Source organism: Pinus tabuliformis, chromosome 1_1, assembly GCF_031772625.1.
Source record: "Pinus tabuliformis cultivar Carrire ecotype Pingquan chromosome 1_1, CPIR1, whole genome shotgun sequence".
In the NCBI taxonomy this organism is placed as follows: Eukaryota; Viridiplantae; Streptophyta; class Pinopsida; order Pinales; family Pinaceae; genus Pinus; species Pinus tabuliformis.
Window position 1 is genome coordinate 384864395 of NC_142297.1, and position 72089 is coordinate 384936483.

Sequence of the window (72089 nt, forward strand, 5' to 3'; positions counted from 1 at the left end):
TTAAGCTTGGTTTGAAAATTTATTTTGAAGGAATTCAAAGGGCATAGTAGAGCATTATTATCGGTAACTGATGCCCCAAGGAAAGAAAATGCAAACACCTAGTAAGGAACCTGAAAGCTCTAGCATGAATCATGAAGAAGAGGAAGAAATGCTACATGATATATCAAAATTACAAGAACAAGTGCAACAAATGTCACGCTCACAAAAGTTAACAGATGCTAAGATAAATGGCGTGGAAGCTAAGATAAATGGCGTTGAAGCTAAGATGAATGGCATGGAAGCTAAGATGGACAATTTGAAGATAGATTTGAACACAAATTGGAAGACAGGCATGGCAGATTTGAAGACAGATTTGACTAATTTTCTACAAGAAATACTTACTAATGGTGAAAAGGTAGTAAAGGAAAATCATGATGAGAACAAAAGAAATGTTAATCATGGTTCCATAGACGCTAATGTTGGATCGAAGAATCACCACATTCCAAAAATCGATATGAAGAAGTTTGATGGCAAGGATCCCGTTGTTGTTGGGAAAAGTATCCAATACGGAATGACCCTATCCCACTCTAAGGGTGATAGTTCCTGAGCAACAATAAAAGCAAAGCTATCTGAGATTACTTCTTTATGAGATGTAAAAGAGGGGAGAAAGAGATCCACTAACCGATGTCTTTCACTAATGATTGATCCAATCTTCTCTCTTTGCTGCTTGCCCTCAGTTCCTTGCTCTTTCACTGGCCCAGCTACACCAAGATCCTGCAAAATGGCAAGAGAGGGAAACTACAAGAAGCATACATTCATAATTGATTCAAGGATTAGAATAAATCAAATACACAAGTATAACAATACAGTTGAGACACATGCATATAGAAGAACCTCAAATGCTTTATTAATGGAAGAAGTAAGGTTCAGGAAGTGATACAACCATAAGAGGCCCAATCCAGCATCACCTTCCCAGCAGAAAGAAATCTCCTCTTCACCTCCTTCAAAGCAAATCACCCAATAGTTCTAAACTCAAACCAACAGCAATTCTTTACATTCACAAGATTCCAGCCTCCCTAGACCTCATGAGAGAGATCTATATATAGGAGTTTTGGAGAAAGGATGAGTCAACTTGAGGCTGGCATGAAGCTGACTAGTGTCCTCTCTCACTTCAGTTATTCTTCAGTTCTTGAGTCCACTTGGAGGTTCTTGCTTCACTTGGAGATCTAGAACCTCTTACTCATCACCAGTCGAATTCCCTGATCCAAGTGTCATTTTGGAAGCTTCCTAGGCATTGACACCTTGAGGAATGACTGTGCCACATGTCCAAACTCGCCCAGCGCAGGTAGCCTTCTCTGCAGTTGACATTCAACGCAGGTAGACAGTGGAGCAGTTGACATTCAGCGCAGATGCTCAGTGGAGCAGTTGACATGATCCAGAATTGCCTTGTTTTTGAGTGTTTTCAGGTGGAGAACTTTTATTCAGTGCTGTGGTTTGCTGACCTTGTTCCTCTAGGGATAGGAACAACATGTTTAGGGACTTTGGATCCCTTAGATTATGGACATTTCATGCTTCATGCTGTAAGGCACAAAAATGTCTATAACAGTTGCCCCCTAAAGTATGAGGTCGTTTATCGGGTGAAATGCTTTATAAGGAGGATCCGAAGTTCATTCAATCGCTGAGAGGTGACCTGTAATAAGATACAATACAATACATTATTTTTCATATTGCCTTCATGATCTAGCTGAGGTGGGCATTCCCATGCTCAGTTTTATAAATTCATTTTGGTACATAGAACAGACGATCGTCTGATGGTAGACTGATAATTTTGGTGAAAATTATCATCCTTTGAGTAGGATGATCATCTGCTGCAATGATGTACATGTCAAATGTCTTTATATTTGATGAATATATATCGCAGCCTGGATGGATGAAACTAGATCCGGGGTCTTCAAACTCGTTCGATCTTCACTCTAAGTACAAGTCGATCCATGTGAGAATTGCGCTGAAGTCGAACATGGAAAGACATTGCTTGATTACCGGTCAATGATGTAAACCGTTAACAAGCGCGAGAGGAATCACCGATAATGATAATGACCCTCAAGGTACTGCAGTACAATTCACGTGGTGTGAATAAAGGACTTGGCGTCGAACACCACGCAAAATCTTCTGGTCGAAGGTCATTGATGTATACCTGTCGCCAGAAGTGAGAAACTTGCCATTGAGGCATGCAAGCTTCAAAGTACTGAAGGGGTTGTTCCTAGATCAATTCCTTGGATAATGAGCTGACGTCGACAAGGAGCGATCCGTCAAAGGAGGGCCTTAATGAATCCCACATCAGTGACACGGAACGGAGCTAATGATTTTAATGGAGGTGAAAACAATCTGTGAAATATGATTCAGGGTGGCGGTCATGAATGGATGAAGGATAATGTATGGCAGTGGATGGGACACGGTTGACTCTTTCTGAACAACATCTCTTGAACATATAACGACACTGATGCGATGGATCGGTAGCATTACCCCAAATGTGGATGGTTTGGCGAGACCATGGTGATGAGACCGGTGAATGAAACAACCCAACCCGATGTGGTACGGAGGAAAAGTGTCATGTTCAAGAGCGACTTGCTACCATTAAAGCTTTTAGGTTCTCCCAATTTTTCCCCAGTCATTTCTGACCAGTACCTCTTTATTTTTTTCAAGCTTGAGGAGGATAACATATGCTTGTTCTATAACCTGCCCTTCGGGCAAGTCCATCGCTATGTTTTAACGAGCCTAGTGATAGGGAAACTCATTCTCGTCTAAAGACAAGTTTGTCGCTATTTAATCATTTTAATGAGTCTAACGACAAGGGAAACTCGGTCCTTTTCATTTTTAGAGAGTCTGAAAAGGTACAGAAAGTTAACTCCAAAATTCCTTTTTCGTCATCTAATCCCCTAAGTCCGAAAAAGTATAAAACAATACAGAAGGGATGAGTTTTCGATAACTTTAACGAGTCGAATAAAACAAGCGCTCGACCTTTTTGTGCAATAATCCCTCAGGTCCAAAAAGATTAAAATCTAGAGGAGGGATAGCTCTTCCGGTCCCTTTAACGAGCTGGAAGGCCAAAATTCGGCAATCTTTTCATATTTTACGAGTCAGTTGAAAAGAGCTCAAAGAAGACTTGTCTTTTGAGGAACGAGTGAGAAACAAGGATAGCAACTGATTCCAGGTACAGGTTGGAATTTTCCAATCACGGCAGTGTCACAAGGATGGCTAGGTGAAATCACTCTTCACAGCTATTCCTCAAAATGGGTAAACAATCATATGGAGGTGAACGATCGGCCAAATGAAAGTGGAGGTGGCAGGTGCAAACACGACCAAGGTTTTTATGGCTGATAAATTTACGATCACAGTGGTTATTTACCGGAATAGGTCCATTTTTTATTTAAAAATGAGCTTAAACTCTGGAGGAAACATTGCTCACTGCTTATATTTATTTTAACGAGCATGAAGACCGCGTTAAAACTGCTCGGATCTTGCGTTTATTTTTTAACGAGCATGAACTTTATGCTAAAACTGCTCGATTTACCAGTCATGAGATAAGAAATGTCCCCTGTGAGATCTCTATTTTTTATGGAGCTTCATCTCACTAAGCTTTGCTCCGCTCCTTTCTTTATGCAAGTTTGGAAACGGCTAATCCTACGAGTTTAAAGGGTTAGACCTACAGGTTTAAAGGGAGGACCTAAAAATTTAAAAAAATAAATAGTCGCCCCTTGCTTGCACTCCAAAAGGTTGCATGCCCCCAGGTATAAAATACAATTTCAAGGTTGCCCCTCCTCTTTCTCACCTCTGCTTTTCTTTGGGTGTTCACAGCTACTTGTCGTCTTGCTAGTCCAATTTTAACGATACTTGTCTTCTCGTCAATTTTAACGGGTCTATACGATACTTGTCTTCTTGTCAGCCCAACTTTCAACAGATTTTTCGCAAGATCGCAAGAGAACAACTACTTGCGACAAGAGATCAGCTACTTGTGACAAGAGAAGAACACTACTCAAAGACAAAACATTTGTGTTATTGAGGGAGGCTTACCTCTTTCTGGTTACCCAAAGATTGTCTCGTTAATCTTTCAAACAAAACATTTCCTCGGCACTGTCTACCGAAATAGACAAGGGTGAATGACTGGTGCCAAACACGTAACTTTGACAAAAGAATCCTATTCTAGAACAACCCCTCTTCCATCCACGGACGGGGTACAGACTAGTCATATTCTCTCGCGGAAATTCTATCTTATACCCAAAGTTTTCTCTGCCCAAAGCAGACCAGGATGCATGCCCCCTGGGTTCCAGTCCCATCTTTCCGAATCACTCGCATTCATTGGGAAGAAGGACTGGGGGTGGAGACATTTCTTGATTGAATAGACCATTCAGGGTTGGTATGTGACTATTTGCGATGCGTGATCCCGGAAATGAAAGTTGGTCTACGAGCTTGACCATTCTTCCTTCGTGTGGAAAACACATTACTCTAAAGAGTGAGGAGACTATTGCTCCCATGCAATATATATAGTCTCGTCCAAGGAGTAGGTTATAATCCAAGGGTCCTTGAACGACCATCACGTTCATTTGAATGGCCTTCCCTTTCAATGTAGTGGGCACATTGGGGAGGATCCCTAATGGTCGACTGGTTCCTTTATCGAAACCCGAGAGATTTCTTATCTCAGGCAAAAGTGCCGGGTAACCCAGTGCTTTCCAAGCAATAGAGGAAATGATACTCACAGATGCCCCTTCATCAATGATAGTGCCAGCCATTACCATTCTGTATATTTGGACTATGATTCTGAATGGTATACTGGCTGGCAACCGGGGTCTGCCTAGTTGGTTCCAATCAAAGGACACAACCAGGTTGCTTGGTGGTGGGACCGAATACACGGCCGAATATGACCCTGACGATGTTCCTTCCTGCGATAAAGGAATGGGCGCATTGCGTTGATGCTCGTCAGAGTCTCTGTTGATGAAAAGAATCTGGATGGTGTCATCCTTATTCTCTTCAGTGAGGGTGTCATTTGAAGATGAATCTTCAGTGATGGTGTCATTTGAAGATGAAACTTCTGAAGGGAGAACCGGGTCAACTTCCGTTTCGACCTTTGGACTTTCCTCCGGTCTGGATTCAGTAGGTTCATTTTCAATGAATGACTCTTCAGCTGACCACTTGAGCGGGCCAGCTGTATTCTCAACCAATGAAGGACTTGGCATGAGTTTTTTGTATCCAGGAGGAAGTCTCAACGGTGAGACCGGGCGATCTTCCAAAACTCTCTTCGCTTCGTCTAAGAAGGGACAATGGTGGATGGCGTGATCGCCTTCACACAGTCTGCAGGGGGATCTTACTCCCCCTCTTTGTCTTGAACCTTCACTTTCGCTGGTTGACGGTAAGCATTCAACATGGCTATCAGAGGTTGATGCTCCCGAATTGTGCAAACGAGGGGACCAGTCCCTTAGTATCCGGGGAATACAGGGAAAATCTCTATGGAAGTGGTCTCCTCTACATATGACACATGGCGATTTAGGCCCGGTCTGGGTTGTGTGTGATTTTTGTCAGATGTCTTTTGCTTGCCCCCAGTTGCCTTAGGCTCCTTCTTCTTCTTCTCCTTCTTCTCCATGGGAGCTTGGCTTTTGCTGGCTCTACCTCACGAAGATGAAGGATTGGAGGAAGAGTTATAGGAAGTAGAAGGCTGGTGGGCAGCTCTAGACTGATCTAACTGTTGACTCGACTGTTCAGGAACCATGGTGTTCTGAACTACATTGGTTGAGAATAGCCATATTGGCAGGCCAATTGTCAGTCCTGGAAGCGACAATGTGACCATGTGGGGCGCACCAACTTTTCCCCAAGAGGAGAAAGGACTAGGATTTCCTTCATGGGGAATTCCTTGGTTGGTGTGTTCCATGTTCTCAACCTACAGATCAACGCAGGAATAGGAGGTGATTATGTTCCGTTTAAAATAAATTTTATAACGACGCTTTGGACACAACTTGCTTTTTCACTTTTTAAGAGTCGAGAAAAAGCTAAAGATGACTCTAGTCTCCTTCGATGTTTTAACGAGCCCGAAGTGACAAATGCTCGGATGGACTTTTTCAGTTATAGAGTTTGAAAAAGGCCAAAAGAAACTACTCTGGAGTTCTAGGCAGAGGGTGTGCCAAACTTTTCGCAAAACCATAGAATACGTTTTACGGTACGGGTGGTCGATCTTCGTGAATGCTGTGTTCACTGCATTGCGATCAGTAGGGCGGCCGACACGGATTCCTATGGATAAAGGCTTTGTTCCTATAGGGGTCTCCAAATATATACGCGATGGTACGTGGGAGCACAAGTCCGTATTAGTGCCACCGACTCTCAGGAGGAATCACCCACCTTCTTCGAGATCGACAGTCACTACGTTTAACGACGCCGGAACACGTCTCTACCTAGACCTCTACGATGAGCGTTATGTTGCAAAGCGTTGTTAGGTTCATTCAATATATTTTAAGTTGATCTTTTTAAAGTTTGCCTTTCAAGGTTCACCACGAGATGTATGATACAAATTCCTAAATGCAGTCTAAAGATGAGAAGCAAGCTTTTTCAATCTTTTCAACTTATGAAAATCTTAACTACTGAGGGAAAAGAAAGACATCATCTTTTCACACAGATCATAGAGCACACACTAATGCACTTTTTCCTAAATCAACATGCAAAATTTTCAAATGCAAAATGCACAATGCAGGTATTTCTTTTCTCTTTCTTAATGTTGGTGTAATACAAAAAGAAAGCTGTTGTATAACTTTGAATTCAATTCAAGTGAAAGCAAACAAGCTTTTGTCCAAAATCAAAAGACACCTTAAGATTTACTTGTTTCAACACTAGAAATACATAAATTCAAACCATATGACGAAAGCAAAAGCTTAATCAGCTATGAACAGCAAACAAACTAACTCTTAAGATCAGAATGACACTTATCACAGGTCTAGATCTAAGAGGCCACAACAAGACTAGTTCACTTTCGTTATGGGAAACTGCAAATGATGTAAGAAATACACAAAGAAAAAATACAGTTTCTTTATACAACCGAGGTGGAATAGTGGCAAAGAAAGGCGGTTTCAGATAGGTACATTGACTGATAACAGGCTGCAAAAACAAGGATGAAAACAGGGCAACAGAAAGCAGAGAACCCCAGTTGCACAAGGAAAAACTAGTTCAGCGTAGGTAGAACACTGTCAGTTTGACAGTCAGCATAGGTAGCCCCTTCGGGACCTGCGATGAAATGCAGACTGCCTTCACAGTGCCTGCAATGAAGAGAGAAACTCTCGTTTCTCTTGGTTTCCGGGTTACAGGTTGCTCAAAAATCAACAGTTTTTGGCCAAATCAAAGCTATCAATAAAGTACACACTAAAGGATGAAAAGGAGGATGAAAAGCTATCACTAAGAGCTGTTCAGAGTCCTTGTGGATCAGCTCTTCAAATCATAAACATGCCCAGAAACTGAGCTAGAGTAGCTGCCCTCTACTTTGCATTTGAAAGATCCAAATGCAGTTCGATTCGGTACTCCCTGTGTTTAGGAAATGAACAGCAAAAACACAAACAACCAACAAGATACGATCCCCAGTGGAGTCGCCAATTTGTTGTTGGGAAAAGTATCCAATACGGAATGACCCTATCCCACTCTAAGGGTGATAGTTCCTTAGCAACAATCAAAGCAAAGCTATCTGAGATTACTTCTTTATGAGATGTAAAAGAGGGGAGAAAGAGATCCACTAACCGATGTCTTTCGCTAATGATTGATCCAATCTTCTCTCTTTGCTGCTTGCCCTCAGTTCCTTGCTCTTTCACTGGCCCAGCTACACCAAGATCCTGCAAAATGGCAAGAGAGGGAAACTACAAGAAGCATACATTCATAATTGATTCAAGGATTAGGATAAATCAAATACACAAGTATAACAATACAATTGAGACACATGCATATAGAAGAACCTCAAATGCTTTATTAATGGAAGAAGTAAGGTTCAGGAAGTGATACAACCATAAGAGGCCCAATCCAGCATCACCTTCCCAGCAGAAAGAAATCTCCTCTTCACGTCCTTCAAAGCAAATCACCCAATAGTTCTAAACTCAAACCAACAGCAATTGTTTACATTCACAAGATTCCAGCCTCCCTAGACCTCATGAGAGAGATCTATATATAGGAGTTTTGGAGAAAGGATGAGTCAGCTTGAGGCTGGCATGAAGCTGACTAGTGTCCTCTCTCACTTCAGTTATTCTTCAGTTCTTGAGTCCACTTGGAGGTTCTTGCTTCACTTGGAGATCTAGAACCTCTTACTCATCACCAGTCGAATTCCCTGATCCAAGTGTCATTTTGGAAGCTTCCTGGGCATTGACACCTTGAGGAATGACTGTGCTACATGTACAAACTCGCCCAGCGCAGGTAGCCTTCTTTGCAGTTGACATTCAACGTAGGTAGACAGTGGAGCAGTTGACATTCAACGCAGATGCTCAGTGGAGCAGTTGACATGATCCAGAATTGCCTTGTTTTTGAGTGTTTTTAGGTGGAGAACTTTTATTCAGTGCTGTGGTTTGCTGACCTTGTTCCTCTAGGGGTAGGAACAACATGTTTAGGGACTTTGGATCCCTTAGATTATGGACATTTCATGCTTCATGCTGTAAGGCACAAAAATGTCTATAACACCCGCCACATGGTTATTATAGATGGAGCAATTCTTCGATCTCAATAATGTGCAAAACAAACAAAAGGTACGTATGACAACTTTATATTTCGAACCAAATCAGTTTGTATGGTATCAATGGCTTTGTTCTCGAAAACAATTTATCACTTGGGCAATTTTTACGGAAGAATTGATAGCACATTATGAGGATACAAAAAGCAACACTTTTTTTAGCCAATTGATAAGTCTCAAACAAAAGGGTTCAATAATGGAGCACATTGAGGAGTTCCAAAAATTGAACATAAGGGTAAAAGATATTCCAGAGGAGCATAGGATTGATGTGTTCATAGGGTCTTTAAAGGATAATATCCAACATGATGTGCGCCTTTGGGAACCTGATTCATTAGAGAAGGCATTCAGGTTAGCAAGAAAAATGGAAAGCAAAATTATGGCAACTAGGAAGCATACCATTCACAACTATAAAGACGGAAGTGTTGTTGCCCCTAGTCTTCCACAACCTACAAGGTTGACACCACAACAATTGGAAGAAAAAATAGCAAAAGGGCTTTGTTACAATTGTGATAGCAAATACACAAAAGGTCATAAGTGTGCTGAGAAGAAATTATTCTACATAGATTGTGAAGAGGAAGAAGAAAAGGAGCAAGAAAGGTCAAAAGAAGAGGATATATTCCAAGAACAAAGCCTAGATGAAGAACAAATAAATCCGACCATATCTTGTAATGCATTGGCGGGAATTACCACTCCTCAAACCATCAAGATAGAAGGACAAATCAAGAAGAAAAAGGTAATAGTGTTGATTGATTCAGGAAGCACCCACAATTTTATTCATTGTAGGGTAGCAAAAGAATTGAATTGCTTCCTATATCCAGCACCAGAGTGTCAAGTGATGATTGCAAATGGAGGAACAATAAATTGTTCTGGAAAGTGCCATAATATCAAGCTATCCATGGGAGAATATGTATTGACTAGCCCAATGCTTTCCATTCCAATGGGAGGTGCTGATGTTGTACTAGGAGTCCAATGGCTACAATCCTTGGGTACAATAGCTTTTAATTTTCAAGAACTTTTCATGAAATTTTCTGTGGAAGGAAAGGAAGTTGAATTAAGGGGTATTGCAGGGAAACCAGGAAAGATAATCAGCTCTAATGGCATGACAAAGCTTCTAAAAAAGGAGCAAAGAGGTGTAATTGCACAATTATGTTCGCTAGATGTTTCCACATTGGAATCATCTATTTCTCCAGATCTCCAAAAAGTCCTGGACAATCATTCCAAGGTATTTGAGACTCCCAAAGGTCTCCCACCTATGCGTGATCATGATCATGCTATTCATCTGATTCCAGGAAGTGTTCCTCCAAACATCAGGCCGTACAGATATCCATATGTCCAAAAAAGTGAAATTGAACGTATGGTTGCAGAAATGCTAGAGGCTGGTATAATTCAACTGAGTCAAAGTTCTTTCTCAGCTCCAGTAGTATTGGTGCACAAGAAGGATGGATCATGGCGCATGTGTCCAGATTATAGGGAGCTCAACAAGCTCACTATTAAAGATAAGTTCCCCATTCCTGTCATTGATGAATTACTGGATGAATTGCATGGATCAATTTACTTCACCAAGTTGGATCTTCGTTCGGGATATCATCAAATCAGAATGAAGATTGAAGACATTCTGAAAACGGCATTTAGAACTCATGAGGGTCATTATGAATTTTTGGTCATGCCTTTTGGCCTTACCAATGCACCTTCAACATTTCAAGGTTTGATGAATTCAATTTTCAAACCATTCCTTAGAAAATTTGTGTTAGTATTTTTTGATGATATACTAATCTACAACAAGTCTTGGAAGGATCATGTTGAACATGTTGAAAAGGTGCTACAACTATTGGAGGAGAAACAATTATATGCAAAAAGATCCAAATGTTTCTTTGGAGTCCAGGAGGTGGAATATTTGGGTCATATTGTATCTCATGAAGGAGTTAAGGTAGACCCTAGCAAAATTAAAGCCATTAAGGAATGGAAAATCCCCACATCCATAAAGCATCTGCGAGGATTTCTTGGGTTGACAGGGTATTATCGCAAGTTTGTTAAGAATTATGGGAGAATAGTAGCACCTCTAACAACATTATTGAAGAAAGATTCATTTTCATGGACTCCGGAAGCAACAAAGGCCTTTAAAAATCTTAAAGAGGCAATGTGCCAAGCACTGGTCTTAGCTACATCGGACTTCACAAAAACCTTTATTGTGGAATGTGATGCTTCAGGAAATGGAATTGGTGCTGTTCTAATGCAAGATGAAAGACCCATTGCTTTTGAAAGTCGTCCAATCAAGGGAAAGTTTTTAAGCAAAGCTATTTATGAGAAGGAAATGTTGGCAATACTCCATGCACTTAAGAAATGGCGACCCTACCTAATGGGAAGACACTTCAAGGTAAAAACGGATCATGATAGCCTTAAATACTTTTTAGAACAAAGATTATCCTCTGAAGAGCAACAAAAGTGGGTCACAAAGATGTTGGGTTATGACTTTGAAATCATCTACAAAAAAGGGAAGCAAAATGTGGTGGCAGATGCACTCTCAAGAAAGGATGAGGATATGGAAGCATTGTTGTGTGCCATTTCTATTATCCAACCAGATTGGATAAACGAAGCAAAGGAGGAATGGAAGAATGACGAAGAAGTGTGGGCACTTATTCGAAAGCTACAACAAGATTCCAGTACTTCTGATACATTTAGCTGGCAAAATGATTCGTTATGGTACAAAGATCGCTTATACCTCTGTAAGAATTCCCAGCTAAAACAAAATATTCTTATGGAATTGCACACTTCTCCCTTAGGAGGGCACTCAGGATTTTTAAAAACTTACCACAGGGTTAAGAAGGATTTTTTTGGGATGGCCTTAAATCAGATATTCAAAAGTTTGTTGTGGAATGTTTGGTTTGCCAACAAAATAAAGTTGAAACAATTAAGACACGGGTCTATTACAACCTTTATCCATTCCAAGCCAACGTTGGGAGGAGGTTTCAATGGATTTTATCACAGGTTTACCCAAGTCTGAGGGAAAGAGTGTCATCATGGTGGTAGTTGACAAACTTACCAAGTATGCACACTTTTGTGCATTATCACATCCATTTAAAGCCAGTACAGTTTCTACTACATTTATGGAAACAATTCAAAAGCTACATGGAAACCCAAAGATTATTATAAGTGACAGAGATCCCATTTTCACTGGAAATTTTTGGACAAAATTATTTTCTTGTCTTGGTACTCAGTTAGCTCATAGCTCATCTTATCATCCTCAATCTGATGGGAAAACTGAGATAGTAAACAAATGTTTGGAAGGATATCTTCGTTGCTTTGTATCTGATAAACAGACATAATGGGTCAAATGGTTGCCTCTGGCTGAATGGTGGTATAACACTTCCTTCCATACAGCAACAAAAATGACCCCATTCATGGCACTTTATGGGTACCAACCACCATCAATCACATCATATTTAAGAGAAAATTCTAAGGTTCAGGCAGTGGAACATCACATCGAACATCAACAACAAGTCCTCCAACTCTTAAAGGATAACCTCGTGTTGGCACAAAATATAATGAAACAACAGGCAGATCAACATCGTAGTGAAAGAAGTTTTCATGTAGGTGATTGGGTATTCCTATGGCTACAACCATATAAGCAAATGTCCCTAAAGCAAGCTAAGAAGGATAATAAATTATCACCAAAGTATTATGGTCCGTACAAGGTGTTGGAAAAGATTGGTACTATGGCATACAAATTGGAGCTTCCTGCAGCTTCTTGATTGCACCCAGTTTTCCATGTTTCATGTTTAAAGAAGGTTATAGGTGACAAGCTCCCAGTTCAAACAATATTGCCAGAACTTGACGCGAAAAGAAAAATTATATTGGAACCGGAAGCAGTCACAGAAACAAGAACTCGATAGCTACGGAGATGTTCTGAAGGATTGCTCGAACTAGAGTCAAATTACCTCCTAGGGAAAGCCTCTTGTGTGCCCATGATAAAAGTATACATTGGATTTTCTCTATAATTAAGCTCCAATCCTAAATTCCATAACAATTAGGTTGAATCATAAATCTAAGATATTTAAAATCTGCATCTAATGCAGTGGAGATAACACCATAAATATGATAAATCTCCAGTACCAATGTATCATCTGGGTAAGAATAAATAATATGAAATTTAATATTATTCATAAGGAGTCCAAATACCGATCAAAAGAGGTCAATCTACCAAATAGTAACACATCATCGACAAAAATCAAAGCAGTAATTGTAACTTGTCTACCTACACACATGCATCCAAAATTACATTTAATCCATCTACCTCCACACCTGCAACCAAAATTACCACCCTTGTGAATTTTGTGACTAATTCTTCGAAAATCCAATCTTTTATCCTCAACGTCTTCTTCTCACAAAAGTTGTCATAGATATTTTGAAGTAGTCATATTGTCTACTAAGGAAAATTTTGTAATTTTCCTCCACCATCCTTGTAGAAATTATGGTGTAGAGTTGCAACTACTCATGAAGTTTTAATCTAAATCATAAGATACAAGCCTACTCTACTGCTCTCCAGAAGTTGATTCACAATTTAGAACCAGAATTTCATACACATGCACACAAAATGTTTCCTAAGGAAAACAATATGCTAAAAACCCCAATGTATGTTTGCACTAATATGATCAATAGAAATGTATTGCAATTTATTTTATCAATTGAGCACAACCTACAAGTGAATAACCTGTCTCTCTGCTCACTGAGAAGCTCTAAGCCAGAATTAGTAAATTTATACCTCTGCTTGAGCCCATATTTCCTTGTGCAATTCCTTGAGAAATTAGGCCCCTATTATTTAGGAATTTTTACAAAATGCATTGCAAAATTCCCAAGGTTGATCATCTGACTGTATGCAACACCTCTACACTCAAGGCTAGTCTACAGTTGATGTTACACTGCCTTGGAATCTCCACCACAACTGGGGAACTCGAATTCTCCATGCATTAGATTGATTAGTTAACTGGATGATCACTGAGTTTGACTGAAGTCCCACTGCACAATTGGCCTTCCACTAGTTCCTTAAGCAGTTGGAACTAGTTTAACTAAAAATAACTTGAGATAACTGACTTTGATTGCTACAAATTAACAATCATACATGCTTAACTGAACTATAACTCCTCCAACTCGAATTTACTGTGTAAACCAGGTGACACAAGCCATGTCACACAAGTTAACTGCATCCAAGCTGTCTGTTGATGTGGAAATTCAAGTTTTCTCAATTTAATCAAGGGAAAATCAAATTGAGAATTTCTTGCCACATTTTTTAAGACGCCCTCTCTGTAAGAAAGGGATTATCAACCACCCCTATCCTGCACCTAAGGAATTTGAACTTCCCTCTTGACAAAGATTTTGTCAAAATGTGAACATCTTACTCCTCTATCAGAATGGAGTGTAGCAACATCATCTGCCTCTAGACATAGTCTCGTAAATGTTGGTATTGGATATCTATATGCTTGGATTGATCATGAAATATAATATTCTCGGAGACATTGATGCAACTCTGATTATCACAATTGGATCCATCATCTGACCAAATAGTCCAACAAGTATCTTTCTCATCCATATTGCATCACATGTTTCTTGACTTGCAGCCATGTATTATGCTTCTGTCTAGCTGAGCACCACAGATATTTGCTTCCTGTCATACCAAGAAACAACTACACACCCAACACTAAAAATTACACTTGATGTACTCTTTCATTCTAATGGACTTCATGCCCAACTTGCATTTGTGAAGCCACACAACTTCACTCCCTCTGCTCGTCTATACCATAGCCCAAATTGGGTAGTGCCTATGAGGTACCGTAAAACATGCTTAGGTGCCTTCCAAAATAGTTTGGTTGACCTAACCATAGCATGTCTTAGCTCGTTGACTGCACATCACATATCTGGTGATGTGTTCACAAGATACATGAGTGGACCCACTAGCTATCGATAAATGGTAGCATCCACTTCACTTGAAGTGGCATCCTCTTTCCTCTAGTTGTTTGTTAGAGGTGTTTCCATGGGTTTTGTTATCACCAAAATAGGGCCCTGATAGGCTGCTGATCAGACTATCTCAGTGTAACTATTTCAAACCAATCTTTTAGGTAAGGCTTAGCCTCCTCAGCCTGAGAAGGCTCTCTCAAAGGGTTAATGATATTGATTAAAGATATAGATAGATGGATAACTCTATGGTTTTTTATTTTATATGTTTATAGGTTGAAAAATGGAGACTTGCTGCCATTGGGCTATGGAATTAGTGATGGAGATAAAGATAACAAATAACTCTTCTTATAAAACTGAGGCTTGTATTTACTTCAATGAAAGAGTAACACATTCAGGAAAGTTTCAATAGCTTGAAGTTCATAGGAGTCAAAGCATGTGGGCATGAATTCTGAGTAATGACACATCAGGGTATTCAAAAGGAAAGCATTTAAAGTGGTTCATCAAAGTTTAATACTCAAAGGAAGTCAAAGAATGAGTAACCATGAATTCTGAGTGATAAGTATTAAAACATTGAAGAAAAACATCCAAAGATAGGACCCAAGAACTCAATTCACCATAGTTTAACACTTAAATGAATTCAGAGCATGTTCCTCCATGAATTCTGAGTAATAAGCATTAAGACTATTGAAGTAAAACATATCAAAGATAAAATATAAAGCTCACTGAAGTACACTAAGAATCTCAGCTTCAGAAAAGTCAAACTGCTTCTATATATATCAGTCCCTGCACAACATTTACAAAAGTAGTATTTTTCTATCTCATTTTCCAACCCTTTCTCATTTCCTCTCTTGCTTCATATATAGCTTTTACAATAAGGATTCCATCATCCCTCATCAAGAGAATTTGAATTTTCTATGAGTGACACCTATTCTAACCATAAAACAAACCTTTAAATGCATTTGACAGCTAACTAACAGTCCTAGAGTCCTAATACAATTAGGAGTACAACTCCTTGTTATGACTAAACCATCTTAACTAAACATTGAATGCATTCTTTGACAGCTGCAACCTCATGAGGTCGAATTTGATGAAGCCTCCCACGTTGTCACTTTGCTGTTGATGATAAACCATAGAAATTAGGGAACATGTTTCCCTATTTTTAGGTTTAGGATCTTCGAACATTAGCACATGTGACAGAGCCCTTATCTTCTAATCCATGACATATTTTATGAAATTGAAGGAGGTTTTTGTAGTCCATGCTGTCTAGAACAGAAACCTCTCTTGGTTTTTAAAAGACTTTTACAGCAGTTTCGTAGCACAAGTTGGGCCATCCGTTTCTCCCAGACCGTAAAGAATTTGAAGACACTGAAAGAGGTTTCTGTAGTTAAGTATGTTAGGAATAAAAACCTCTTTCAGTTTTCCAAAATATGCTTTCAGCTACTCAAAAAACCTCCTGGAAATTGAATACCTAAAACAATTCTTTTGTTTGTTTGTTTGTTTGTTTATTTGTTTGTTTGTTTGTTTGTTTTTTTTTTTTTGAAAAAAGACTGCTTCAGTGATTTCGTAGCACAAAACTGGTTTTTTACACTATCTGCGCTACGAAAACGTGGATTCGTAGCTAGTTTCATATTTTTTTTAAATGGATAAACATATGACTTTCAAAAGTGACTTAACCACCATCTAACATTATGACTTAGGAACAAATGTAAACTATCCAAGTTTTAGAAAATTTTAGGGTGATAACAGTGGCTCCACTAGGGATAGTGTGCCCTTGTGGTACACTAAGAACCTGTAGCTCCAGTGCTGCTATCCATCCTCTAGAATAAAACTCTGAACTTCTGCCCAATCTGCTCCTCAAGCCTTTAATGATTTCTATAAGAGGGATTCAAATTGCACCTACTGAAACAGGTGCTCAGTCAACCTACCCTGAGCTTATTTGCACATTCCTACCTACCCTATCAACTGCAATATCCACTTGTAGCTCAAGGAACATGAAACTTCCAATGAAGCCAGTCATCGATTTGATCTAACACTTGAATCTCTTGATTGTGCTTGAAGCAAAAATAAACTAGATATTGAAATAACCAAGGCAGCATGAGGTGTAACTGTTCTTCAAGATGAAAATATAACTGGAAGCTTGAACAGTAAATCTTTTCCATGTAGTCAGCTATAGGGTCAAAAAACACATGGTGAGTTTGATGTTTCTTGTGATATTCTGCAGCTTTGGACAACTCACCAATACTTTGATCATCTGCATAAGGCTTCAGCTGTGTGCTCTCAAATTGATCCTCAAATTGATTTTCAAAAATAATGTATTCTTCCTCAATCTCAAAAGAGAAAGGAAGCAACACCCTCTCTTTGTATTCTGCCATAGAAAGCTTTTGAAAAGTATGATCATGATCATGAAGACTATATGATTGAATTTGACCTTGTAAACCTTCAATGTATTTCTCAATGTTCTTAGCAACTTCATCCAAAAATTTCATCTTATCTTCTGTCTTGCACTCAAATGATTTTAGATAAGAAGACAAGGACAAAGAAAAAATTTCATCTATTTCTTCATTAATATGATCATCATTCCATTGTTTGAAACCTTGAATTGAAGGAGAGTTTGCCACCAACTTTGTTCTATCTATCCATTCCTCCAAAAACATAAGCCAAAAGTCTGCAAATGACTTAATAGATTTGGCAGGAAAGCTTTCAATCCACTGTTTACATTTCCCTTGAAATGAATCATAGAACAACATAATGCAAACATCCTCATGTTTGACTCTAAGAAGCTCGGTAAAATCACATAAATCTGATATATGCTTCAAAGTTAAACTCAAATCTTCTCCATTGAATTTTGGACCATTCCTTAGAAAATATGTATCCTTGGGAAAATGATTTGGGAAAACATGAATTCCTGAAAAATTTATGCATGCATACCTTGAAATAAGAATGGTAGCATCTGAGTTCTTCATAACTCCAGTGGAATCACCATGAATCTATGAATTTCAAATTCTTCAACAATGGAGTCGCCAAGGTAGTTTTTCAGCCTCGAAAAGATTCCCTAGCTCCTGCTACCTTCAGAAGTTCAGCTTCTTGATTTCAGGAATGAGTAATCTTTAGACTCCTCGCAGATGCACCAAAATTTTATCACCAAAATAGGACCCTGATAGGCTACTGATCAAACTATCTCAGTGTAACTATTTTAAACAAATCTTTTAGCTAAGGCTTAGCCTCCTCAGCTTGAGAGGGCTCTCTCAAAGGGTTAATGATATTGATTAAAGATATAGATAGATGGCTAACTCTATGGTTTGTGATTTTATATGTTTATAGGTTGAAAGATGGAGACTTGCTACCATTGGGCTATGGATTCAGTGATAGAGATAAAGATAACAAATAGCTCTTCTTATAAAACTAAGGCTTGTATATACTTCAATGAAAGAGTAACACATTCAGGAAAGTTTCAATAGCTTGAAGTTCATAGGAGTCAAAGCATGTGGGCATGAATTCTGAGTAATGACACATTAAGGTATTCAAAAGGAAAGTATTTAAAGTGATTCATCAAAGTTTTAATACTCAAAGGAAGTTAGAGCATGATTAACCATGAATTCTGAGTGATAAGTATTAAAACATTGAAGAAAAACATCCAAAGATAGGACCCAAGAACTCAATTCACCATAGTTTAACACTTAAAGGAAGTTAGAGCATGTTCCTCCATGAATTTTGAGTAATAAGCATTAAGACTATGGAAGTAAAACATATCAAAGATAAAATATGAAGCTCACTGAAGTACACTAAGAATCTCAACTTCAAAAAAGTCAAACTGCTTCTGTATATATCAGTCCCTCCACAGCATTTACAAAAGTACTCTTTTTCTATCTCATTTTCCAACCCTTTCTCATTTCCTGTCTTGCTTTATATATAGCTTTTACAGTAAGGATTCCATCATCTCTCATCAAGAGAATTCGAATTCGCTATAAGTGACACCTATTTTAAAACAGACCTTTAAATGCATTTGGCAGCTAACTAACAGTCCTAGAGTCCTAATACAATTAGGAGTACAACTCCTTGTTATGACTAACCCACCTTAACTAAACATTGAATGCATTCTTTGACAGTTTCAACCTCATGAGGTCGAATTTTATGAAGCCTCCCACGTTGTCACCTTACTGCTGATGATAAACCCTAGAAATTAGGGAACATTTTCCCCTGTTTTTAGGTTTAGGATCTTTGAACATTAGCACGTGGTGAAAAGCCTTTATCTTCTCATCCATGACATATTTTATGAAACTGAAGGAGGTTTTTGTATTCCATGTTGCCTAGAACAAAAACCTCTCTCGGTTTTTTAAAATACTTCTACAGTTGTCCAGAATCTGTCCTTGAAAAACACGTGTAAAATAGGAAAAATATGTTCTCTAAAATTAAGGTTTCAAAGAAATCTTAGTATCTCCCAACTGATAATACTTATGAAGAATGTTAGATAGGTTATTGTAGCTGGAGAGTTGATGAAGAAAAAGCTCCTTTAGGATTCCAAAATACCTTTTCCTGTGACCAGAAAATGTCTTTGAATATCAGGTGTAAACTGGAAATTCTGATTTGTGAAAAACTGCACCTACAACAGTTTCGTAGCGCAAGTTAGGTCATCCATTTCTCCCATATCATAATGAATTTGAAGAAACTGAAAGATTGGTTAGTAGTTCATTATGTTAGGAGTAAAAACCTCTTTCAGGTTTCCAAAATATGCTTTCAGCTGCTCAAACAACCTCCTGGAAGTTGACTACCTAAAACAAATTTTTTTTTTTTTTTTTTTTTTTTTCTGCTGAAAAAAACGTTGCTTCAGTGATTTCGTAGTGCAAAACTGGTTTTTTACATTGTCTGCATTATGAAAATGTGGATTTGTAGCTAGTTTCATTTTTTTTTTTTTAAATGGCTAAACATATGACTTTCAAAACATGATATGGGACCCATAAAGTGTCAAACAAGGTTGTTGAACTTTATTTTATGATGGAAATGAGAATCTAACCCTATGACTTGGACTCTAAAAACCATAAAAGTGACTTAAACACCATTTAACATTATGACTTAGGAACAAATGTAAACTGTCCAAGTTTTAGAAAATTTTAGGGTGGTAACATGTTTACAAATCTCCATGTAGAATCTTTGCAGTATCTCATTTTCATACTTGCCTTGAGAGACAAATAACTACCCATCACCTTGTCATAATTCCTGTTAACTCCCAGGTTGTTCCCTTTGACTCCCAAGGGAATACGGCCGGGGTAACCACTAACCAATCTTTGGGTTACAGTTTCTAGCCAAACTGTAATCAGAGAGGGCTCTCTCTTTATGATTTGTCTCTGTTTTGATAGTATTTTAGGCTAGCTATAATGTTCAGGGTTTTGTTTTATGTTTTGGTTGAGGGATGTCTTCTGCATCTAAGGTGTAAGTTTTCAGGCAGTATTAGTCCATTGGGCAATGGGGTCTGTGGCTACAGGTTGACTGAATATTGAGTTGAGTTACTGAAATTACAGGGCCATTTAAATATCTCATGGAACAAATCTGAAATTGTGATTATGAGGTGTGTTCAACCAGTGAAAGGCAATTAAGAATTTTCCACTAAGCTGGGTGTGAGAAAGAGATATGTTGCACAGGAGCAAACTTGAATTCCTGAAACAACAATCACAGTGAAAGTATATAGTCTGAAAGTGCAGCAATTAAGAATTACACCTTTATAACTGTAACTGAAGAAAACATTTATAATAGCATCGATTGAGTCTAGGGTAATCTGTGATTAAATCCTATAACTATTCTTTTTCTTTGCCATTAACTGTAAAACACAGAACATGAATGAGCTATGAGAAGATGACAAAACACATAACTAAGAGTTTGAAGAAAACTTATTGATTCATGAAACACGCAGGAATCCTGTAACATTCAACAAAACACCACAATGACTCAGATAACGCAGAGCTTTGGAAATTCCATCAGCTTTTGTATTAATAGTCTGGAAAATTTACAGCATAAGAAACTCTTGAAGAGAGATCAACAACAACCCCTGCAAGATTATGCGAGGGGGGAATATATACAATTGGTCATACAAAATATCTGGAGCCTTGAGTCATTCTAGAAATGAATACGTTCACCCACTTTTCAAGATAGTAGATAAGAAAGTTATTACATCATTGAATACAAAATAAGTGCTCTTTATGTATGTCAGAAGATATTTTGACCTTTGGAGGCCACTGAGTCGGTCTGAACGTTCTGCTTTAACTCTGGAAAAATGTGCCTGTATGGCTGTCGTGCTGTAGTTTTTTGGCCCTGTCACATGTAGCTGTCAATCTTGCTTTATTGGCCGATTAGTTCAGCTGAGTTGGCCCAGCCTTTTCCTTTTCATGCCTGCTAGTGTTATCAAATTTTCCTGTGCATGATCACCTATGAATTTAAATGGAAATTTGATTTATAGGCTCTGGTTTATAATATCAACTGTATCATTTTGGTCCAGTATTCCTGTGTGGGCAATTGATGTCTCAGAATTGCCTCTAATGTCTCATCTGCCTCTGTGTATTTGTAGAAGTTGGGAGGCACTTCAAACAGATGTTTGATCTCATCCATGATAAAAAATAAGTTTTCTATCCTGTTGTAGAGACTTTGTCCTGTAGCTGGCCCTGTTTCCTCTGAGGTGCTGGGCCTTTCAGTGATCTGATTTGTGGCGAATGTGTTGACCCTCTCGGCATAATGCTCATGTGTAAGTAGCCTTCCTGCACTGTTCAGTAAGCCAGGGAGATCTCTGTTTTGCAATGCCACAAATTTGTCCATGAATCTATTGACCTCTGTCTGCATGTCCCGGGTCCTTCTTTCTAGTGTCTGCACCAGGCTTCTTAGTGTTAGGACCCTCTTTATTAACAAAATAGTCTCATTCCTGTTGGAAATTCCCATAGTTGCTAACTGAGCACTTGTTCTATTATTAAGCACATTGATCATCCTGTTGGCAACTTCAGGCATATTGCCTAGAGAGGCCCTTGATCTCTGGATTTCCCTTTGTGCTTTTGCAATGAGCTCCAACTGCTCATGAATTGTCTCAATATATTGCCATTGATCGGTGATGGATTGGCCAATATTGGCCCATAGCACTGTCTTGAGCTCAGCCACTACTTTATCCAGTGTGAGCTCCTTCTCCAGCTCCTTTATTCCGTCTTTGAGGGCTTTTATTTCCCTGCCCTTTTCTGCCATAGTCTGCTTGGATTTATCATATCTTTCATTTACCTTGGCTAAATTCTCCCTGGCCTCATTTAATTCTATCATTTGGGCTTCCAGGGCCTGAATCTCATTTCTCAGCTTTTGCATGTCCAGGCTTGGGGCCTGCTCTGTTGTTGGTGGTGGTGCTGAGGTAGAAGGTGCTGCCTGTTCTCTTTGTTGAGTGAGGGGAGCAGTAGTTGGAGGAGCTTCCTCAAGGTTAATTATTTCTGGAGGAGGCTGAGATGTTTGACATCCTTCCTTTTGCTGTAATGCTGCTTGCAATGCTGCCTGTGCAGCCTCTGATTCTCCCAACTTTTCTTGAGTCTGGATCAGCTGTTTATATAAAGACAACAGCAAAGCTGTCGCATCTTGATCATGTCTCAGCTGGGCAACTTCTTCCGTTTGAGGGTGAATAGTTGTTGGGATTTGGATCTTTTCCCTCAAAGCTGCCATGTCTGCATCCCTCAATTTCAATAATGCTTGTATGCCCTTGATGTCCTTGGGGTCATGCCCAATCTCTATGATTATATCTTCTAAGGCCCTGATCCTGTTGTCCTTTGCTGGAGAGGATGCTCTCTCCAACTCAAGTTGGGCAGCTGTATTATTTAGGCTATTTTCTAGCCTGTAGTTATCTAATGTCTTATCTGCCAAGGAGGCATACACCATCTCACCCATTTGCCTATGCAATTCGATTTTGTCCATTGGGTGGATGTCCCTGGCAAGGACCTCAAGATTGGTCCTCAAGTAGTCTGAAGGGGACTGTGGTTGCAATGCAGTTGGCATGAAGTGACTCATGATCATTTTGCCTTCACTAACATCATATGCAGACATTAGTCTTTGCTGGTTAGTGGGAGCCATTTTCAACAAATGATTATATAGCTGTATTTTTATTGGCTCATTCCTCCTCTTTATGTCAATGAACTGCTGTTTGATGCTCAGTTCACCTTCTCTCTGCTAGCTTGAGGAGCTGACTTCTCCTCCCACTATCCTCTCTTGTTCTTGCTGGAAGGAACTTGCTGAGGCCTCCATACTTGGTGGGCCCATGCCCAAAGATTGCCCCATAGGCATTTCCTCTTCTGAAAGGGGATACATTCAATGTCTTTTCTCCCCTTGAGTTGTTGTTGTTGTGAGGCGAGTCTCTCTGTCCCTCTTTCTACTTATATCCTCCTTTTGTGGGGTTTGGAGGATTGAGGCTTCAGCTGTTGTTTCCTGCCTAGGAGGCACAATTTGTGGTGGCTGCTGCTCAGTAAAAATTGGGGCCTCAGCTGCCTTTTCTTGCTGCAGTGGCTGCTCTTTCTCTTGCTGCCCCTCTTGTGGCTGTTGTACCTATTGTTGTTGCTGTTGTACCTCCTCATGAGGTGGCTGTTCTGGTTCCATTTCCTTTTCCTTGCCTTTGGTAGAGGTTTGCTCAGTAGCTTTGGTTGCTTGCTGATTTGCTGTGGAGGAAGATGCAGCTGTTCCCACTTGAGTGCTTGGAAGAGTGAACACCTGTGAACAAAGCTTTAGGTCAGCCACCTTTTTCAGATTTCTTAGTGCTCTTTGATTTAACTCTTCTTGTGTGATAGGCTCCTCTAAGGTTCCTCATCTCCACTTTGTTTGATTTGCATACTTTTCTATATGAGGAAGTCTTACGTGATCATAACTGGCCAACCTATATTTGACCCTTCTTAGGCTTATGAAGTGATTGGGGTCATATGGTTTCCAAAGGAAACTGGTTTGCAAGCCAAGGGATTCTAACATTCTATCCACCTCTTGCCAACCTTCCTCCCTTTTGTTGTAGATAAAGTGGCCTAATTGGTTCCTAACCTTGAGTTGTGCTTTCTTGCCTCTGCCTGAAACGTGTAGCACATCAGCATTCCCAAATTGCCTGAAGTATTCCAGGGCAAACAATCTCATGGGCACATATTTGGAAAATTTGTATGGGGGCAACTCACACCCATATATCCTTATAACTGTGTGGTTTTGGTAGAAGTACCAGTCGCCAATGCTGTAAGATTTAGACAACTGAAGTACCCTTTTCATCTCATCAGTTAGTTTTGGAGGAGGTGAGCTCATCATCAGAGACATGGCTGGGTGGATGAAGAGATCTATGAACTCACAGTAGGTATATGGAGAGTCAGGTCTGCAGTGGAAGACAGAGGACCAATAGACCACTGACCTTGGATTGCCTTGGGCATCCACTCTTTTCACAGCAAAAGAAAACTTTTCATGTTGATAATATAGGATTAGGTGGTAGATGTAAGAGGTGTATCTGAACACCTTTTCTCTTGCCAAGTTCGTCAACTGCTCATGTATCTTATCAGAGATGTAGGTGGCATAGTCATAGCAGATTGGAGACTTGCCAGGAGCGAACATGAGCATGATCACCAGCACAGTTTCATCAACAAATTCAATTGAATTATAGCCCAAAATGGGACTAATCATGTCTGCAAGATCTCTGCCCAATTGGTTGAGGTATACTTGGTTAATAGGAGGATACTTGACAGAGTCAGAGCCAATGTACAGCTGATTGAGTTTGGTGACCTGAGCATCTGTCAATCTAGCTCCTTGATTTATCAAATCTATTAGTGATAAAGGAACTAATTTCTTCTAAGTCTTGAAGTTCAGCATCTCTTTGATAGCTTAGGGGGTGATATAGAAAACAACTGAGCCTGAAGGGTCAAGCACAACCCTCTGAGTAGGGTCATAGCATTCGGCACATAGATGGATTAAATTAGGAAACTGGTTGACCTGAGGGAGCTTGAAGATAGGGAGAGAAGAGTCCCATATGCCCAATACATCTGTTCCACTCTCATGTTTAGCCTTCAATTCATTTAGCAGGTGGATGTGGAACTTGGTCTTCATCAGCATTTCCTCTGATATTTGATAATCCAGGTCTGCTAGAGGTTGCCAGTCCAATTCTCTCTGAGGGGCATTTAAAGGGGCAACATTCAAGGCTACAGGTGCTACTGGAGGCTCCATGGTCACCTTTAGGATTTCTGTTGTTTCTAAACTGGTGTTACTGTGCAGAGCAACACTAAAAGAGTTTTTCTTTAAAAGAAGGGTGAGTTACTGATGAACAGAGAATAAATGGTTAATTACAGCAATTGAAATACTGCTCAAAGTATGGATAAGACAAATGCCTGACTTTAAACTCTTTTTCACAGCAAATTGGTGTAGTTTAGGCTACCAGTCCACGATTGCGCGAACTGAATGTAAATTTTATGAAAACACTGGTAATATAAAGCTCAGCTGGTGAATTTCGACCTTACAGTGCAAATGGGGACTAGGCACAGGGGATTCGCCGGTGAATTATGTGTTTTTTCACTGTTTTAAGCTATTTTTGGCGTTTTACAGACAAAACGAGGCGCAGGAGGGATTTACAGGGATAAATACCTAGCAACTATTAACAATGGTCACGAATGCAGGTGGAAATGGCACGCCAGTGGTCTCCAGGTCGAATTCAGCAAGTTGGCGTGAGTTTGGACGTGAAAAACATGCAGAGAAAACGACAACCATTTTTGCAAAAAGTGCAAAAAACGCGAAATTTTGGCCAAAATATGGATTTTTTGGAACATTGGCGCTTTTTTTGGATGACGTCAGCATGACGTCATTAGGTGGGGTCAAGGTCGGATGACGTCAGCATGACATCATCGGGTGACGTGGCGGCATAAGAGAGATCCACGGGGATGGTGAGGTGGCAGACAGGTGGAGCACAGGCGGACGGGGGCGCCGACGCGGTGATGACGCTGGCGGTGACGCTGGCAGGCGGGTTCACCGAAACCGGAAGTGGTTAGCGGTTTCATATCGCACCGCCTTCCATACGGAAGCGGAATTGTCAGAGGGGCCTCCGATACGATGTGGGGGTGACGCGTGGCAGAGGCCTGACGTCACCCTCTGATAAATTTCGGATGGTATCTTTCGGACGTCGGCGCTGGTCCGAAATGCACGAGGGCCGTCAGATGAAAAGGGCCCGATCCGACGGTCGACGGATCGTTGAGGTGGCCGGACGATACGGATGGGGGGCAGGATTAAAATAATATTTCTTTTGAGATTTGCGCCCGGCGGGAACCTTAGGAATTTGGCAATTTACATGGTTTTTTCAATTTTTTTTTATAAAAATGCGGATAGCGCTAAGACTTTGGGTAAATGGAAAAAATGGGTTTTTTGTATGTATTTTGCAAATGAAGCGGGTTAGGGGTAAAAAGGGGTTTATCACAAGGTTTCTTGGCAAATGAAGGGTTTAGTGGGTTAAATGACTTCTAAAGGGGAAATAGGGGTAAGGCTTAGGGCTCTTAAATTGACCAGATGTCAATTTAATCCCTGATAGTGAACATAGGGCTATAATGCCAAGGGGAGGGATATTTATACAATGCTTGGGGTTTATACACCATAGTGTTATAATAGTAGGGAAAGGGTAACATAGGGGATTTAGATAATAGAAGTTAGGGGTTAATATGGATGGAAAAGGTGAATGAGGAGTGAAATCACTAAGTTTATGTGAAGATAACTTAGCTTAGGGAGTAGATCAAAATAAAAATATTTTTAGACAAGAAATGTGGCTTTCAAAGGAATAAGAACCAGCATAAAACCTCAAATTCTTTCATGAACACAACTGATGAAGGGATGTTAGTAATGAAGGTGAAAAAGGGGAAAAGGAAGTTAGTCATGCTTCTTTATTTTGCTGCAACATGATGGAGAAGAAGACCTTCTCAATCCATTGATATTCCTTTGTGAATAGGTTAGCACACATTGAATTGTAAGGAATGACATTTCTGCAACCCCATCTGCCTACCCATCTATTTGCCTAGCATTTTTTGTTTCTTCATGGAGGGTGCACTTAGACTTGCAGACCCTTATGTGCCTTTTCTTTTCTTTGGATTTTTCCTTTTGATTTTCTATCTAGAACTACCCTTATTGCTTCCAAGGTCCCAGATTAAGCAGTTGGGAACCTTACTTCTCTACCTAAGCTACTGGTCTGCCAAGATTAAACAGTTTGGACAGACTTCTTTCTCTATTCTACAACAAAAAAATTGAAACATGGCATGATCCAGATTAGGCTTTTGGACCACCCATCAAAACTTAATCAACATGAAGCTATATACACACCTGGTCTCCTTTTGGAAATATGGGATCTTTGTATCACCAAAGCAGAGCATATTTGGAACTTTCTTTGCCAATCATGAAATATGAAACCTATTGGTATAGGTAGCTAACAGTGGCTCCACATGGGGATGGCTTTTCCATTTGAAAAGCCAAGAACAGCAGGTCAGAATGCCTGGGCCCTTGACTGCTTTTACTAAATCCTGAAGTATGCTGCTTTGACATGCCAAATTGTACTCTTCCCATCTTGGTAGATCTCTGAACTCATTTGCCTTTTGCTGATAACTAATAAAACTTGAGAAACTGCATTTTTACATTTTAACAGAAAGTAATATATACACCTGAATATGTACAAGGGAAACTCAGGCTGCACTTATGGGTAGTAGTCAAAATAGTGCTTCAACATCCTGCCATTCATAGGACCTTCATCCAAATCAATTTCATTAAGAATTTTAAGGAAATAAGTATTGTTTCCTTGTACTGCTTGAACAGCAAATGGTCCTCTCCAAAGGGAATCAAATTTTCCATGTTTTCCCTTATCTTCTCTTCTTGAGTCCCACTTGAGGACTTTGTCTCCAACATTAAAATCTTCTGCCTTGGTCCTTCTGTCAAAGGCTTTCTTTAACTTTTCTTGTAAAACTTGAACTCTGCTGTAAACTTGGTCTCTAGTTTGCTGCAAACATATTATTTGATTTATCCTTCTTTGCATATCATTTGGCTCAGCTTGACTCTCTTGAAGTAATTTCATGACAGGGATTCCCAGTGATGAAGGAAATTTGGCTTCTAATCCATAAACTAACTCATATGGGCTGATCCCAATTGATCTTTTGGTTGTTAGTCTATCTGCCCATAAGGCACTCACAAGCTTCTTATGCCAATTCTTCTTATTTTCTTCCAATACCTTCTTTATGATGTTCACAAGGATTTTGTTTGATGATTCAGCAAGGCCATTTCCTTGGGGATAATATGCAGTAGAATGGCCCAAGGTAATGTGAAATTTGTGGCAGAAATTCACCATCTTCTTAGATCTGAAGGCAACAACATTGTCTGTTATTATTTTATCAGGACAACCAAATCTAGAAAGAATATTGGTCTCAAGGAACTGAATGATAGTGGAATCATTTGCTTGTCTGCATGGAACAACTTCAATCCATTTAGTAAAGTAGTCTGTAGCTGTTAGAATCCATCTATGTTGGTCTGAAGATGAAGGGTGAATTTCCCCAATGAAATCCAAGCCCCATTGTTGAAAAGGTCTCTCTGTTGCAATAGGCCTCAAAGGAAGTGGCAGTAACTTTCTCTTTCCCTCAAACACTTGACAGTTGTGACAAGAGGTGGTGAATTTCCTGACATCAGAGAAAACAGTGGGCCAATAATAACTAGCCCTCAAAATCTTATCCACAGTGGACTTCCAATACAAGTGTCCACCACAGTCACCTGCATGAAATTCTTTGGTGATATTGTTAGCTTCATTTTCAATCAGGCAGTTTAACAGTATACCTTCATGGTTTTTCCAAAGCAAATTGCCTTCCATGACACAAAATATTGAAGCTTTCATTTTTAGGAACCCACACTTAGTTCTGGACAATCTTGGTGGAGCACACAGGGTTTGTAACACATAACATATATCAGAGTACCAAGGGGATTGTTCAAAGGCTACATTGATCTTTGGAGTCGCCAGCTCCGGTTCATTGTCCAGCTGGTTTATGTCTAGGGCTTGGAAGTTTGCTTCTGTCATTAGTTTGGCCAAGCCTTGCCATTTTATTAGTTTTGTTGGTTTTATCTCAATATCAAATTCCAAGATGTTGGCAATCCATTTTCCTCTTCTACCTTCTAAGTTTTCTTGAGTGAGAATGTCTTTTACAATGGGACTTGGCACATAAGCTATAACATGGGAATAAAGGATGTAAATCCTAAAGTCTGTAATGGCCTTGACCAAAGCATAAGCTTGTTTCTCCATGATTTGATATTTGAGAGGTGCATCTCTAAGAGCTCTGCTGAAGAAAGCAATGGGTTTCTCATTTCCTTGGTCATCTTTCTGTAATAAAACAACAGCAATAGTATGCTGGGAGGCAAAAGAGAAAATGATAAATTCTCTGTCGAATTGAGGATTTGTTAAGACTGGAGTTTGGTTAAGGGCCAACTTTATACCTTCAAAGGCTTGATTGGCCTCAACTGTCCATTTCACTTTTGAATCCTTCTTTAGCATGTTATTTAGTAATCTGATCAATTCTGCTAAGTTTGGGATAAACCTTCTCAAGAAGTTGATCTTACCCAAGAAGGCTTGAAATTCTTTGATGTTTCTTGGGTGGGGCATTTGTAAGATAGCTTGTATCATGTCCGGGTCAATTCTTATGCCATCCTTTGAAATAATATGCCCTAACAACTTACCTTCTTCCAAACCAAATAGAGATTTCTTGGGATTCAAGGAAATTCCATATTTCCTACTGTTATAGACATTTTTGTGCCTTACAGCATAGAGCATGAAATGTCAATAATCTAAGGGATCCAAAGTCCCTAAACATGTTGTTCCTACCCCTAGAGGAACAAGGTCAGCAAACCACAGCACTGCAGATCAGTTCTCCACTGAAAAACACTAAAAAACAAGTCAATTTTGGATCAAAGCAGCTGCTCCACTAAGCATCTGCGCTGAATGTCAAAAGCTCTATGGTGTACCTGCGCTGCATAGCAAGTGCAACAAATGCTACTTGCGCTGGGCGTACCTTGACATGTGGAGGAATCTTTTCTCAATGTGCCAGTGCCCAGGAAGCTTCCAAAATGACACTTGGATCAAAAGATTCGCCTAATGATGAGTTAAGAGCTTCTAAAACTCCAAGTGGAAGGTAGAAACTCCGAGTGGACTCAAGGACTGAAGAACAACTGGAGTTGAAGAGGACAACAAGTCACACATCAAGCTGACTTATCTTCACTCCAAAACTCTATATAAGGATCTCATCCCATGGGATCTGAAGGGCCGAAATTTGGTGCAAAGAATTGCTGTTGGTTTACAGTTGAGAGTATTGGGTGATTGCTTGAGGGAGGTGAAGAGGAGATTTCTTTCCGTTGGGAAGGTGATGCTGGATTGGACCTCTTATGGTTGTATCACCACCTGAACCTTACTTCCTTATATTAATAAAGCATTTGAGGTTCTTCTATTCGCATGTGTTTCAATGGTGTATTGTCTTACTTGCGTATTTGATTTATGCTAATCCTTGAATCAATTATGAATGCATGCTTCTTGTAGTCTCCTTTTCTTGTCTTGTTCGCAGGATCTCGTGTAGCTGGGCCCGTGAGAAGACTTGGAGCTGGGAGCGAGCGGCAAATAGAGGAGATTGGATCGACCATTTGCGCAAGACATCGGTAAGTGGATCTCTTCCTTTCATCTCTCGCATGTCATAAAGAAGTAACTTTAGATAGCTTTGCTTCAGCTGTTGCTAAGGAACTATCACCCTTAGAGTGGGATAGGGTCATTCCGTGTTGGATACTTTTCCCCACAACAGACTGGCGTTGGTAGCTTGTGTTTCTTGCTATTCATTTCTTAAACAAAGGGAGTACCGAATCGAACTGCATTCGAGTCCTTCGAATGCAAAGTAGAGGGCAGCTACTCTAGCCCAGTGCTGGGCATGTTTATGATTTGAAGAGCTGATCGACAAGGACTCTTTTTAGCTCTTTGTGATAGTGTTCATCTTGCTTTAATCATCCTCTAGTGTATACTTGACTGATAGCCTCTGATTTGGCCAAAAACCATTGATTTTTGAGCAAACTGTGACCCGGAATCTGAGAGAGACGAGAGTTGTCTCTTCAGTGCAGCTGCAGCAAAGGCTACCTGCGCTGCAACGCAGGTCCCGAAGGGGCTACCTGCGCTACATGTCAGATTGACAGTGCAGCACCTGCGCTGATCCAGTTTTGCCTTGTGCAACTGGGATTCCCCACTGTCTGTTGCCCAGTTTTCAGTATTGTTTTTGCAGCCTGTTGTCAACCTGTATACCCAGCTGAAACTACTTCTCTTTGCCTTCATTCCGCCTCAGTTGTATGAAGAAACCGTGATTGTTCTTATTGTATTTCTTGCTTTCATTCACAGTTTCCCGTAGCGAAAGTGAACTAGTCTTGCTATGACCTCTTGGATCTAGACCTATGAGAAAGTGTCGTTGTGATTCTAAGAGCTAGTTTATTGTTGTTCATAGCTGCTTGAGCATTTGCTTTCGTTATATGGTTCGAATTTCAATATTTCTTGTGTTGAAACGAGTGAATCTTAAGGTGTTCTTTTGATTATTGAACAAAAACTTGTTTGCTTTCGCTTGAAATTGAATTCGAAATTATACAACAGCTTTCTTTTTGTAATACATCAACATTAAGGAAGAAGAAAAGAAATACTTGCATTGTGCATGTGCATTTTGACAGTTTGCATGTCGATCTAGGAAAAGTGCATCAGTGTGTGCTCTATGATCTGTTTGAAAATATGATGTCTTTCTTTTCCTTCAGTAGTTAAGATTTTCATAAGTTGAAAGAATTGAAAAAAGCTTGCTTATCATTCTTAGACTGCATTTAGGAGTTGTATCATACATCACGTGGTGATCCATAAAGGCAAACTGCTAAGCAAGATCAACCTAAAAAGAACTGAATTTATCTAACAACGCTTTGAAACATAACGAAACACAGTAGAGGTGGTTGAAGGGAAAGTACCCCTAGGGTCCTTTGGGCTAAGACTCTACCAGACTGAAAATTGCTTATACAAAGAAACACACACACACAGCCATCTTTTTTACTTTTAAGCAAATTCTAATGTTTAGGGTACATACCTAAGGTCCTACGTTCGAGAAGACCGTTAGGGTGCAAACCCTTCTTGGAGTTCCCTTCTTCTTTCTTTGACCTGCAAGACAAACAAATCAAAGAACACAACAGTACATGTATAGAAGTTTATATATAAATCATCTTTATGCTATAAAGTTAGTTATAAAAAATCTTTAAGTAACCACTTTCATAAGAATTCAACACAAGAATCTCATAAGCATAAAGAAAGATTATTCGGGAACAAAGACGTGTTTCTTTATATATAAAGGCAAATAAAGTACATATATCGGAAAGATATCACCTGAACACCTTCAGCAGGCTCCAAGCAAGCTTCCTCCCGGATTCGTTCCAGCCTCCAGCCTCCAACAAGAGCTCCTTCCAAGTCTTACTCAATGATGATGTCAAGGATGAATGATCACCAATACACATGGAAACAAGGGTTTCCTATGCAAAATGGGGGAAGTGCAGAATGCACCAAGGACTTCAGACCTGGTCTAAGGGAAAAATCTCAGCATAATAATCTTGCTCTCCTTTCTCTCTCTCCTTGGCCTTCCCTTTGATGTCTTTTTATACCCTCTCCAAAGTAGTTTTTTAGTTAGGAGTTGGTTGGGAACAGTTGGGCCACGGGCACTAACAGGTGATCCAGCAGGTAAACCCACGATCACCGCCCGAAAAAGAGGAAATTATATTTTTTTAAGTGTTTTAATAGATACACGCGGGTTGGGTATGACAGACCCGCGTGTACGCGCGTTTAACACAGGGCAAAGTCGCGTATAGGGAATAAAACACTGTTTTTTAAATTTTTGGACCAGGTCTGGAAGGAGGGGTTGCCCTAGGCCATAAGTGCAGCATCACAAACCATAAGAGTGAGATTTGGAGCTATAACAAGAGGTCTAGGTAGAGACGTGAACCGGCGTCGTTAAACATAGTGACTGTCGATCTCTACGAAGGTGGGTGATTCCTCCTGAGGGACGATAGCACTAATACGGATTTGTGCTCCCGCGTACCGTCGCGTATATTGGGAGACCCCTATAGGAACAAAGCCTTTATCCATAGGAAGCCGTGTCGACCGCCCTACTGATCGCGATGCAGTGAACACAGCATTCACGAAGATCGACCACTCGTACCGTAAAACGTATTCTGTGGTTTCGCGAAAGGTTTGGCACACCCTCTGCCTAGAACTCCAGAGTAGTTTCTTTTGGCCTTTTTCAAACTCTATAACTGAAAAATTCCACCCGAGCATTTGTCACTACGGGCTCGTTAATACATCGAAGGAGACTAGAGTCATCTTTAGCTTTTTCTCGACTCTTAAAAAGTGAAAAAGCAAGTTGTGTCTTAAAAAGCGTCTAAAATTAATTCAATTCGAAAACACATTTTACCCTGTGCATTGTTGGTTGATCAAGTAATCCGCAACCGTGGAAGAAAGTCAATCGATGAACCGTCGTTCGCGGAGGCGTACGAGTCAACCGTCTTTGTCTCCGGAATCGAAAACAACCCGGGCAAAGCGATCTCGTTCAACTGGTTCCAAATCTCCTGTCAAAGTTAGAACAAGTGTTCTGACGACATCTGAGGTTCCGGTTACTCCAAACATTTCTGGAAACCCTTCCCCTATTGAAGAAGTTCAACAGCCCCAGAAGGACAGTAACACTGATCCTAGTCTGAGAGCAAATACTTGTGTTACTGAATCAGTTCCATCAGTGATCGGTTCAGAGAGTCTTGCTCCTCAAACAACTGTCGCTGTCGAAACAACCCCTTCTTCGGCACCAGAAATATTCTACGGACCTGACGGTCTTCCTCTTCCACCCGGTCTGATCGCAATAGAAGAAATTGTAGAAGATCCGCAAGCAACTACTCCAACAAATTTTGGAGCAGGGATCACTCTACTTCCTACTGCATCAGAAGCTAGCCTATCACCCAGAGAAGTTCCTGAAGAATCACTAGGCAATCTATTGGATAGACTCAAAATGTCTGAACAACCGTCAACATCTAGGACTGTGCCAAATGACACAGCGACAGCAGAACTCCCTGCAGTCATTCCGACAATGTTCGCCGACGTACCATCTGTCCCTAACTCTCAACAGCTGGAGGGGGTCCCTTCGGGGGCCATGACGACAATATGGTCTGTTCCTGTTTGTTCTCCCGGGATAATACCCGGTAACTCCTATGTTGGAACTCAACAGATTGATCCTTTTGGAAATCAGTTTGGGCAATCCGGTCCTCGAGGTGTAATAAATCCTCTCAGTTCCGGACCACCACCGTATGGGGGGCAATATGCTTTTTCATTACCCCCTCCGGGAGGTTACCCATACGGGAGCTCACAACCATACTCAGGTTATACTGGAATAACTACAAGTGGTTGGATACCTATGCTACCCCAGCAACCAAGAGTTGTGTATTCTATGCAACAACAGATGCCTGTGACGAACATCCCGACGACACCAGCAATTGTGACTGTGTCGCAAGTTCAAACGATACCTGTCGCATGTCAACCTCAGTTTTCTCAGGTTGTAATGCAACAACCCTTTGACCCTGCAACCCAGCCACAATCGCCGACTGGCGGGGCAACACAAGCACAAACCGGTACCCTTACCCCTCATCTTGGCCCAGTGGTAAGCATCGCACAACAACCAATGGTATCACAACCATGGTTGGTGCAGTATCAACAACCGCAGTTCCAGCAAGTGTACCAAGGTACCGAGCAGCAGATTTTTGCGAACAATGGACAACCGTACCTACAATACGGTCAAAACCAACCACTTTACAGTGGGGTAGTCCACCAACCGTATCAATCATACCAGCATCAAATACGTTATGCCGGTATGCAAAGACCAACTGCTCAGGCAATCCCTTCGTATCCTGGGTACGCTTCGCCTAATCTGAGTCAACAGCTGCCATTCGTGGCAACTCTAGAGTTACCTGATTTACATCGGTTGACGAACGATCCGATTGCTTATGCCCCTTGGTGGCCAGCGATTCCTCACAAACTTCCCTCCGACATTCCTAAATTCAATGGAAATCCAAGTGAAGACCCGTTGAATCACGTTATGACCTTTCATCTATGGTGTTCATCGAACACTCTGAACGATGATTCGATAAGACTTCGCCTCTTCCAGAGGACATTGACAGGTCCGGCGGCCAAATGGTATATAGAATTGCCAAGAGCCTCTTTCGACAATTTCAGCTCCTTAGCCACGACTTTCTTAACCCATTTTCAATTACCTATCAGGTATGAAACAGGAACCGAGATACTGACCAACTTCAAACAGACGACAGCTACTCACATATCTGATCATATACATGAGTGGCGTCGCCGTCGTAGGATGGTGAAAACATACGTTCCTGATCAGCTATTAGCCGAATGGTTTATAAAGTCATTACTTCCAGCTATAACGGAAGATGTGGCCAAGGGGGGAGTCGTAACAGAGGAGCAAGTCATTGCTCGTGCTCAATATTTAGACTTAGTATATACTCAGTCTGGCACGCTCTACGACAAAATACCTGACGCCCCTAGACCTGAATTTTCAATTCCTCCACCTCCTAAATCGAATATTGACTCTCATGCCGGAGATGGCGTGATTGGCACTGCAAGCGTGAAATCGAAAAAGGCTTCATCCCAGAAAGCCCGTAAGACTTCAGATCAAAATGCCCATGAAGAGATTCTTGCTTCGGAAGTAAATGCCATATCGGCAGATAAAGGCAAAGAAACCAATCAACCAGGAAGCAAGAAGAAGCAAAACAAAGGGAAGAAGAAGCAACAGGATGATCCGTCACCTGAAAAAACTTCTTCGAACTCTCCTGAGAAAGGGAAAAAGAAATGGCCCTGTATGATATGTGACGAAGATCACAAGACAACAGATTGTCCATACAAAGCTGAGCTCAAGAGATTCTTTAAAAGTCCAAAGAACCCAGCTGTGTTGACTGATCCATTTCCCAATCCAGGTCAAAATATGGTTGATAGTGGAAATGCTTCCCCGTCGCAAGTGCTGATGTTGTCGATCTCTAAGAAGCAAAATGATGCTTTGATTTCGACAAGGAACAAAGATTACGGGAATCCGCAACTGTCAAACGAAAAAGGTAAAGATCAACCTAGTAGTTCGACAACAACTTCGACAGAAGTTGTCCCACCCATAATGCCAGAATTAACGATAAAACCACCTAAGGGTGTAGTACACAAGTCGACGTTTAATCCTCGTGCCAGAGCGGCGCAGCATTATAACATAGTAGAAGATTTGGCTCAATCGCCATCCGCTATGTCGACTCTAGAAGTACTACAAAATTGTCCATCCCAAAGGCAGGCATTGTTATCGGCAATAGGGGGGGTTGATCCTAAGGATTCCAATCTTGTGTCCTTTGATCACAAAGGGTATGACCCTCAGTTACCAGCTCAATTAGCTTTCCTTATTCAAGTGAAGGCCCTCAACAAAACTGTTCACAGAACAATTATTGACGAGGGGGCATCGACATGTATTATGTCGATGAGTTGCTGGAAAACATTAGGGTCGCCAACCTTGTCAAGATCGTCGACAACACTAAAAGCATTCAACGGTAGGACATATACCCCCTACGGTATCCTAAGTAACTTGAAAGTTGAACTAGGTGGAAAAATAGTAGAGATTGATGTTGAAGTCATAGATGGAAATCTGGATTACAACATCCTATTGGGAAGACCATGGATTTATGCCATGGCAGCTGTCGTGTCGACTTATTTTAGGAAGATCGCTTTCCCGTTTGAAGGAGGGATTACGGTCGTCGACCAACAGAACTTCCTCCTTAATGGTTCACAAGTTACGGGAAGCATTCCCATGATCCATGAAAGCGACCATTCAATTCAAGATATAGGAGTAGGCTTGTTGAAAGACCCCACGATGATGGGGACTTTCTCGCTACCAAATCATATGTACATAGGAAATGTACCATTGGTGGCTACCTGCAACATGATATCTTCCACGAAGGTCGCAAAAGACAAAGTCATCATGGATCGTGCAATGGTTTTGCACCCAAGCCCGATCGAAATATTGTAGCAATCAATGTTTCAGGCATGGGAGGCGAGCCCAAATCAACGCTCGTCAAGCATTTGGGTAGACAGGTCAGGAGAATGTGGTACCCCTTTGGATCCTTGGTCACGAGTGCATGCAAGTGACGAAGGAATCCTACAGTCAATGTTGATTGAGGGGGCACCATGGGATGATAACCACCATCGTTCCCTTCCTCAGGAAGATACTCAAGGCGACCTATATCACCCTTCAGTATTTGAATTCCTAACAAATACTGTAAATACGGTGGATTCCGAGAGAAACCTGTCCAATATAGAAGAGACTATAGCCATAAATATCTCGACCAAAACAGACATTGTAGAGAATATTTATATCGGCAAAGGTTGTTCCCCTTCAGAACAAGAAATATATAAAGCTCTTTTCCGCGAATTTAGAGATGTCTTTGCTTGGTCATATGATGAAATGCCAGGCATCGACTCGAGTATCGTTGAACATGAAATTAAGATGTATCCTGATGTCAAACCAGTACGACAACAGCTTCGGCAGGTGCACCCCAAGAAAGCCACTGCCATTAAGGCAGAAGTTGAAAAACTCCTCCATGCTGGTTTCGTCTACCCGGTTCCTCTAACCGACTGGGTATCGAATATTGTCCCTGTTATGAAAAAACAAGGAACAATACGAGTGTGCGTCGATTATAGGGATGTAAATAAAGCTTTTCCAAAGGACAACTACCCTACACCCTTCATCGACCAGATAATTGATGAATGCGCCGGATGTGAAATCTTTTCGTTTATGGACGGATTTTCCGGGTATAATCAAATTAATATCCGCCCACAGGACCAGTCAAAGACTGCATTTATTTGTCTGTGGGGCACCTTCGCTTATCGAAAATTACCCTTTGGTTTAAAGAACGCAGGGGCAACGTTTCAGAGAGCAATGAATTATGCTTTCCATGACATCAAGAACATCGTTCAACCTTATCTCGACGATCTTCCGGCTCATTCGCAAAAGCGGACTGATCATCCACATCATTTAAGAGCGATATTTCTACGTTGCCGACACTACAAGATAATACTCAATCCGCACAAATGTGTGTTTTGCGTCAGTTCTGGTCGTTTACTTGGCTTTATAGTCTCCAAGGATGGGATTCGTCTCGACCCTTGCAAGGTGCAGGCAATCATTAATTTGCCTCCACCTTCGAACTTGCTTCAGATTCAGAAACTCCAAGGGAAAGCAAACTTTCTGAGGAGGTTCATTCCGAATTACGCAGAACTTGCTAAAGGTTATACCCGTCTCTTGAAAAAGGATGTACCTTTCGTCTGGGACCAGGTTGCGCAAGCTTCCTTTGATGCTCTGAAAGAAGCGCTAGTAAAAGCATCATTAATGTACGCCCCGGACTATCAAAGAGACTTTAACCTGTATCTGGCTGCAGCAGATACGACCATTGCAATGGTGTTAGTTCAAGAAGTCGACGGAATTGAGCACCCTATATATTATTTAAGTAAAAACTTAAATGATACAGAAAGTAAATATTCTCATGTTGAAAAGCTAGCACTTGCTGCTGTTCAAACGATACAAAGATTTCAGCATTATGTCCTCTTCAAGAAGACCACCATATTGTCAGATTGCAACCCCATGACTTATATACTGTCGCGACAGTTGCTTGGGGGCAAATATTCAAAGTGGATAGCTATCCTTCAAGAGTTTGATCTGGAATTTGTGAAATCCAAATCGAAGAAAGCTTTAGTTTTCACAGAATTGTTATGCGATCTCCCATCATTGTCCAACGATGAAACGTCCAAAGAATCGATTGTGGACGAAAGTTTGTTTCTGATATCAGCAAGTGATGAGTGGTATGGAGATATAATAGTTTATCTCCAAACCCAAAAGTTTCGGCCAAACACCTCTCACTCAGAACAAAAACGCATTCGATACCAAGCAAAAGACTACATGATCGTCGGTGATACGCTTTACCGTCGTGGTGTCGATACGGTCCTGAGAAGTTGTCTAACCCATGAGGAGGCCGAAAAAGCCCTGAATGAATGTCATTCGGGCACCTGTGGGGGGCATCAATCTGGATATGCTACAGCACAAAGAATCTTACGAGCAGGATACTTCTGGCCAACCATGTTCAAAGATTGCATAACCGCAGTTAGAAGTTGCCATGCATGTCAGATTTTTGATAGCAAAACCAGAAGACCCCCCGCTCCTCTACAGCTAATAATAGCTGTGGGGCCTTTCGCCAAATGGGGCATCGATTTCATGCAATGTAACCCCACCTCGACTGGGGGGCATGGGTATATTATAGTCGCAGTTGACTATTTTACCAAATGGGCCGAGGCGATGCCTACATTGGATAACACTGGTGAAACAGCAGCCCTATTCTTTTTTAATCATGTAGTCGCTAGATTCGGCATACCACAGGCCATAGTAACAGATCATGGATCGTATTTTCGCAATCACATGATGGTTGAATTAACTGCCAAACTAGGATTGTCTCACGACAGCTCTACTCCATACTATCCGCAAGCTAACGGACAAGTTGAAGCAATCAACAAGGTCCTGAAGCGCATGCTGCAAAGGATGGTGGGGGTTCACAAAAGAAGATGGCATTTGATCCTGTACTCGGCTTTGTGGGCCTACCGAACGTCGGTAAGGAATGCCACTGGGTTCACACCGTTCCAACTGGTATATGGCCTAGAAGCAATCCTACCGATCCAGTGTGAAATTTCGTCCCTTAAACTCGAAATTGATCTCCTCCTTGGAACCTCAGAAGAAGAAGCTCGTTTCTTGGAGTTAATCCAGTTGGATGAAACCCGTCGTGATGTCGCCTTGGCCAACGAAGCCCATAAGAAACGAGTCAAAGCGCAGTTCGACAAAAATGTCAAACCCCGTGTCTTCTCGGAAGGTGATTTGGTCTTGCTTTATGACCAAGAATCCGATAAATTGGGAGCTGGGAAATTCAAGTCCTTATGGATGGGCCCTTATATTGTTAAAAGTGTGTTAGCAAAAGGTGCCTACAAGTTGGTAGATTATGACGAAATTCCACTGGCGCAACCCCGCAACGGGTTGTACCTTAAGCGTTACTATGCCTAATAGTAACCTGTATGCTTTTGTTACATTTTTGTTTTCGCTAAAGTGTTTGTTCCGGTTTAAGTAATCCGCTTTTTACACTTATTGCAAATGTCAAATCCATTGGAACCATGGGTTGGATATGCTGACGGAGCGAGTCGTAGTTCGAGGAACCTATCCTCAGCAGCATGGGCCATTTTTAACCCAAGCGGCGAGTTAATGAGTTTCAGGGGGGTATGTATTGGTCAATCAACAAATAATATCGCTGAGTATAGCGCGTTGATAGAGCTCCTCTCTGATGCCATCACCCATGGCATACGCCGGCTAGTCGTCAGGCTAGACTCATAGCTCGTGGTACTACAGCTCAATGGTACCTACTCTGTCCGAATCCATCTATTTATCACAAGTTCCTAAGAGTTAAAATCTTGGAAAGACAGTTTGATTTTATCCAATATCAACACATTTCCAGAAACTTAAACACATTAACCAACTCATTAGCAAACTATGTGTTAGATAGACATTTGCAAAATTGATAAAAAGAGAAGCATCATCGATGTTTCATACATAGATCACATAAAAACTGGGATAGACCCCGAAAATCAAAAATATATATAACTGTTTACGGTTTACATATAATGTTCTGTAACCAAGACAAAATCGGTCATACGACCCCAAAACTCAAAAATGGCTGGGGGGCACCCTAGCCTAGTGATGCTCATGATAACATGCCACGGCCTGTGCGATCATGCGCAGAAGACGAGACCATCGTCTAGGAACACCAGCAGTATGTCGCTGCAATCGCAGAGGCAACTCGACAATCCGTACATCCGGAATCCCAAGGGTAAGACCCTCGACCTGTTCCTGCACAGCTGCAAGAGTCTCGGCCAAGTCAAGGTCACGGAGAATAGCTCTCCCTGGAGCCTCCCCTGCTGGGGCAGCGGCCGGAGCTCTCGGACGAACTGCTGGACGGACGGGACCAACATCTGCATCCACACATGAGTTTGATTAGAGTCTTGATAGAGTAAAGCACAAGGACATTATAAATAGAAAAAAAACCAGTAAACAGTGATAAGGTCAAAATATTTACCAAGATCACCCCACTGCTCGCCATCCGGTAATACCAAATCCGGATCACCTCGGAAATCCATGCCAATGTATGGATACTCGACAAAAGCCATATCTTGCCGCTCGAACCACCTAAAGAAGGCATCAGTAAAAGTAACATGAGATTGACCTGCATGTCTAGCCATGTGGTCGACCCACCTCTGCATGCGTGGCTCAGTAGGAGATGGCAAGTCGAGAAGAATGTACTGAGGTTGCATCAGGGGTATCTTCTCCAAAGCGAAGGCAGTCAAAACTGAACCGAAGCCAAAATTCTTCAGTTTCCCGTCCTTTACTTTGGTCAACTGGTTTTTCATCTGAACCAGTACTGCATCACACCAATTAAAAACTTTCGGCTGAAGACACTCCAGGGCGTGCTGCACATATGACCTGTTGGCAACATGAGGGGATGCGCTGCCAGCCATCCTACAAATCGTGTACAGAATAGACCTGAGAGACCTGTCAGTGATATCATGGATAGAAACCTTGCCGTCTTTGCTCGGCTGGGATCCCTCCCTACAATACTGACGGATATAATCTTTCACGGAATCGCTCCCTCAGACCGAACCGGACAAGGAAATGGGGGCACCCCGCCTTGACAACCCAGTCAAGAAGTAAATGTCCACTATGGTCAAAGGGATGGACTTGCCCCTAATCTGGAACACTTGGTTAACAGGATCCCAAGCATCAAGCAGGTACCGCAGTAAACGTATCTGTGCCCTCATGCTAGATATACGGAAGAATTTTAGCAAGCCACAGTTCCGCAACGCGCTCACGGTAACAGGATCATGGAGGGCAATCATGTCCTCCTCTTCATGCTCTCGTTCTCGCCACGTAAGAGTCATTCTGCTCCAATAAACTCTGCAAAACAAACAAGAGGAGGAGTAAGATCCCTGACTCGGTAAAGAAAATGGCAAAATTCTCATGAAAAAATATGCAACCAAAAAGTTTTCTGCGCCCAACGCAGGTGGGGAAGGGTCTCACCTGCGTTGGGAGACAAACTGCCTTTGAAAATGAAAACCCCCAACGCAGGTTTCGATATAGGGCACCTGCGCTGATGGCAGAGCGCCCTAGAGAAACCACAGGGGCTCATGGGGGAAGGAAAACAAGCATAAAACTGAGAAATAAGACCATGAAAAGATAGAGCCAGGGTTTAGCTCCTACCTGGTGGAAACGGCACTGAAAATCGTCCACAGAATCTCCCGAAATCAGCTGGTAAAAAATGGAGGGGAAGAGGCACCTCCAAAGCTCCAACAAACCAAATGCACATGAAATGGTAAAATGAGAGGTAAAAACATCTTTTAAATTGCTTTTTACATAGTTCAAAGTGAAATATTAGTATTTTTACTTCATGTTATCCATTTCTAACAAGTTTGTTGCAGCAATTGATGAAAACAGTACTATCTCTGGAAAAGAAAAACTAGTCATGGTAAAATATGAATTTGACCTTATCAAACGAGCAGTTATGGCATAGTTCATGTTCGTTAAAAAATAAATGCAAAACCGAGTAGTTTTAACAAGGACTTCATGCTCGTTAAAAAATAAACATAAGCACGTGAGCAAGCTTCCCCCCAGAGTTCAAGCTCATCCAGAAAAATGAACTGGTAAATAACCATTCGAGACCGTAAATTCATCAGCCATAAAAGCCTTGGTCGTGTTTGTGCACCGTCACCTCCACTTTTCATTTGGCCGATCATTCACATCCACTTGATTGTTTACCTATTTTGAGGAACAGCTGCGAAGAGTGATCCCACCTAGCCATCCTTGTAATACTGCCGTGATTGGAAAATTCCAACCTGTACCTGGAATCTGCTGCTATCCCTGTTTATCACTCGTTCCTCAAAATGCGAGTCTTCTTTGAGCTCTTTTCACTGACTCGTAAAATATGAAAAGTTTGCCGAGTTTTGGCCTTCCAGCTCGTTAAAAGGACCGGAAGAGCTATCCCTCCTCTAGATTTTAATCTTTTTGGACCTGAGGGATTATTGCACAAAAAGATCGAGCGCTTGTCTAGTTCGGCTCGATAAAGCTATCGAACATTCATCCCTTCTGTATTGTTTTATACTTTTTCGGACTTAAGGGATTAGATGACGAAAAAGGGCCTTTGGAGTTAACTTTATGTACCTTTTTAGACTCTCTAAAAATGAAAAGGACCGAGTTGTCTTTGTCGCTAGACTCGTTAAAAACATTAAATAGCGACAAACTTGTCTTTGGACGAGAACGAGTTTCGCTCGTTAAAACATAGCGATGGGCTTGACCGAAGGGCAGGTTATAGAACAAGCATATGTTATCCTCCTCAAGCTTGACAAAAATAAAGAGGTACTGGTCAGAAATGACTGGGGAAAAATTGGGAGAACCTCAAAGCTTAATGGTAGCAAGTCGCTCTTGAACATGACACTTTTGCCTCCGTAAATATCGGGTTGGGTTATTATCATTCACCGGTCCCTTCACCATGGTCTCGCCATACCATCCATACATGGGGTAATGCTACCGATCCATCACATCAATGTCGTTATATGTTCAAGAGATGTCATTCAGAAAGTGTCAACCGGGTCCCATCCACTACCATACATCATCTTTCATCCTTCCATGACCGCCACCCTGAATCATATTTCACAGATCGTTTTAACCATCATCACTAGCTCCGTTCCGTGTCACTGATGTGGGATTCATTAAGGCCCTCCTTTGACGGATCACTTCTTGTCGACATCAGCTCATTATCCAAGAAGTTGATCTAGGAACACCCCCTCAGTACTTTGAAGCTTGCATGCCTCAATGGCAAGTTTCTCGCTTCCGGCGATAGGTATACATTAATGACCTTCGACCAGGAGACTTTGCGTGGTGTTCGACGTCAGATCCTATATTCACGCCACGTGAATTGTGCTGCAGTACCTTGAGGGTCATCATCATTATCGGTGATTCCTCTCGCGCTTGTTAACAATTTACATTATTGACTGGTAATCAAGCGATGTCTTTCCATGTTCGACTTCAAGAAATTCTCACATGGATCGAATTGTACTAGAGTGAAGATTGGACAAGTTTGAATACCCCGGATCTAGTTTCATCCATCCGGGTTGCGATATATATTCAGGAGATAAAAACATAGACATGTGCAGCAGATGATCATCCTACTAAAAGGATGATAATTAAAAGCAGAGAATTATCAGTCTATTATCAGACGATCGTCTGTCTATGTACAACAAATGTATTTATAAAGCTGAGCATGGGAAATCCCCGCATCAGCTAGATCATGAAAAGAAAGTATGAAAAGATAATGTATTGTATTGTATTTTGTTACAGGTCACCTCCCGACGATTGAATGAACTTCGGATCCTCCTAATAAAGCATTTCACCCGATAAACGACCTCATACTTTAGGGGGCAACTGTTATAGACATTTTTGTGCCTTACAGCATAGAGCATGAAATGTCAATAATCCAAGGGATCCAAAGTCCCTAAACATGTTGTTCCTACCCCTAGAGGAACAAGGTCAGCAAACCACAGCACTGCAGATTAGTTCTCCACTGAAAAACACTCAAAAACAAGTCAATTTTGGATCAAAGCAGCTGCTCCACTAAGCATCTGCGCTGAATGTCAAAAGCTCTATGGTGTACCTGCGCTGCATAGAAAGTGCAACAAAGGCTACCTGCGCTGGGCGTACCTTGACATGTGGAGGAATCTTTTCTCAATGTGCCAGTGCCCAGGAAGCTTCCAAAATGACACTTGGATCAAAAGATTCGCCTAATGATGAGTTAAGAGCTTCTAAAACTCCAAGTGGAAGGTAGAAACTCCGAGTGGACTCAAGGACTGAAGAACAACTGGAGTTGAAGAGGACAAAAAGTCACACATCATGCTGACTTATCTTCACTCCAAAACTCTATATAAGGATCTCATCCCATGGGATCTGAAGGGCCGGAATTTGGTGCAAAGAATTGCTGTTGGTTTACAGCTGAGAGTATTGGGTGATTGCTTGAGGGAGGTGAAGAGGAGATTTCTTTCCGTCGGGAAGGTGATGCTGGATTGGACCTCTTACGGTTGTATCACCGCCTGAACCTTACTTCCTTATATTAATAAAGCATTTGAGGTTCTTCTATTCGCATGTGTTTCAATGGTGTATTGTCTTACTTGCGTATTTGATTTATGCTAATCCTTGAATCAATTATGAATGCATGCTTCTTGTAGTCTCCTTTTCTTGTCTTGTTCGCAGGATCTCGTGTAGCTGGGCCCGTGAGAAGACTTGGAGCTGGGAGCGAGCAGCAAATAGAGGAGATTGGATCGACCATTTGCGCAAGACATCGGTAAGTGGATCTCTTCCTTTCATCTCTCGCATGTCATAAAGAAGTAACTTTAGATAGCTTTGCTTCAGCTGTTGCTAAGGAACTATCACCCTTAGAGTGGGATAGGGTCATTAGTCGCCAGTCTGTTGTGGGGAAAAGTATCCAACACGGAATGACCCTATCCCACTCTAAGGGTGATAGTTCCTTAGCAACAGCTGAAGCAAAGCTATCTAAAGTTACTTCTTTATGACATGCAAGAGATGAAAGGAAGAGATCCACTTACCGATGTCTTGCGCAAATGGTCGATCCAATCTCCTCTGTTTGCCGCTCGCTCCCAGCTCCAAGTCTTCTCACGGGCCCAACTACACGAGATCCTGCGAACAAGACAAGAAAAGGAGACTACAAGAAGCATGCATTCATAATTGATTCAAGGATTAGCATAAATCAAATACGCAAGTAAGACAATACACCATTGAAACACATGCGAATAGAAGAACCTCAAATGCTTTATTAATATAAGGAAGTAAGGTTCAGGCGGTGATACAACCGTAAGAGGTCCAATCCAGCATCACCTTCCTGACGGAAAGAAATCTCCTCTTCACCTCCCTCAAGCAATCACCCAATACTCTCAATTGTAAACCAACAACAATTCTTTGCACCAAATTCCGGCCCTTCAGATCCCATGGGATGAGATCCTTATATAGAGTTTTGGAGTGAAGATAAGTCAGCTTGATGTGTGACTTGTTGTCCTCTTCAACTCCAGTTGTTCTTCAGTCCTTGAGTCCACTCGGAGTTTCTACCTTCCACTTGGAGTTTTAGAAGCTCTTAACTCATCATTAGGTGAATCTTTTGATCCAAGTGTCATTTTGGAAGCTTCCTGGGCACTGGCACATTGAGAAAAGATTCCTCCACATGTCAAGGTACGCCCAGCGCAGGTAGCCTTTGTTGCACTTGCTATGCAGCGCAGGTACACCATAGAGCTTTTGACATTCAGTGCAGATGCTTAGTGGAGTAGCTGCTTTGATCCAAAATTGACTTGTTTTTGAGTGTTTTTCAGTGGAGAACTGATCTGCAGTGCTGTGGTTTGCTGACCTTGTTCCTATAGGGGTAGGAACAACATGTTTAGGGACTTTGGATCCCTTAGATTATTGACATTTCATGCTCTATGCTGTAAGGCACAAAAATGTCTATAACACCTACATGTTAAGAAAATCTGCCTTAAGTGCTTCAAGTGTTCTTGGTCTGATTTTGAGAAAGGTGTAAGGTCATCCAAATAAATGACAAGAAAGTCATGAATCTCTTTGGCAAAAGCAATATCCATTGCTCTTTGAAATGTTGCCCCTGCGTTTTTCAATCCAAAAGAAATTTTTACATATTTGAAAGTTCCCCATGGGGTTGTGAATGCAGTTTTGTCTTGATCATCAGGGTGCACTAGGATTTGATTAAAACCTGAGAATCCATCCAGTAATGAGATCCTTGATGCTCCTACCACTCTTTGGAGAATGTGATCCATCTTAGGTAGGGGATAGTTGTCTTTGAGGGATACTTGGTTTAGGTTTCTAAGATCAACACAGAGTCTTATTTCACCAGTTTTCTTTCTTGTGGGCACTAAATTTGAGATCCAATCAGAAAACCTGATTGGTGCTATGATACCAGCTTTAAACATGTTTTGTACCTCTTTCTCAATTGCAGGGAGAAGCTTGGGGTTTATTCTTCTCAATTTTTTCTTGAATGGCTTTTGATTTGGCTTGAGAGGGATTGTGTGTTGGATAATAGAGGTGTCATAGGATTTTAAGTCCTCATAACTCCATGCAAAGACATCTTGAAACTCTTTGAAAAGGTCAATGTATTTGGGCTTTTTATCAGGGGGTAGGGAAGCAGATAATTTTATTATCTTAGGCTTTTCAATGGTTCCAATGTTGCATTCTTCAATGGCAGAGTTAAGGGGCTGCATTTTTGGTTTTCTTGGGGCATCATTTGAATCAAAGATATCCTCTAGTGGAGTTAGGCCTGTTGGAAGAAAATTGTCTTTCAATTGTATTACTTCAGCCTCAGCATCAGCCACTTCTTCACAACTGATTTGTTGAATTTTTTGTATATTGTCTTTGTTGAAAATTGTTGGATGTAGGATTTGGTGAGCTATCTTAGGTGATATTGGCTTGTTATTCTGTTTACTCTGTATTTGTGATTGACTTTCTCTTTCAAGTATTTGTGTTTGACTTGCTCCCTCATGTATTTGTGATTGACTTGCTCCCTCAATGTCAATATTTAGTCTTGAAAACTCTTGTTGCAGGGTCAGGAAATTATTTATCTGTGCATCATCTTCAAATACTTGCCAGTCTTTGACATTGTTTGGGACAGAAGGTCTGTGTTTTACCTCAGCTGTAAAGCAATGATGGGGCTCAAAAGGTAACTTGCAGGTGCTTGCAAATGTGGCCAAGCTATGATCATGCAGGTTATGGGTCCTGGGAATCTTGGTAATTTGAAATTCAGTGAAGGATTGTAGTAGTTCAGCAGCAACAGATCTATAAGATCTCAGTCTTTTATCATTAGTAACAAAATTTCCCTTTACCTGTTGGATAATCAAGTCTGAATCTCCCATAATTGAAACTTTTATGGCTTGTAAGGATTTTACTAGCTTAAGGCCTAGCAAGAGAGCTTCATATTCTGCCATGTTATTAGTGCATCTGAAATTTAGTCTATAGGCTCGACCTTCTGCATGATTGTTCTGCTTGTTATGTATCCAAACCCCAGCTCCTGCCCCTAATTTGTTAACTGACCCATCAAATTCTAGAAACCATAGGTTCTCTTTTTCTAGGGGAGATTTAATAACTTCTCTGTGATCTGGGATAGTGAGTTGAAGCTCTGGTTTTTCACCTGGTTTGTCTTCTAGGACAGTCTGATCACTTGATTGAATTAGCTTGATTTCTAGAGCAGCAGCTTGTTCATTAATGTCCTGATCTTGTTCAAGTGTTTTGGTTTCTTCATCATTTGTAAGACCTGAATTATCATTGAAGAGAATATATGAATCTATATCGGAATGGACAACATATATGGGAAAGTTTTGAGGTTTTTCTTCACTGCTGACCATGTATTTCATAAGTGACTCTCTATATAACCTCTTGGGTTGACCAAAGACTGAGATGGTTGCATATGACATGTCTAGTTGTAGGGAACCTTGGAGTTTAGCTCCCCATGACCTTGATAACAACATCCCATATTTGGGTGGGATATCAGCAACCACAACATCCATGAGGATTGTTTTATTGGGATATTGAACTAGGGACACACATAGATCTTTTATCAGACCTAAACACTTAACTTGGCTGGAGTCAAATGAGAATAAGTCCTTGTATGGTCTTGTAATATCTAGATTCAATCTTTCCATGACTGATTTAGGCATCAAGTTGTGAGAGGCACCTGAGTCAAACATTGCGTTGTGTAGTATCTTGTCATGAACATGCAGGCTGACATAGAAAGGTAAGACACCTGTGACTGCTGTTTTTCCATCAACTTCTGGACCGAACAGTAATTCTGGGGTGTCATCCAACACATTGACATTATCTTTATTACGAGTAATTTGAAGGGACTTCTTGATTTGTTGTCTATAAATGTCATGCTTGGCTAGTTCTGAAAGAGGAATAGCTACTTTTAGTTTGCCAATTTCAGCTTCTAAGTCAAAGGGTTTTTCAGATTGGATTTTGGGGTTGTGGATGACAGTCTTTTCCTTGTTCACTAAGTCTTCTTCTTGATTCTTATCTCGGTCTTGCGGCTTGTCCTTCTTACTCATCTCTTGAGGAGTGATACTTGGATTGGGCTGCAAGGGTGATGAATCTACTGGTTGTTGTTTTGAGGGAGAAGTTTCAGCTATTTCCTCAACTGTTACCTCATCTGTAATTGGACCAGTTTTGTCACTTGGTTCTGTGATAATAGCTTTCTTAGGCTGTGTTGTGTCCTTTGTCTTGTCAGGCTGTGTCACATTTATAGTTCTGCTTCTTAGCTTATATTGTTTATGAACTTCATAAACAACTGTGTCATATCCTTGTTTAAAGTCAAATGACTCACCTGACCTGGTTTGGAATTGCTGAATGTCATCATCTTTATGATCCTCTTGACTCAAGAAAACTTGCTGCTCATCATTCAGACCCATTAGGTTAATGTGGGTGTCATCTGTTTGCTCATTTGAAGTGGATGCCTCAGTATAGTTTTCTTGGAAAGGAGGCCTTATGTTTGGATCAGAACCGATTTTGCGAGTGTTTGGGTTTTGATTTCTCCTAAAATTTGGATTCCTGATAGGGTTATTTTGTGGTGCTTCCCATGATGAATTTCTCTCAACTGATTCTACTCTATCATCCAATCTCTTCATACCAGTAAGTATTGCATCCAGTTTTTGATCAAAGGCTAAGGGTTCTTCTTTGAAGGTGGTTCTCTTTTCCAATCTTGCCCTGTTTCTTTTGGCAATCAGGTTAGCCTCTACTGTGACAACAACCTTTTGGGCTTCTTCAAGGGTTTCAGGCGCTCTTTCCTTCAATTGATATGCCATATCAGGGTCAAAACCATCAGGAAATTTGTACAAGGCCAAATCAGGGGGAGGTCTTAAATTCTGTGGTATTGCATTATATACATTATTAAATCTTGCACAATACTCCAACACGGTCTCTTGAGGACCTCGTTTGATTGTGTCATATTCACCAAGTATGTGCAAGGGATCTTTCTTTTTCTCCCATTTGTTAGTAAAGGCTTGATAAAGGTCATCAGGAGTTGTGATGGTATTTGCAGCCAGTGATCTAAACCAAGTTCTTACATCCCCTGTGAGGCTCTGAACAAAGATTCTCATTCTCACACTGTCATCATCTATCTCATAGTTCTCAAAGTGGTCTTGCATCCTTCTGGCATGTTGAATTGCTGTGAAAGGGCCAATGGAGTCAAAATATGAGATCTTGGATTGATAGTCCTTAGGTAGAGCTGGAGCATTGGCAGGTAACTGCAGGGGTGCATATCTATTAGCCATACTTGCAGGATTTATGGGGTTGATAGGGATAACTGGGATAGCATGAATGACTGGTACAACAGGGGTGGTGGGAAAGGTGGAAACTAGAGTGTTGGTCAAGGGAATATGTGCAGTGGATGAAGGTGTAAAAGGAGGACTATGAGATGTGGATGGTGAACTGGGGGAATCAAGGCTAGACCGAAATAGAACCTTGATTGGAGTTGGAACAGGGTTTGGATGAGTTGTCTCAGGACTTGAATCAGCAAGAGTTTCCTGTCCCTGCTGCTTCCTAATGATCTTAGGGATTGTATTAGGATTTTCAAAAACAGCTGGTGGATTAGGGTCAGGATTTGACCTTGTATATCGTGGATTCTTCTTGGGAGCCAGCTTCTGAATTTCTTTTTGGTATTTTTAGGATATTTTAGGACTGTTTTAAGGGACTGCTCAAGCTTTTTAGAACCACAGTCTATGGACAGACCACAGTTGAAAAATAATATGCTTTGTCCCCAGCGGAGTCGCCAATTATGTTAACTCCCAGGTTGTTCCCTTTGACTCCCAAGGGAATACGGCCGGGGTAACCACTAACCAATCTTTGGATTACAGTTTCTAGCCAAACTGTAATCAGAGAGGGCTCTCTCTTTATGATTTGTCTCTGTTTTGATAGTATTTTAGGCTAGCTATAATGTTCAGGGTTTTGCTTTATGTTTTGGTTGAGGGATGTCTTCTGCATCTAAGGTGTAAGTTTTCAGGCAGTATTAGTCCATTGGGCAATGGGGTCTGTGGCTACAGGTTGACTGAATATTGAGTTGAGTTACCGAAATTAAAGGGCCATTTAAATATCTCATGGAACAAATTTGAAATTGTGATTATGAGGTGTGTTCAACCAGTGAAAGGCAATTAAGAAATTTCCACTAAGCTGGGTGTGAGAAAGAGATATGTTGCACAGGAGCAAACTTGAATTCCTGAAACAACAATCACAGTGAAAGTATATAGTCTGAAAGTGTAGCAATTAAGAATTACACCTTTATAACTGTAACTGAAGAAAAAATTTATAATAGCATCGATTGAGTCTAGGGTAATCTATGATTAAATCCTATAACTATTCTTTTTCTTTGCCATTAAATGTAAAACACAGAACATGAATGAGCTATGAGAAGATGACAAAACACATAACTAAGAGTTTGAAGAAAACTAATTGATTCATGAAACACGCAGGAATCCTGTAACATTCAGCAAAACACCACAATGACTCAGATAACGCAGAACTTTGGAAATTCCATCAGCTTTTGTATTAATAGTCTGGAAATTTACAACATAAGAAACTCTTGAAGAGAGATCAACAACAACCCCTGCAAGATTATGCGAGGGGGGAATATATACAATTGGTCATACAAAAAATCTGGAGCCTTGAGTCATTCTAGAAATGAATACGTTCACCCACTTTTCAAGATAGTAGATAAGAAAGTTATTACAACATTGAATAAAAAATAAGTGCTCTTTATGTATGTCAGAAGATATTTTGACCTTTGGAGGCCACTGAGTCGGTCTAAACGTTCTGCTTTAACTCTAGAAAAATGTGCCTTTATGGCTGTCGTGCTGTAGTTTTTTGGCCCTGTCACCTGTAGCTGTCAATCTTGCTTTATTGGCCGATTAGTTCTGCTGAGTTGGCCCAACCTTTTCCTTTTCATGCCTGCTGGTGTTATCAAATTTTCCTGTGCATGATCACCTATGAATTTAAATGGAAATTCGATTTACAGGCTCTGGTTTATAATATCAACTGTATCATTTTGGTCCAGTATTCCTGTGTGGGCAATTGATGTCTCAGAATTGCCTCTAATGTCTCATCTGCCTCTGTGTATTTGTAGAAGTTGGGAGGCACTTCAAACAGATGTTTGATCTCATCCATGATAAAAAATAAGTTTTCTATCCTGTTGTAGAGACTTTGTCCTGTAGCTGGCCCTGTTTCCTCTGAGGTGCTGGGCCTTTCAGTGATCTGATTTGTGGCGAATGTGTTGACCCTCTTGGCATGCTGCTCATGTGTAAGTAGCCTACTTGCGCTGTTCAATAAGCCAGGGAGACCTCTGTTTTGCAATGCCACAAATTTGTCCATGAATCTATTGACCTCTGTCTATATGTCCTGGGTCCTTCTTTCTAGTGTCTGCACCAGGCTTCTTAGTGTTAGGACCCTATTTATTAACAAAATAGTCTCAGTCCTGTTGGAAATTCCCATAGTTGCTAACTGAGCACTTGTTCTATTATTAAGCACATTGATCATCCTGTTGGAAACTTCAGGCATATTGCCTAGAGAGGCCCTTGATCTCTGGATTTCCCTTTGTGCTTTTGCAATGAGCTCCAAATGCTCATGAATTGTCTCAATATATTGCCATTGATCAGTGATGGATTGGCCAATATTGGCCCATAGCACTGTCTTGAGCTCAGCCACTACTTTATCCAGTGTGAGCTCCTTCTCCAGCTCCTTTATTCTGTCTTTGAGGGCTTTTATTTCCCTGCCCTTTTCTGCCACAGTCTGCTTGGATTTATCATATCTTTCATTTACCTTGGCTAAATTCTCCCTGGCCTCATTTAATTCTGTCGTTTGGGCTTCCAGGGCCTGAATCTCATTTCTCAGCTTTTGCATGTCCAGGCTTGGGGCCTGCTCTGTTGTTGGTGGTGGTGCTGAGGTAGAAGGTGCTGCCTGTTCTGTTTGTTGAGTGAGGGGAGTAGTAGTTGGAGGAGCTTCCTCAAGGTTAATTATTTCTGGAGGAGGCTGAGATGTTTGACCTCCTTCCTTTTGCTGTAATGCTGCTTGCAAGGCTGCCTGTGCAGCCTCTGATTCTCCCAACTTTTCTTGAGTCTGGATCAGCTGTTTATATAAAGACACCAGCAAAGCTGTCGCATCTTGATCATGTCTTAGCTGGGCAGCTTCTTTCGTTTTAGGGTGAATAGTTGCTGGGATTTTGATCTTTTTCCTCAAAGCTGCCATGTCTGCATCCCTAAATTTCAATAATGCTTGTATTCCCTTGATGTCCTTGGGGTCATGCCCAATCTCTATGATTATATCTTCTAAGGCCCTGATCCTGTTGTCCTTTGCTTGAGAGGATGCTCTCTCCAACTCAAGTTGGGCAGCTGTATTATTTAGGCTATTTTCTAGCCTGTAGTTATCCATTGTCTTATCTGCCAAGGAGGCATACACCATCTCACCTGTTTGCTTATGCAATTCGATTTTTTCCATTGGGTGGATGTCCTTGGCAAGGACCTCAAGATTGGTCCTCAAGTAGTCTGAAGGGGACTGTGGTTGCAATGCAGTTGGAATGAAGTGACTCATGATCATTTTGCCTTCACTAACATCATATGCAGACAATAGTATTTGCTGGTTAGTGGGAGCCATTTTCAACAAATGATTATATAGCTGTATTTTTATTGGCTCATTCCTCCTCTTTATGTCAATGAACTGCTGTTTGATGCTCATTTCACCTTCTCTCTGCTGGCTTGAGGAGCTGACTTCTCCTCCCACTATCCTCTCTTGTTCCTACTGGAAGGAACTTGCTGAGGCCTCCATACTTGGTGGGCCCATGCCCAAAGATTGCCCCATAGGCATTTCCTCTTCTGAAAGGGGATTCATTCAGTGTCTTTTCTCCCCTTGAGTTGTTGTTGTTGTGAGGGGAGTCTTTTTGTCCCTCTTTCTACTTATATCCTCCTTTTGTGGGGTTTGGAGGATTGAGGCTTCAGCTGTTGTTTCCTGCCTAGGAGGCACAATTTGTGGTGGTTGCTGCTCAGTAAAAATTGGGGCCTCAGCTGCCTTTTCTTGCTGTAGTGGCTGCTCTTTCTCTTGCTGCCCCTCTTGTGGCTGTTGTACCTGTTGTTGTTGCTGCTGTACCTCCTCATGAGGTGGCTGTTCTGGTTCCATTTCCTTTTCCTTGCCTTTGGTAGAGGTTTGCTCAGTAGCTTTGGCTGCTTGCTGATTTGCTGTGGAGGAAGATGCAGCTGTTCCCACTTGAGTGCTTGGAAGAGTGAACACCTGTGAACAAAGCTCTAGGTCAGCCACCTTTTTCAGATTTCTTAGTGCTCTTTGATTTAACTCTTCTTGTGTGATAGGCTCCTCTAAGGTTCCTCTCCTCCACTTTGTTTGATTTGCATACTTTTCTATATGAGGAAGTCTTACGTGGTCATAACTGGCCAGCCTATATTTGACCCTTCTTAGGCTTATGAAGTGATTGGGGTCATATGGTTTCCAAAGGAAACTGGTTTGCAAGCCAAGGGATTCTAACATTCTATCCGCCTCTTGCCAACCTTCCTCCCTTTTGTTGTAGATAAAGTGGCCTAATTGGTTCCTGACCTTGAGCTGTGCTTTCTTGCCTCTGCCTGAAACGTGTAGCACATCATCATTCTCAAATTGCAAAAGAAAACTTTTCATGTTGATAATATAGGATTAGGTGGTAGATGTAAGAGGTGTATCTGAACACCTTTTCTCTTGCCAAGTTCATCAACTTCTCATGTATCTTATCAGATATGTAGGTGGCATAGTCCTAGCAGATTGGAGACTTGCCAGGAGCGAACATGAGCATGATCACCATCACAGTTTCATCAACAAATTCAATTGAATTATAGCCTAAAATGGGACTAATCATGTCTGCAAGATCTCTGCCCAATTGGTTGAGGTATACTTGGTTAATAGGAGGATACTTGACAGAGTCAGAGCCAATGTACAGCTGATTGAGTTTGGTGACCTGAGCATCTGTCAATCTAGCTCCTTGATTTATCAAATCTATTAGTGATAAAGGAACTAATTTCTTCTCAGTCTTGAAGTTCAGCATCTCTTTGATAGCTTTAGGGGTGATATACAAAACAATTGAGCCTGAAGGGTCAAGCACAACCCTCTAAGTAGGGTCATAGCATTCGGCACATAGATGGATTAAATCAGGAAACTGGTTGACCTGAGGGAGCTTGAAGATAGGGAGAGAAGAGTCCCATATGCCCAATACATCTGTTCCACTCTCATGTTTAGCCTTCAATTCATTTAGCAAGTGGATGTGGAACTTGGTCTTCATCAGCATTTCCTCTGATATTTGATAATCCAGGTCTGCTAGAGGTTGCCAGTCCAATTCTCTCTGAGGGGCATTTAAAGGGGCAACATTCAAGGCTACAGGTGCTACTGGAGGATCCATGGTCACCTTTAGGATTTCTGTTGTTTCTAAACTGGTGTTACTGTGCAGAGCAACACTAAAAGAGTTTTTCTTTAAAAGAAAGGTGAATTACTGATGAACAGAGAATAAATGGTTAATTACAGCAATTGAAATACTGCTCAAAGTATGGATAAGACAAATGCCTGGCTTTAAACTCTTTTTCACAGCAAATTGGTGCAGTTTAGGCTACCAGTCCACGATTGCGCGAACTGAATGTAAATTTTATGAAAACACTGGTAATATAAAGCTCAGCTGGTGAATTTCGACCTTACAGTGCAAATGGGGACTAGGCACAGGGGATTCGCCGGTGAATTATGTGTTTTTTCACTGTTTTAAGCTATTTTTGGCGATTTACAGACAAAACGAGGCGCAGGAGGGATTTACAGGGATAAATACCTGGCAACTGTTAACAATGGTCATGAATGCAGGTGGAAATGGCACGCCAGCGGTCTCCAGGTCGAATTCAGCAGGTTGGCGTGAGTTTGGACGTGAAAAACATGCAGAGAAAACGACAACCGTTTTTGCAAAAAGTGCAAAAAACACGAAATTTTGGCCAAAATATGAATTTTTTGGAACATTGGCGCTTTTTTTGGATGATGTCAGCATGACATCATCAGGTGGGGTCAAGGTTTGGATGACGTCAGCATGATGTCATCGGGTGATGTGGCGGCATAAGAGAGATCCACGGGGATGGTGAGGTGGCAGATAGGTGGAGCACAAGCGGACGGGGGCGTCGACGCGGTGATGACGCTGGCGGTGACGCTGGCAGGCGGGTTCACCGAAACCGGAAGTGGTTAGCGGTTTCATATCGCACTGCCTTCCATACGGAAGTGGAATTTTCAGAGGGGCCTCCGATACGATGTGGGGGTGACGCGTGGCAGAGGCCTGATGTCACCCTTTGACAAATTTCGGACGGTATCTTTCGGACGTCGGGGCCGGTCCGAAATGCACGAGGGCCGTCGGATGAAAAGGGCCCGATCCGACGGTCGACGGATCGTTGAGGTGGCCGGACGATACGGATGGGGGGCGGGATTAAAATAATATTTCTTTTGAGATTTGCGCCCGGCGGGAACCTTAGGAATTTGGCAATTTACATGGTTTTTTCAATGTTTTTTATAAAAATGCGGATAGCGCTAAGACTTTGGGTAAATGGAAAAAATGGGTTTTTTGTATGTATTTTGCAAATGAAGCGGGTTAGGGGTAAAAAGGGGTTTATCACAAGGTTTCTTGGCAAATGAAGGGTTTAGTGGGTTAAATGACTTCTGAAGGGGAAAGAGGGGTAAGGCTTAGGGCTCTTAAACTGACCAGATGTCAATTTAATCCCTGATAGTGAACATAGGGCTATAATGCCAAGGGGAGGGATATTTATACAATGCTTGGGGTTTATACACCATAGTGTTATAATAGTAGGGAAAGGGTAACATAGGGGATTTAGATAATAGAAGTTAGGGGTTAATATGGATGGAAAAGGTGAATGAGGAGTGAAATCACTAAGTTTATGTGAAGATAGCTTAGCTTAGGGAGTAGATCAAAATAAAAAGATTTTTAGACAAGAAATGTGGCTTTCAAAGGAATAAGAACCAGCATAAAACCTCAAATTCTTTCATGAACACAACTGATGAAGGGATGTTAGTAATGAAGGTGAAAAAGGGGAAAAGGAAGTTAGTCATGCTTCTTTATTTTGCTGCAACATGATGGAGAAGAAGACCTTCTCAATCCATTGATATTCCTTTGTGAATAGGTTAGCACACATTGAATTGTAAGGAATGACATTTCTGCAACCCCATCTGCCTACCCATCTATTTGCCTAGCATTTTTTGTTTCTTCATGGAGGGTGCACTTAGACTTGCAGACCCTTATGTTCCTTTTCTTTTCTTTGGCTTTTTCCTTTTGATTTTCTATCGAGAACTACCCTTATTGCTTCCAAGGTCCCAGATTAAGTAGTTGGGAACCTTAATTCTCTACCTAAGCTACTGGTCTGCCAAGATTAAACAGTTTGGACAGACTTCTTTCTCTATTCTACAACAGAAAAATTGAAACATGGCATGATCTAGATTATGCTTTTGGACCACCCATCAAAACTTAATCAACATGAAGCTATATACACACCTGGTCTCCTTTTGGAAATATGGGATCTTTGTATCACCAAAGCAGAGCATATTTGGAACTTTCTTTGCCAATCATGAAATATGAAACCTATTGGTATAGGTAGCTAACACTTCCAACTCAGGAAAGTAGTGCATGAGACCCATGTCCTTCATTTAAAATTCCCTTGCAAGGTCCTCCTTGCAATATATGATCAACGTCTCACCACTAATTAAAATAAAATTATCAACATGTAAGATAATAATGAGAAATTTACCTTCTATCCATACATGATGAGGTTTACATCTGGTTCACTTATGGTGAAGCCCAAATCGGTGAGATAACTATTGATCTTGGTGTACCAAGAACGAGGCGCTTGCTCGAGATCATACAATGCTCACTTGAGTTTGCAAACATGAGACTCTTGATCAAATGTCTCTTTTTTTTACTCTATGTACACCTCCTCCTTAATAACCCCATTCAAAAATGTTGTTTTTACACCCATATATTGGATATTTCACCACATCTGTGTAGCGAGACGAAGAATTGATCTAATGGATGAGTACCTTACTACAAGAGAAAATGTCTCCTCATAGTCATTTCCCTCAACTTGAGAGTACCCCTTGGCCACAAATCTGGCCTTATACGTCCCTATTCTTCCGTTTTTTGCCTGCTTCACCTTGAAGATCCATCTCAAACCCACTATTGATTTATATGTTGTTCTTGGGATCTTTTCCCAAACATAGTTCTTTGGAATGGATTCATATTCCTCCACCATTGCATCAACCCATACAGGTTTCTCTATTTCTTCCTCAAAATAGGATGGCTCAATCTCTATAAGCTCAGTCATAAGAGCCATGTCGCTAGTGTACCTTTCAGGTGACCTCCTTTGCTTACACAAATTTGAAGGATATCTCACTTTCTCCCTCGCATCCTGCACAAGTCTATCAACTTCCTTAGTTATTTTTCTACCTTCTCTAGAGGTTTTGCTTTGGTGAATGTCTCCACTCTTTAATCCATAATTTGTGGTTGCTCTACAACTTCTTGAGGTTCCTCTTTTTGAGCTAAAATCTCATCTTTTGGTGGCATCTAAAGCTCCCTCTCAACAGAACACCGCATAGATTTATCTTCATCAAAATTTACATCCATTCACATAACTATCATTATGAGTGATGGAAAGTACACATGTTAGTTGTGGGGAATTTTTGTATAACCCACAAATACCCCTAATTTTGTTGTTGACTAAAGCTTCTAACTTGATTCTTTGGAGACATGGCAGTAAACAAAGGCTCCAAAAATCTTGAAGTGAGACACATCTGGCTTTCTTCCTGAGAAAGCCTCCTCCAGTGTAATATCATGCCAAGAATCTGATGAGAACTTCAGTTCTGCAAACAAATTGTTGTATTGAATGCCTCAACCCACAAATGCAGAGGTAGGCCTTGGTCATGCAACATCACCCTTTTTGCTCCCAAAATGCTATGGATATTTCTCTCAACCACCCCAGCCTGATGTGGGTTGTGCGGTATTGTCAATTCTCATCGAATGCCTTCTTTTGCAAATAAATTTTTAAATTCATTCAACACACACTCACCTCCATTATTGCTCCAGAGAGCCTTCATCTTCTTGTTGGATTCTTTCTCAAACAATGCCTTGAATTCTACGAACTTAGAGAATGTCCCATCTTTCTTCCGCATGAGGAGATCCAACACTTATGTGAGAAGTCATCAATAAAAGGACAAAATATTTGTGTCAGGCAGTGGAGGCTATAAAGAAAGGTCCACGGACATCAAAGTGGATCCTTTCTTGGATTGCATGCGCTTTGTTGTCCCGATCATGAAATTCGGATTTTATGTACTTCCCCAAGGTACATCCTTTGCATACATCCTGTTGCTCAAGTTCTCCTTAAGGGAGGCTAGTGGATATTTGTTGTATACTATTCGAGGTGCCATGACGCAAATGGCCAAGGGTTATGTGCTAACGTTCACCTACATCATGGCCCTGCACTTTCTCTTCCTTAGTTTTTAATGCAACACAATCTTCCACATCTAACTTATATAGATTCTTCACACAAACCTCGATCTTCTTCACCTGTCTCATGGATATGTGTCTCAAGAATGTTTTTCCTTTGTTGAAGATCACGTCATAACCACGGTCTTCCAAATTTGCAACAGAGATGAGATTTTTCTTTACGCTTACAACAAACATGACATCCTTGAACCTGAGAGGGGAGCCTGACTCCCTCTGAAAGTTGACTGTACCAATACTGGTCATGTTGTACCTTCCGTCGTCCCCTAGATTGATGTACATATGGAGATCTTTCTCCTCCAAGTCACTGAAAAGTCTCTACACCCTGTCATGTGGAACAATGCACCTGAGTCCTAGTACCACACGCTCCCCATCACCATGTTGGACATGCATGCAATAAGGGTAACTTCAAGTTCAAACTATGAATCCAAGGCTTCACCCACTGCTCCTCCTAAGGTCTTCTCACTTGCCTCTTTCTGTGGGCACTTCGTGGCATAGTGCTCGTATTCGTGACAATGGAAGGATTTAATTTTTGACAAATATTTCTTATTTCTCCCTTGGTTAGATTCTGGTTTGGTCTGAGATTTCTTCCCCTATTCCCTTCTTTCCCTTTCCAACCATTGCAATTTTTTCTTCATCCTTGCCCTTATATGAGGTCCCACCTCTAGTATTCTACCTTATTTCCTCTTGTACCAAATCGTACCATAAGTGTTCCCAATTAGGTAGTTTCTCCCTCCTGTTCACTTAATCTTGATAGGTATGCCAACTCTTGGGAAGGTCTAGAAGGGATATTCTTACCAAGTCATCCTTTGAAAGAGTAACACCAACTCCTGCAAGCTCATCATGAACTTGTGTGAACCTCCTCAGATATTGCAAGGTAAACTCATTCTTCTACATCTTGATATTTCAAAGTTTATCCTTGAGCACCAACTTTTTGTGGTCACTACTATTCTAGAACAGATTTGTGAGTGCCTACCACATTCCATAAGGATTTTCTTTCCCATGAATATTGCTGACAATGTGGTCTCATACTCCCTCCAATATTATTATCCACACCTTGGCTACAACTTTCTTCGACTAAGCAAGATTTTGGGCATCAGATTCTGCTGGTTTTGTAACATCTCTCTTGATTTATTCTAGCAATCAATTGTCATTGAATACCTCCTCCATGTGATCCTTGCAGTCAATGAAATTAGAGTTTCCTTCCAAGGAAAACTCTAGCCTCAGCCCATTGAAGGTCATATTTTTAGTTCCTAAGAGCTCTTGCTACACTGAACTGCAAATTCGAACCTCCTGAGAAACAAATTCGAAATTCATGCTCTAATGTGAATCCTGCGATGATACGATGTAGAAATTATGGTGTAGATTTGCAACTCATCATGAACTTTTTTCAAAATCATAAGACACAGACCTACTCTACTACTCTACGAAAGTTAATTCACAATTTAGAACAAAAAATTCAGACATGCAATAAGAAATAAAATACATGCACACAATATTTTTCTTGGGGAAAGCAATCTTCTAATAACTCCAATGCCTTCTTGCATCAATCTTATGAATATATATGTATTACAATTGATTTACTCAATTGTGCACAACCCGTAAGTGAATAACCTATCCCTCTGCTCTCTAAGAAGCTCAAACCCAAACTTTGTCAATTTCTACCTCTGCTTGAGCCCCTATTTCCTTGTGCATTTCCTTGAGAAATTAGGCCCCTATTGTTTAGGTTTTTTCCAAAATGGATTGCACAATTCCTAAGGTTGATCATGTTGTTATAGACATTTTTGTGCCTTACAGCATGAAGCATGGAATGTCCATAATCTAACGGATCCAAAGTCCCTAAACATGTTGTTCATACCCCTAAAGGAACAAGGCCAGCAAACCACAACACTGAATAAAAGTTCTCCACCTGAAAACACTCAAAAACAAGGTAATTCTGGATCATGTCAACTGCTCCACTGAGCATCTGCGCTGAATGTCAACTGCTCCACTGTCTACCTGCGTTGAATGTCAACTGCAAAGAAGGCTACCTGTGCTGGGCGAGTTTGGACATGTGGCACAGTCATTCCTCAAGGTGTCAATGCCCAGGAAGCTTCCAAAATGACACTTGGATCAGGGAATTCGACTGGTGATGAGTAAGAGGTTCTAGATCTCCAAGTGGAAGCAAGAACCTCCAAGTGGACTCAAGAACTGAAGAATAACTGAAGTGAGAGAGGACACTAGTCAGCTTCATGCCAGCCTCAAGCTGACTCATCCTTTCTCCAAAACTCCTATATATAGATCTCTCTCATGAGGTCTAGGGAGGCTGGAATCTGGTGAATGTAAAAAATTGCTGTTGGTTTGAGTTTAGAACTATTGGGTGATTTGCTTTGAAGGAGGTGAAGAGGAGATTTCTTTCTGCTGGGAAGGTGATGCTGGATTGGGCCTTTTATGGTTGTATCACTTCCTGAACCTTACTTCTTCCATTAATAAAGCATTTGAAGTTCTTCTATATGCATGTGTCTCAATGGTGTGTTGTTATACTTGTATATTTGATTTATTCTAATCCTTGAATCAATTATGAATGTATGCTTCTTGTAGTTTCCCTCTCTTGCCATTTTACAGGATCTTGGTGTATCTGGGCCAGTGAAAGAGCAAGGAGCTGGGAGCAAGCAGCAAGGAGAGAAGATTGGATCAATCATTAGCGGAAGACATCGGTTAGTGGATCTCTTTCTCCCCTCTTTTACATCTCATAAAGAAGTAATCTCAGATAGCTTTGCTTTGATTGTTGCTAAGGAACTATCACCCTTAGAGTGGGATAGGGTCATTCCGTATTGGATACTTTTCCCAACAACAAATTGGTGACTCCGCTGGGGATCGTATCTTTTTGGTTGTTTGTGTTTTTGCTATTCATTTCCTAAACACAGGGAGTACCGAATCGAACTGCATTTGGATCTTTCAAATGCAAAGTAGAGGGCAGCTACTCTAGCTCAGTTTCTGGGCATGTTTATGATTTGAAGAGCTGATCCACAAGGACTCTGAACAGCTCTTAGTGATAGCTTTTCATCCTCCTTTTCATCCTTTAGTGTGTACTTGATTGATAGCTTTGGTTTGGCCAAAAACTGTTGATTTTTGAGCAATCTGTAACCCGGAAACCAAGAGAAACGAGAGTTTCTCTCTTCATTGCAGGCACTGTGAAGGCAGTCTGCATTTCATCGCAGGTCCCGAAGGGGCTACCTGCGCTGAATGTCAAACTGACAGTGTTCTACCTGCGCTGAACCAGTTAGGCCTTGTGCAACTGGGGTTCTCTGTTTTCTGTTGCCCTGTTTTCATCCCTGTTTTTGCAGCCTGTTATCAGTCAATGTACCTATCTGAAACCACCTTTCTTTGCCACTATTCCGCCTCAGTTGTATAAAGAAACTGTATTTGTTCTTTGTGTATTTCTTACATCATTTGCAGTTTCCCATAACGAAAGTGAACTAGTCTTGCTGTGGCCTCTTAGATCTAGACCTGTCATAAGTGTCATTTTGATCTTAAGAGTTAGTTTGTTTTCTGTTCATAGCTGATTAAGCTTTTTCTTTCGTCATATGGTTTGAATTTATGTATTTCTAGTGTTGAAACAAGTAAATCTTAAGGTGCCTTTTGATTTTGGACAAAAGCTTGTTTGCTTTCACTTGAAATTGAATTCAAAGTTATACAACAGCTTTCTTTTTGTAATACACCAACATTAAGAAAGAGAAAAGAAATACCTGCATTGTGCATGTGCATTTTGACGGCTTGCATGTTGATTTAGGGAAAAGTGCATTAGTGTGTGCTCTATGATCTGTGTGAAAAGATGATGTCTTTCTTTTCCCTCAGTAGTTAAGATTTTCATAAGTTGAAAAGATTGAAAAAGCTTGCTTCTCATCTTTAGACTGCATTTAGGAGTTGTACCATACATCTCGTGGTGATTGTTGAGATTGCAACAAGATGATGGAGCTTAGTGAAAAGAGTCGCCTTCACTAAGTGGGCCCGCAGGCTATTTTTGGCGCAAGTATATTTTTAGACTATGTCTATTTTTAGACATATGGATCATGTCTATGTTTATGGATGATTGATCAAGTTGGGAAAAATAGATGGACTTCTATTTTTGATGAAAGTGTGAGTGATCACAGTGTGAGTGATCAAAGTCTATTTTTAGACTGGCTGTCAAAAATAGAAAAGTCAAATATTATTATCTCACAATAATATTTGGACTATAAACTTAATCTTATTCTCTTGGAGCACTTCAGTTTGAGCTACAGAAGTGGCACATGCAGCTGTCAGAAGGAAATATGCTTTTCTTATGAGTCAGTTGAGTTGTTGCATGCATGAATTCAGTTAGAACTCAATCAGTTGAGTTTGGTGGAGTTGATTGTGGAGTTGATGGAGTTGTGTTCAGTTTAGCTTTGTTAAACTGGTTGTATTTAGTCTAACTGGCAAATAGACTAGAGATGAGTTGAGTGAATTAGTTATTTATTAATTCACAAGTTATTAACTCATAATACAACTAATGAATACATTATTTAACTCAGTTGCATGTCAGTGCATGTTCAGTTCAACAGGGACAGGTGGTAGAGAATCAGATTGCTATCAGTTGTGACTATAGTTGTGCATCAGATCTTGCACAATCAAGGGATTGAGTATGCCAATGAGTTTGCTCACGTATTTGGCCCACATTTTAGCCTTTGCTCACGTCCACAAAGAGTGAGTGACTATTTTGCAGGTGAAAAACGAGTTTGGGAAGCTATTCTCATCAGTTCTTGAGCAGGTATTGAGCAGTGGAGGCAGGCAAGCAGTGGAAGAGATTTGGAGATCAGATCTGAGCTGTATTGTGTGTAACAAAGGTGGAGATACTTGTGAGAAGTATTATACTATGTAATGTTACATGACTCAATCATTAATATACAGATAGTTGGGGTTTTTAGCGAGATGCTTTCCCCGTGATACATACTGTGTTAATGTGTGAATGCTCTTGATGTTTTATTGTTATTGATGCTGCTATATTGTTGATCAACGTAGAGGAGCTTATGTATTGTGTATGTTTTCCGCAATAGTACATGATCAGGATAATCTCCATTGAATATGTGTTAAATTATTCAAAATTTCTACATGGTATCAGAGCTGCTTGATTTGTAGAAGAGATTTTTACAGGATATCAAGCGAGGATTGATCATCAGATCTATTATTCAGGAAGTGTTTACATTCTATTTCTCTAGGCAGAGCCTGTAATCGGGCCAGGTAGCCTCTGGATTCATCCTTCCTTTGGAAGGTGAAATATCCGGTGAAAGCCCATACATTCAATCTCTGTACGAGAAATATTTTGTTCTCACGAATCTTAGATCGAAAGCGGTTGAGTTGGTAGCTGGTGGAATTCGAATTTGCAGCAGTGTTGTTGAAATGTCTTTCAACGGATTGCAAATGTTATTCCAAAGCAAGAGCGACCTGGCGCTCAAGGATAAACTCAGAAACAATAAAGGTGAGAATGGATCTTCATCAAAGGTATCTGATGAAGAGAATTGCGCTTTGGCTGCCAAAGCAAAGAAGGGGAAGAACAAGAAAGCTTCTCATTCCGGTGCGAAAGGCAAGAAGCAGGATATGTCCAAGGTGAAGTGTTTTCACTGTCACCAGCACGGACACTATGCCACAAATTGTCCGCAGAAGAAGAAGAACACGCAAGCTGCTGGATCTGTAGGGGGAGAGGCCTTAGCTTCTCAGTTTGAGCTTGATTTTTCATTGATCGCATGCTTGGTTTCAAGTGTGATGGGATCAGTGTGGTTCTTGGACAGTGGTGCGTCTTTTCACATGACGGGAGATAGAGATTTATTCTCTGATCTGGAGGACAAAGATCTTGGAGTGCACATCGAGATGGGCGATGATGGTAAATACAGTGCGACTGGTATCGGTACCATTTCCTTTGAGAGGGAGTCTGGTAAACCCTTTGTATTGAAGGAAGTCATGCATGTTCCAGGATTGAAGAAGAATCTCATCTCAGTGGCGATGTTAGAAGACAAGGGGTATGATGTTGTTTTCAGCGAGGGAAAGGCCTTCCTGCGCAGCAAGACAACTGGTGAGACCCAGAAGATAGGGGTTCGAGTGAGGAACCTTTATCAGTTGCATGTAGATGGATGCATAGCAATGGCAGGCAAGGTAGAAGGATTGGTGAGCCGGGATGATGGCGAGTTGTGGCACAAGAGATTGGGTCACCTTCACCATGGAGCCTTGAAGATACTGCAGCAGATCACTACAGGGCTTCCTAAAGGCACACTTGCGCAGTCAGATCAGTGCAAGGGGTGTACTTTGGGGAAGTTTGTGAAAGCCACCTTTCACGAGAAGGATAGTCGCGCCACGACGATCCTTGAGAGAATTCACACAGACGTGTGTGGACCTTTCTCAGTTGCTTCGACGGCAAAACATAGGTATTATGTGATTTTTGTTGATGATTTCTCTCGTAAGTGCTGGATCTTCTTCATGCAGAAGAAGAGCGAGACATATTCAAAGTCCTGTGAATTCAAAGCACTGGTCGAGAAGGAGTTGGGGAAGAAGGTGAAGGCTCTTAGGAGCGATAATGGTGGTGAATACATCTCGGACGAGTTCAAGGATTTCTGCAAGGCAGAAGGGATTCGTAGAGAGCTCATAGCTCCCCATAACCCACAGCAGAACGGGGTAGCTGAGCGGAAGAACAGAACGATTGTGGGTGCTGCACGGGCAATGTTGCATGATCAGGGTCTACCCCTTCACTTGTGGGCGGAAGCATGCAATACAGCAGTTTATGTGCAGCACCGTTGTCCTTGTTACACTAAAAAATGTCACCTTGACTACTTACAGTTAGTATGGCTCAAATCAACAGTCATGCTACCCTCTTAGGCAAGTCTATGCCTCTGTTATCCATCTCAAACTCAAAATAGAGAGAAAGTCTTGTAAAAATCATGTTTATCTCTGGGGTCGCAGGTTCTCTCTAGTCTTACCTGCGGGGACGCGGACCTTGTTCACAAAAGCTGCGTCCATGGACGCTCTGTATGTAAAGGGACAGGTGCGTCCCTCTGTAAAAGACAAAATGCGCGAGTTTTATCTTGAAAAAGTTACTTGTGGTTACTTCTAGAACATTCTAGAGGTCGGTTTGATGAAATGGATTCGCCTCCAGTTGGTTCATGTATCTCTATTAAGGGGAGTCTTATCCCATCAATAAGGGAGCTATCCCACCCAAAGAGGGGGATGATCCCATTGATGGTGGACCAGAATAACCTCTTTACAGCACTATAAATAAAGGCATTGAGCCAGGAGGAAAGGAGGTTGGAGCTATACATTTTCTTTGGGTAAATGCTGCAGGATTTAGGTCTTCCATTAGAGCCTTTGTGAGGAGAGATTGTCTTCACTTGATTCTACTTGGGAGAGGGTGAGCTTTGTCAAAGAAGAGGAAAACCCTTGATGGACCCTGGGAGGAACTTGCACAACACCAAGGCCAGGTTGTAAGAGTTTCTTTGTTTCGTTATTAATACAAACTGGTTTATTTTTCTCAATAGCTTATGTTAATGAGTTATTTCATGTGTTCCTTGGTCTGCATGTTGGATATATGTTTTATTATATGAAATGCAAGTGCTTGGTAATTGTTTGATTGTTTGTGGTTGCAGGAATTGACTTGAAGGAGGAGCTCATCCGGATCGTCAAGAACGGACTTCAACAACAGCGTTTTGGAATAAGGTAAACCTAAACACTTGTAGTTTTCATGTTATAAAAGGTGTATTTAGAGAAAGATCACTCCTTTTTGTCTTGTTTGTCATTAGAATGTCTTAGACTTCTAGGAAGGTCAGTCGTGTCCGCACCCTTGACAGTTTCCGTGTGACAAATTGGCGACTCCACTGGGGATTCCATTAATGAAAAAGATTTTTCCTTTGAATGAACTTTGCTTTGAGAAAATCATTTTTATTTTCTGGTTTTTGACTGTGAGAATTAGTATTTGGGTGGCTTAGCTTTAGATTTAGTTAGATTTGGTTTTTCTCAAATTTTCCAGAAGGACGCACCCTCTAAGTACTGCACAGTGCGTCTTTGGACGCGCTGTTGCCGTTTGCACAGAGCGGGCCCGCACCTGTTATAACGGGTCGCCTGCGTCTTCCTGTAAAATTTAGGAAAAGTCCATTTTTTGCTTTAATTGCTTTTAGATTTTGTTTTTTCTTAGTGTTTTCTGCCCAGATCCTTTAGTACCCTGTCAAAAATTTTCACCTAAGCTTGTTCCTGCTCTTAGCTTTCATCAATTGGGTGTTTTGAGTCTCTTTTTGAGAAATTCTTGATTTGATTTCTATTGGTCATTACTTGGCGGTTTGTCTCAGTCTTTTCACAATTTTGCATCTCTTTGCTTTTGTTTTTGCAAAAAAAAAAATTTCCCCCTCATTCGCCGGGGGGGGCTAAATTGTGTATGAGTGTTAATCGCCTTTGAGTGTTTTTATGTTTTGATCTTTGGAACTCTCACCCAATTTTCTCGACTTGCACTTGATTGGTTCTTAGATCACATTAGAATCGTCTTGTGTTTGAGAATTCTCTTGCATAGATCACGTTTGCATAATTAGAATTCTCATTTTCAGAATATTATTGAAAAATGTGCATAGATTACATTTGCATGCTTTTCAAGTGAATTGTGCTTAGATCACCATTGCATAGTTTACATTCTGAAAAATCAATCGTAGATTTAGATCAGCTTTCTTTGATTTGAATTTACACAAAAATAAAAATGACAAAAATGGTTTGGAATTGATTTGCATTAGTTTTTCATGATAAAATTAGTGCATTAGAAAATTTGTTATATTTTCTCTTAGTGAACAATTTTTTGCATTGTTGGAAGTGAATGGAAACTCTCTCCTTACTTTAGTTAGGATTCATCGAATTGAAAGGATTGCATTATCATATTCGATTGCATTCAGTTGAGTCGGGTCATAACACCATTTGTTTTCATCTCCATTTACCCATTTGAGTAATAACAGCCTTAATAACACAGCGCTTAATTAAAATTCATCTAGTAATTTTTACATTTCTAGGGCTCTGAAACACCAACATAGCTTAGGCTAGGGTCTTGGAGTAGGTGAGTACTTAACTCTCCAAGACTACAAAACCAAACAGATAGTCTATCTTGAGTAGAACAAATCCAATTGTTTCAGTTACATTCTGGAAAGCTCCTCTTAAAGGAGAAGCACGAGCTCGTGTCCGAACCAGTGAGGGGATCATTCCTCCCTCGTTGGGAACGACGCCAGACAGTACGTATTACAAATGGTAAACCTCGGATTAACCATTGTCGAGGAGCCTGGGGTCACTTATCGGTAAACCTTGGATTGTTATCAAGGAGCCGGTAAGGGGATTGGAGCTTGCTACTCTGCCCTTGCGTGCTGTTGGAGCCTAGACTGTTCCCCTAGGTGTAATTGTTGTGATTGGTAACCTTAGTGGCTATAATATCTAGGATTCTACCCAAGGTGACGGTGGAGGGAAGGTCCCACTGTACCTGGAGCAGACGTCGGTTATACTCACTTGGATTTTCTGGGGGGTTCGCTTCACTTCGAGACGGTTAAAGTGGAGGAACTTGGTCCAGTCTATTCATTAAGCAGGTTGCCGGGGTAACTGTTCCACCCACTATTTCTGTACTGAATCCTGCGACGTTGGGCTTAATCACCAACTAGTGTTTTCGGTCCGGAAGGCTACTATTTGTGTATGGTTTGACTCCTAGATTTGATAGCGCGTGTTAATTTGTTTGTTTTTACTTTTAGAGACCATAGGTGTGAATTGTGAATTTTAGTTGTTAAGTGTGAATTGTTAATTGTTAATTTTAGTTTTAAATTGTTAATAAAATTCACTGAAGTTGAATATAATGGCAAATGTTCCGGAATTTATCAACCTAGGAACCCCTCCTAATGAGAATCCTAGTACTTTTCCTTATTTTGGAAATGTTGGTCCTCCTTATATGGCTACTTTGTCATTACCTGGATTTACAATAGGATTACCAATATGGTTATTTTCAACTTCGTTGGCCCAAAGTACTCCAATTGTTCCACCTCAACCGGATGCTTCACCTCAACAGAGTTCACCATCTCAACATCGCCAAGCTTCTGTTGACCCTTTACCTTCTTCGCCTAATTTTTCTTCCTCCATTTCTTCCTCTTCGCCTGGTAAAAGCCTTGATGCTAGTAACCAGGAGGTTAAGAAGAAGAAGAAAGGGAAGAAGAAGAAGAAGAAGAAGAAGCAAGATAAGAAAGAAGTCAACCAACCAACCATGGCTGTAAGTGTTAGTTGTGTTGAGGAAAATTCCGACATGCACCGTAAACCCAAATACCCTTGCAAGCTTTGTAAGGGTGACCACTTCCTTGTCAATTGTCCTGGTATTCCAAAGGTCTTGGAAGTATGGTCAGAAAAATCTCATCAACTTTCTGTTGATCCATCAACCAGTGATAGTCAGGTTCCTGGGGAAAAGGGTAAAGTTAGGTTTCCTTGTAAGTTATGCAAAGGGAGTCATCAAACTCACATTTGCCCTCACATGGATGAAGCCTCAACATTGTTTGAAAAACTTACTGTTCCACAGCAAGAATTTCCAACTGGTTACCGTAAACTTTCTCCCAACCTACCGTCAACTGACGGAGTGATTGATCTAAATTCAAGAACAGTCGATCACACTCTCCCATTGGAGAGTGAAACTCATGTCACTCAGGTTGATGATCCATTAGTTGATCAAGTGGTCGATTCAATTTCACATTCGGTCGATCACACTCTCCTTTTCGAGAGTAAATTTCATACCGCTGATGTTCTTCTTGTTACATCGGATTCTTCTATGCCGGGGGGCATTTCACCTGTTTCTACAGAACCCCCTCCAAGTACTGAGGTCTTTTCCTTTGATTGGAATAGACTGACAGAACCTCGTCTTCCTTCCTCCATCCCTTTCCAAATCATTGTCAAAGCTGGTGGTAGGGACATACATCGTACTCAGGTAGATGAAGGTGCTTCTGTTAGTATTTTATCCTCAGCTGTTTGGAAAGCTTTGGGTTCCCCTCAGCTTGCGCCTATTACGCAGAATCTGAAAGCTTTTAACAGAACAATTAGTGAACCTTTAGGGATCCTTCCTAAGTTTTCTATCACCTTGGAAGGTAAAACTGTTTGTGTTGATCTTATGGTAGTTCGAGGTCCCTTGGATTTCAATTTACTCCTTGGGCGAGACTATGTTTATGCAATGAAAGCTGTCGTATCGACACTCTTTCGCGTGATGTCTTTCCCTCACGATGGCAGTATTGTAACTGTAGACCAGCTTTCGTTCCCTAGTCTTGTCTCAACTACCAATAATATGACACCCCTAAATGTTCCTGATTCTAAAGTGGTATCTACCCTGCCACGGGTTAATTATGTGGCAACTGGTCCCATGATTTCAGTTACCGATGTAAGTGAGCCTCTCACTGTTTGCTCATCTTCCTTTGATTTAGCTCCGGTAATTGACATGGAAAACTCTATGGGATTACTTGAACACGATGTTCTTATCCCTTTTGAGTCCCTTGACATGTGTTCCTTCCCAAGAAGTATTCTTCCTTCGGATGAAGACCTCTTGGAAGCCATGATCAAGGTGTGTCCATTGACATGTCTTTCCTCCAGTTGGAAACCATGATCAATGTTACGAGGATAGTTTGTTCCTCTCTCAACCTCGTTAAAAAATGAAATTGGATGTTATGAGGAAAGTTCCTTTTACTGTGTCAACCTCGTTAAAAAATGAATCAGTGAGCGTGAGGAAAGTTCCTTCTACTGTGTCAACCTCGTTAAAAAATGAATCAGTGTGAACGAGGATAGTTTTTTCCTGTATCAACCTCGTTAAAAAATGAAATAGGCTAGCACGAGGATAGTTTGTTCCTCTCTCAACCTCGTTAAAAAATGAAATTGGATGTTATGAGGAAAGTTCCTTTTACTGTGTCAACCTAGTTAAAAAATGAATCAGTGAGCGTGAGGAAAGTTCCTTCTACTGTGTCAACCTCGTTAAAAAAATGAATCAGTGTGAACGAGGATAGTTTTTTTCCTGTCGCAAGGTATTCTTCCATACGGACGATTCTTGCTCTCTCAGCGCAGATGGGATGGCACATTCATCAGATGGATGTGAAGACTGCGTTCCTCAACGGAGTCATTGAGGAGGAGGTGTACATTGAGCAACCCGAAGGCTTTGAAGTCTTCAGCAGCGAGTCGCATGTGTGCAGGCTCAAGAGAGTGCTGTATGGGTTGAAGCAAGCACCACGTGCTTGGTACACATGGATAGACAGCTATTTCATAGGACTTGGATTCTCCAAGAGCGAGGCGGATCCGAACCTATACCAGATTGTGGTGGAGGGTAAGTTGCTTATCATTGTACTGTATGTTGATGATTTGATTCTAACGGGTGATGAGCTGTTGATACTGTCATGCAAGAAGGATCTTGCTACAGAGTTTGAGATGAAGGATTTGGGCCTCCTTCACTATTTCCTAGGATTGGAAATATGGCAGCGCAGTGGTGGACTGTTTGTTTCTCAGGGCAAGTATGCTCGGGAGATACTGGAGAAGTTCAACATGCATGGCTGCAAGCCTGTTGATACTCCTCTTCCTGGAGGTTGGAGGAAGGAGGATGCCACTT